This window comes from Sapajus apella, unplaced genomic scaffold (assembly GCF_009761245.1).
Source record: "Sapajus apella isolate SASKATOON/1434 unplaced genomic scaffold, GSC_monkey_1.0 scaffold30, whole genome shotgun sequence".
NCBI lineage: Eukaryota > Metazoa > Chordata > Mammalia > Primates > Cebidae > Sapajus > Sapajus apella.
The window spans coordinates 21,225,222-21,297,310 of record NW_022436970.1 but is presented as its reverse complement, the minus strand read 5'-3'; the positions used below and the strand labels follow the sequence as shown (position 1 = coordinate 21,297,310).

Below are 72,089 nucleotides of genomic sequence, written 5' to 3'. Positions count from 1 at the left end.
TAAACGTACATTGAAAATATAGCAATGCTTCATTTAATGAAGCCACTGCATTCTAATGAGTCATGACTTTTTTGAAGTCATATTGCAGAAGTAGAAATAACACAGAAAGCAGAGAGACACAGTCAAACCTATCAATTAAGACATGGAGCCAAGGGCAGAGACTTGATAACTCATGAGGAACCCGCTAACTGGGGGCCAGCCTGCTGTCAGGTCCAGGTGTATGCCCTGGAGGGCACCTGTGGCTGGAAGCTCTAACCTGGGCTCAGGTCAGAAGACAGGTCACAGAGAGGCCATCACTGCAACTGTCCCACCCTGCAGCTGTGCTTGGACATGAGTACACTGTTGACACTAGAGAAAAGCCAGTGAGAAGCTCATCAGTTCTGCCACCCTTAGCAAGCCCTGGACATAGCCTTACTGGAGGTATCTCCTGCTCCTCTGCCCTGGGGTGAGGTTGTGCAGAGCTGGCTCATTTTACTGCTCCCCGCAAAGTCACTTTCATATATCCACTCCAGGGCTGGTGTCCTTTTGAGTTCTCCAGAGAGGCAAATAACATTTAAGTACTTTCTAAGCATCAGATGCATTATCTCATTACATCTTCTCAACAATCCTGTAATTTGAGTGTGAGCCACCGTGTTCTATACAGGGGGACAGACGCGAGAGTTTTAGGGTGCACAGCTGATGAGAACCCACGTCTGCTGGTCTTGAAATGCAGGATCATTAGCTTCCCTTGAAAGAAATCTAAACTTACTGCAGTAACTCCTTCCCCAACACGTATTTCTCCACTTATTTATAGATGCCTGATGTTTCTTTTACTGATATCAGAAGAGGAAATTTCCATTTCATTCTACGGAAATAAAACAAAAAAATAAAATACAGATTAAGTTAAGGCAGTAAATAAAAGCAAAATTTAATTCAGCAAAAAGTGCTAGCACCCCTAGAGACAAATACCTACTACGAGTTGTTTGCTGATTCCTACTGAGGGTGGATGTCTGTGGCGAGGAAAGGAAGCTCAGATGAAAAGGGGAAAAAAGGCAAAGGAAACAGATGCTGAAACACAGACTTTCTCTGTGGGCCATGGCCAAGAGAGGCTGCACTTGGAGTCGCCCACTGTTCTGCTAACTGCTGTGGTTGAACCTTGCAATAACTTGTACATGAGCGCTCATCTTCAGTCTGGGAGATGCTTTCCCAGAAGATCAGTGAAGTTGGACACTGAGTTTGCTTTCTGCATTTTCCTTTTGCTCTTATGGTGTTGCCATCGATGACTGTAAAATAATTACCCTTTCTAGATGATGAAATATGCTTTAAAGCTGGATCTGAGAAACCCAGCTTCAGTCCCAAGGTTCCGATAGACCTAACTACATAGAGTGCCAGGGTAGACCTAAGATTCAGGAAACCGATAGGTTTCTATGTGTGGGAACCTGAGCAGTTTCCCATGTTGGATTTCCATGTAATGACACTGCAGGATGGCTGGCTTATTGTCCATCCCAATGCTTTCGGGAGGAGGAGTCAGGTACAGACATCGGATTGGTGTCGTCAGACACAAGAGAGCATTTGAACACAGATGTGTGTCTGTGACTCGGGTTTATCTGCCACCTTCCATGCACTTGTTTCTAAGCTTGAAGTAGGGTGGATCCTTCTAATAAAATTCAAAAATGTTACTTACATTAAAATACTTTTTAAGTGCAAGAATGTGTAAGAGTGTATTTACCTGAGGGGAAGAATTTTTTGACACTGTGTATTAGTCTGTTCTCAGGCTGCTAATAAATGCATACCCGAGTCTGGGTAATTTATAAAGACAGGCCCTTTCCAGCTTGTCTTGGGAGTTTCCATGGACCCTCGTAGAAGTGAATGCACTGATAATCAAGGTCAGTTTGAAGGTTTGCTCATTGCTGGCTCACTTTTCTTGGTGAGGATGGATCCCTTAACACAGAAAACAGCAGTCAGTGGGCAGGGAAGCCTTCAGATGCTTCTGGTACCCACGAGCAGTCAGCTTCATTCAGGAATGGGAGTAAATGCTACCTTTAACTTGGCTGTTGGGGTTATACTGAAGAGCTGAAGGTTGGTCAAGCTGTTTCCTGATCTATGTGTGTTCAGGGGCCTTTGCCGTATCTTGAAAGAAACAACATGGAGGGCATGACAAATACATTGAGCCATTGATTGACTGATTGTGGGGTTCAAAGAAGTGCTTCACTGTGGCTCACCCAGCTGGAGAATATGAAGTTCTTGGAGGTACATCTGCAGAAGCACAGCCAATCAAATATTCATATATTTTGATTTCAAAAGTGAAATTATTACATTGCTGAATGCTTTACCAGTAGCTTTGCTGAGCCGATCCAAAGCTGTTGGGGCCGTCCTTAGTTCCTTAAGAGAACAAAGGGCAGAGCGTTGGCTGGAAACTGCTTTGTGTGTAAGCTACAGCTCCTTTGCTCAGCACCGGCAAAAAACCATGCTCCAGCCTCTTCAGAGTGGACCGATTTGTCACACTTGAGATCACAGTCCCAGAGGGTCACATCATCAGAAGAGGAAATTGTCAACACATTTTTCCAAGGTATTTTACAAGGAAGTCTGAAATTGCATGGAAGGTGCCATTGTGTTTGAAGCTAAAAATGGAGTTTTATTCAAAGGAAAAATATATGAGGCGCTGCAGATCTAATTAAACAAAGGACCCTTGATCCAATTGTGCACATGCAGTGTCTACACCTCTGGTACTGAAGACTAATGCTTTGCAGGCCCATGTAAATAATAATTTTAAATGCTTCCACCAGCATCTCACATCCATCAAGGCTCTGTCTGTATCTTGTAAACTCTCCTGTGGTCTGTGCTCAAGCCACACTGGCATGTGACTTGACCAGAACAGCAAGAAAGAAATCTATCCCCATGATCTGATCACCTCTAACCTGGTTTCTTGGTTGTGAGCCCCACCCACGTGTTCTCATTTCCGACCTTGGCCCCAGGCGCTTTCTTCTCCTTGGAAGATCTTTTCTTCTCCCTGGCCTTGCTAACTCCTCTTGATGTTTTGGGTCTCTAGATAAATGTCTTTTCTTCCAGAAAATCTTCCTGGACCTTCAAGGTCTGGTGGAGTTGTCCCTAGAGCACCTTTCTCATCAGAGCATCTATTATACTGTACTGTTACTGCTTGTCATTGCTTGAGTTTCCTGTCGGCTATAGGGGCCTGGAGGTAGGGCCATCATGTTCCCAGTTACATTGAAGTCAGACAGTAGGCTTGTATCACAGGGATGGACAGCATGCTCATCAAGTAGTTCTCCTATTCAGAGAACATAGTAGGAATATATTTTCTCGATGCATTTGTAGTTAGGTTGGGACTAGGTTACCAGCTTTAGCCAATGGAGTGTGGGTAGAAGTTACAGAAACTTCTTCTAGCTTGGCCAGAGAAACCTCTGCTCCACTGTCCTTCTCTGTCCACTTTTCCACTGCGCTCACGGAGGCCAGATAGCTGAGGCAGCAGCACCACAGGTGGGGAGGATGGAGGGAGATTCCAGTGGGAGCTGTCTGAGTCACACTGGACTGTGACACAAGCAAAACAAACCTCCAGTTTCTTTAAACCTCTGAAGATTTGTAGGGCCTTGCTTTTGACAGCAGAGTCTCGCCCCTCCCGACCCATACAGGACTCAGTGAATACCTGTTTAGCAAAAGAATGAGTGGTGGCTCAGCACCATTGCTCTCAGTGGTCTGTGGGACCCTCCCTGAGTGTGATGCCCTTCTGTTCACAAGCGTGGGGCACCTCCTTCAAGCAAGGGGCATGTGGATGCAGGAAAGTCACCAAGGGACACCTAGAAGGTGTGGATGGAGGAATATGGACAAGACATCCTGCTGTGTCACAGCTTGTGTTTTGAAGGACATTGTTTACACTTCCTCTAATTATTCATCTATGCCTCCTGGGATAGTTTGGCTCCGTGTCCCACCCACATTTCATGTTGAATTGTAATCCCCAGTGTTGGGGAGGGACCTGGTAAGAGGTGATCAGATCATGGGGATGGATTTCTTTCTTGCTGTTCTGGTGATAGCAAGTGAGATCTCATGAGATCTGGTTGTTAAAAGTGTGTGGCACCTCCACTTTTGCTCTGTCTCCTGCCACCATGTGAAGAAGGTGCCTTATTCCTCTTCACCCTTCCGCCATGATTGTGAGTTTCCCGAGGCCTCCCAGATATGCTTTCTGTACAGCCTGTGGAACTGGGTCAATTCAACCTTTTTCTTCATAAACTACCCAGTCTAGGTAGTTCTTTATAGCAGTGTGGGAATGAACTAATACACTTCCTTCTGTTGGAGTTAAGGAGCCAATAGAAAAAAGTCCTCTGTTTCTGTAACTGAGGCCATGGGGTCTGGGCTATACAAAATCTAGAAACCACACAAGTACCAGAAATGGTGCTAGCTGGAGAGTCACGCTGACCAGGTTTAAAGAAGCATGCTACCTACAGAACTTTGTGATCCTGGGCAAGTGACACAACTGCATGAAGCTTGTGAAGGAATGAAAAGTGATTGGATAAGGTAGGTATAAACCTGCACAGTAAGGGATAGTGGTATCTTCCTTGTGGGGCTGATGCGAAGATTAAATCATTAAATTCTTGTAGAGGTTATTGGCATGCAGTGTGTATGGTCAATAAATACTTGATATTTGTGGGCACAAACTATCCATATTAATGCTTTTGTTCTTGGCATCCCTTGGTGCTGATTTACGGTGAAACTTGCAGATTTGACTCTGTGAAAAGTAATCTATGACTTGGTCTTTCTCTGTCCATTTGCTGATAACCCTGACCAATAGCTAATGCAAGTTAACTAAAGGATGCTTCTAGACTGTTCTGAGAAATTTTGAGCACTCTGGCTTATTGTCTGAGACCATAATAATATTAATTCAGTATAAGTATAAAAGATCAATGCTATCAAGATGCTCCTATAAATTGTCTGGTCAAAGCCTCGCTCCCCCAAGTTCTACGTGTATGACTACACTTTCATTGTCCAACCTATATTTAATAATGTCATTCTTATGTCTTTGTCAATATCATAAACTGATTGGTTAAGTCCCTGCTACTCAAAAAGGTAGTCTCTGTTTCTACTGTATCCAGAGTTCTCAATAAAACATTCTCATAAAAACAAAACATATAATTAATAAAAACAAATGAAATTATGTAGAATCTTCATTGTTTTATATACCACTTATGCAAACTCTTATTTTATAATCTACTTTGCTGATAGAGTAAAATTTTCTTTTTTTTTTTTTTTGAGATGGAGTCTTGCTGTGTCAGCAGGCTGGAGTGCAGTGGCACGATCTCAGCTCACTGCAACCTCCAACTCCCTAGTTCAAGCGATTCTCCTGCCTCAGCCTCCTGAATAGCTGGGATTACAGGCGCACACCACTATGCCTGGCTAATTTTTGTATTTTTAGTAGAGACGGTCTTTCACCATGTTGGCCAGGGTGGTCTGGATCTCCTGATCTTGTGATTTGCCTGCCTCAGCCTCCCAAAGTGCTGGGGATACCGGAGTGAGCCACTGTGCCCAGCCTAGAGTGAAATATTTTTGAGAGATGAACATATTGTATATTGTTTTACCAAGAATAAAGTTTTTTTTCCCTTCCACTATTGTTTGGAAGAACCTATCCTGAAGTACCTGATCTGGAGTCAGAAAAAAAGAAATGAGGATTGCTAGTTTCCAGATGTCAGCATAGGCTCACAAGCAATGCCTCCTGTGCCCCGATGGTTTCTGATGAAATGTAATGCAGTGGTTAGAATGCAGGATACAGGATTAAACAGCCTGAGTTTAAGTCATTTCCCCAGCACTTTCTTGCTATGTGAGGTTGGGCAAGTTATATCTATTCTGTTCCTTTTCTCATTAACAATGAAAAGGAAATAAAAAGAACAACCTACCTTATGTGATTCTTAAAAGGATTTAATGAGATAATACATTCCAAGTGTTTTAGAACAGAGCTAGGCACAGTATAAGGGCTACATGAACATTAATTGTTAGTAACTATTTTTCCTCTTTCATAAACATTGTAATAACAAGTCACTTTTGCTCTGCTCATAATGTCCAATAAAAGAGCATGTGGATAATCTAATGGAGTTCTACATTTTATTTTGAACTATTTTAGCAATATTCATAAAAATTCCATCACAGTATGTACTATCAGGCAAGACAGTCAAATGCCAATCAGATTTTAACAGCTAGTGGATTATAAAGTTTACTATTACCTATCTTTTTCTTCAAACAGTTGAATTATTATTCTATAATTAAACAAGTAAAATGCTCCGTTGATAATGACAGTTCCATTCTGCTTTTATGAAACAATAACTTCTATGCTGACTTGATAAACTTGGGGATTTCTTCCGTTTTGAAAGTGAACATTGCTTACTAGAATGATGCAATCCTGATAGCGTAATTCTGCTGAAGCCCTTTAGAACTGTGCTTAAGGAAAATGTCTAACATTTACATGATAATGCTAGAGCCTACGTGGTTGGATATGGAGAAGAGATGGGATTAAAATTAAAGAACAGGTAGATTGCCAGTGAAATCCAATGGAAAGAAACTATTTAAGAATCTAGACAGGGATTCACAGACTCTAAATACATAATTAAATATGTAATTAATACAAAGAATGTTTATAATTCTTCTTGAACTGCATGTAAATATATATCCATATTTATATTATATTGTGAAGAATCAGGGTAATAGAAAAAAGTCTGTGTGAAAATTTAGTTAGTTGGACACTTCAGAGTTGCTTTGCAGGAAACCATAAACTTATTATTTACAGTGAATTAACCCCCTTTATCCAGAGGCACACAGTGTGGGTTTCACAGTGTGTCCTCACACCGCGAGTAATTAGATGTGAAAATTAGTTGTCCATTCCTCCCCTACCTCCTTAATTGCAAGAATATCCCCGTGGACTTGACATCTCCTTTGGTTACATTACTCTTGAGTGTTAGGAGACCAAGAGGCTGTGACAACATCATAGATCTTTGCTCGTCTTTAATTCCAAAAGGAAGCTTGATCCATTTGCTATCAAGGCCTTTCTGTCAAACTCACCTGGTTTGAAGTAAAAATACTACTCTTTAATTTGATATACTTGATAATTCTGCTTTCAATAGGATTCCCGGTTCACAAAAGAACCTCTGCCACACCATTACTTAATGGCCTAGAGCATAATCCTCTCAGTACATGGTGTGGAGATGGTACCCTTTGGCATAATTCCCATACCCCTCATCTGGAGATGCGACACGTCTAGCACTGTAGCCAGAAAACTGCTGCTGGCTGCCAGACCATCCATGAGAAGTCTAGTTCTATGAGAAAATAAATCCAACAAACACAAGTGTACTCTTTGAGGGAGACAATGAAATTGCAACTCAATAAATAAAATCTCTTTTATGAAAGAAGTAATTATATGTATTGTGTGTGTATATACAGGGATGAAATTCTAAACACTTGGCAATTGGTGTGGTAGAGATGCCAATCAGAGGCGTTGCCGGCTTGTAAACCACTGGGCTGGTCCCACTGGGGTTTGATAACCAAATATCCCCATGAAGATGCATGACTAAGATACTGACAGCTCATGTAAAAGTGCTTTGGAGTGCAAAAGAGGAAAGAAATTTAATTATTATTTGCATGTAACAATTGATGTAAACTTCATTTAATTCAATAAATCAAAATCTCTCAGAATCAAATTGCTTAAAAATATAAACCCAAGCCTTATTTCAAAAAATAATACATACTTTTTAGACAACTGTAACAAATAGATAATTTTAAAAATGTGACTTTCCCGTTTTAAACCTTATGACATGGAGTAGGTCAGCAGATCACTTGAAATCAGTTAGCATTTATTGAACTAATGCAGCAATGAGAAAAGGTATCATTTAGAATACAGTATTTGGTAACATAGTTTTTAAATGGGAAACAGTCTGAAGAGCTGGGTTTTTTTCGAATCATTCTAGTTTCCTTCTAACATTTAAGCCGAGCCTAATATGATTCTGCGCTCTCAGCTAAAATTAATCAGGAGATGATTTATTAGGTTTTTACAATGTTTGCAGGTTGCTTTGATATTTAGCTAATGCTGCTTCGTATACCTACATGCCTGCTAGTGGGGGGAGTTGCAGATATTGGGCCTTTGAGGAGATTTTGCAGGAGGCCTACCCACAAAGAGCATAATTATTTATCTTGATTTCCCTTTAAGGGAAATTCATTCTCTCTCCTGTGCTTTAAGACTCCAGTAGTGTTGCATTTTGGGTGTGAAGCATTTGCTGCAGTAAGAGGAAAGCTGAATTGAGACACCAGCCAGGAAGGGTGAGGTGCTTTAGATCCCACGGGCCGAAGGGGTTCTTTGGAGCGTCCTGTGGGACTTTCTCTCTTCCTGCAAAAAAGGCAAATAGCCAAGGAAGAATGATGAGTGATTTTCATGCAAAGAACAATACATCAAGAATAGCTAAATTAATTTAACAATTACAAGGAATATTCTTGGCCCTATCAATTTAAGATAAGCTTGCAAGTGGGGAATGATTTTTAATTTATACATGTCATTCTGGTATTTCTTCAGTGGCTAGGCCCAAAAAAGAAGGGAATTTTCAGATTTCTGTTAAATTGACTCATAATAATTTTTTAAAATGGCCTTTTGTGTTTGAATAGTTGGCAAGGGTCATCTAAAGGTCAGGAATTTAACTCGAAAAGTGTGCCAGCCTTCTCTATGAAAGTGAGCAAGTAATGAATGAAAGAATAAATACACACATAAAATTTAGAAGTCAGCACAGTACAAAATATTACCTAATGACTGATTATAATGAGAATGGCCATTTATAATACAATCATTTTTATGGTAGATATGATGACTGAAACAAATGATCTGCATAGAATGGAAGTAGCGTCTGTGTTTGGTATTTTGACCAGGGCGTGGCATGGTCAGGTGTCCTTTATTGGGGTGAATCTGTCTTCCTCGAGACAGTATCACCAGAATGGCAAAAAGGAACCCTTCTGATTTCGGAACGATCAATAATTGAAGGTGTGATTTTGAAATCTCATGCTCTGGTGGATAATGTAATCACCACTGTGTATCATTTGCCAGGGCTGCCATAACCAAATACTATAGACTGGGTAACCCATACAACGGAAATTTACTCTCTCTCAGCTCAAGAGGCTGGAAGTCTGAGGTCAAGGCATCAATAGTGTTGATTTCTTCTGAAGTGGGCCCATTTTAACTTATCTCTTTGAGGAGCCTATCTCCAGATACAATTGGGTTCCGAGGTAGAGGGCATTAGGACTTTAACATATGAATTTTGGGGCAGACACAGTTCAGCCCAAAACGCATAACACATTGCAAAATAGCAAACCACCAGAAAGTGAGACCCTATGGTAGAAGTTCAGTATAACGGCCTATTTTTCATTTCCTGCTTGTACCTATCACAGTACTAAAAACAGATTCAATGTTTGTGTTCAAAACCTCAGTTCAATATTTAAAAATTGTACGACTTCTGTTGTTCATTTGAAACGAGAGGATGTGCGGCAGGGTAGTTTCTGTAGGTAAGAGAAGAAGAGGATGATGTCCGTGCTGGAGCAGCATGTGCATGTCGGTTTCTTTGTTTATTCATCCACTGACTGAATTGCAGCTGTCTGCTCTGAACTATGCCCCGTACTAAAGGCAGACACAATTTAAGACCCGCTTTCTTTCCTCACAGGGCTCACATACCAAGGTGAACATGTAAAGAATGGTAAAGAAAATGTGGTACATCTACAGCATGGAATACTATGCAGCCATATAAAAGAACAAGATTGTGTCCTTTGTAGGGACATGAATGGAGTGCAGGCCATTATCCTTAGCAAACTAATGCAGGAACAGGAAACCAAATACTGCATGTTCTTACTTGTAAGTGGGAGCTCAACGATGAAAACACATGGACACAAAGGAAAACAACACACCCTGGGGCTATCCTCTCTTACGCAAATAAACTGTCTCCCATCCTCTTGTTACAAGATAAACAACAGAAGTCGTACTTTTAAAAATACTGAACTGAGGCTTTGGGCACAAACCGTCGAGTTCATTTTTAGTACTGTTCATTTTAAGAAATTAAAAAATTAGAAAAATAACGAATGGGTTCTGGGCGCCTAACACCTGGGTGACGGAATAATCTGTGCACCAAACCCCTATAACACAGGTTTACCTATGCAACAAACCTGCACGTGTACTCCTGAACCTAAAATAAAAGTTAAAAAAGAATGAAAGCTGTTAACTCATTTAACAAACCTCTGATAACCACCCACTGGGTATCATATCTTCTGGGTGCTTGAGACGTATCTCTGCATGGGAAGGACATGGGGCCGCTTGGATTCTCTCTGAGGGAGACAGTTGGTGAATAATAAAGGCCATAAATACGTATGCCATAGAGTGTCAGAAGATGTTGAGTCAATGCAGTCAGGAAATTGAGCCAGGAAAGGGCTGAGGAGTGTGGCAGCACCGTTCACAGTAGGGTGGTCACGGAGTCTCTGGGACGGGGTAACTAATGCAGAGAAACTTGAAGGAAGCAAGAGAGGTGAGCACATGAGTATCCAGCTGGGGACAGAGAAAGGAGGGGGCTTACAGTCAGCAGGAAGAGCCAGTCCAGACGCCCCCACAGAGTGTCCCTGATGTGTCCCAGGACCCAAGGATCCCTGTGCGGAGGGAGCTCGGGGGAGAGGGCAGAGGAATGGAATACTGTCTAGAAAGTGATGGGAGTTCATAGCAAGAGGGGCTTTTTTTTGGTTATTGTGAAGAATTTGGATTTTTTTTTTTCTTCTGAATGAAATGGGAAGTCAATGGAAGGTTAAGAGCAAAGTAGAGCTGTGGAATGAAATTGGCATTAAAAGGGTCCCTTTAACCACCTATTGTGCTGAGTCTAGACTGGGGATGGGGACAGAGATGCAGGCAGGGAAGGCAGTGAGAAGGTAACAGCAGCAACCCCGGAGAGAGGCCTGGAGAAGCTCGCGGGGCATTGGAAGGGGAGACGGTGAGATGCGACTGGATTCTTGGACACACGGTGAAGCAGAGTCAACCTGATTTGCTGGTCGATTTAAGGAAGGGCAAGAGAAAGAGAGGCAACAGAGATTATGCACAGGCGATTATTTTCTTCCCGGAGCAACTTAAATAGTTGAATTTCTTTCAACTTAGGAAAGTCTGTGTGAAGAGCAGGTTCAGGCTGGACACGTTCAGTTTGCAAATCAATTAGATATTTTGATGGCCGTGGAGGGTAGGCAATGGCTAAATTCACCTAGAATTCAGGGGAAATGCCAAGGCGAGAGAGAGATTTGGAAGTCACTGGTCTTTAGATGGCATTTAAACCCATTGAGATGGGATTGGAAGGCCAAGAGGGTATAGTAGACACCAGCTCACTAAGGACAGGGCTCTGGTGAATTTCAGCATTAGGAATTCCAGGGGCCAGTGGGAAGTGGAGACGGTCAGTGGACTGGAAGCTGACGACAGAGGGTGACCAGAAGTGCTCATTTGCTCTCATGTCAGGTAGGCTGTGGGCTGGGAACAGACCTGTGGCTCCATCCACAGCCAGGCTGCTCTAGAGGATAGAAAATCGCCATTAAATTAACCAGGCGAAGAAGTCACTGCAGAGGATGCTAAGATCCAAATTGTCTGGGGGTTTGCATTGCTCACTACCATCTTGAATTTAGTTCCCAGGAGGCAAAGGAACTTGTGGAAAGCACACAGCTTGTAGAATAACCTGCCGGCCCAGCCGCCCACGGGGGGCCTTCACGTGCCACTGTGGCCCCAATGCAACCTGGACTTTTGAAGGCATAGACAATTAAGTGAGGTCACGATCAGAGCGAAAGCTTCCCATTGAAGGCCCTGTTTCACAAAATGATTCACCCACGGGCTGTCACAGATGTCAAGGACAGGGTTCCCTCCAAGGGAGGGAATGCTTTAGGAAAATGCCTCACTGGAAATATTGTCAACATCCTGACAGGTGCGTGCAGGGGCCAAACACAATAGATACAGAAGGAGAGAGGCCTTGTTCTCAGGGACAAAGCCCTTTTCTTGTGATTGTCTAAAGAACAGCGCTAAGATGGGGACAGAAACATCCAAAGGTGTTTCTTGGGTTTTATGGCCCTTAGAAGAAACTGCCTACACGAGATGCCCTCGCTTTGTGCTGGTCTCCCACAGAGAAGGCTCACCAATTTTCAGATTCTCAAATTCCCCATGAAAGGAGTTATTTTTGTCAGAGAGGGAATTGTAAGTGGGTCCTTGAAGTCGAATTCGCCATTGTTGTTCTCCTTTGACCTGGGCCTGCCGGCGATGCTGCAGAAAGACGTGATTGAAGAAGGGGCAGGAGATCCCAGCACAGGAGCCTGTGTGTCTTAGAAGAAAGCAGTTTGGTAATGATTTTCAATTAGAAAAGTTTTATTGGATAGACTTCATCCTCCTTCACCTAGTTAGAAACTTCATGGAGTGTGGGTGAAACCAAAAGTCAAGGGAAATAGGAATCCTGCTTTTCCACCGAACACAGAATGGCCTACCAGTGCTATGACTTTGTTACGTGCTCTAAGTAGGGTCGATTATTTTGGTAACCACTATGTATCCCCAGGACTTGAATAGCAATTGTATTTGTTCATTGTTCCATTTAGAAAAAAACAAACAAACAAAAAACAAAAAACAATGCATTGGCTGGAATTGTTTCTGTGTTTCAGAAGAAATGAATGCTCCAGACCTGGGAATTGTTTGTGGCTGATGAAGAAATCGCTTAGATGCCTGAATTAATCTGTGTGGTGTCGGCTAGGTAGGCATGCTTTTATAAATCACTATAAACCTTAGTCCTGAGTCTGCAGCCCCAGCTCACAGCCTGGATCGGGGTGGTGGCCTCCTCTGGCCTTCGCTCTCGGCCAGCTTATCCTGGGAGGAGTGACCATAAAACCAGGGGATGGCAGGCTGTCCCTGCTCTGTGATCAGTGGTCAAAACACTGAGGCCTGACCTTCTGCTGATTTACTCCTGTGTGTCTTCGGGGCTGAGTTGTGGGCCTTGTGCGTCATTCCCTGGTGCCTGGATTGTCCGTGACTGGCCCTTCTCTCTCTGAGTGTCTCCTCTTCCTGATTCTCAGATCTCTGAACTGGCTTGGCTACTTAAGTGTCCACTGCCTGCTGCCTTCTCTACCCAGCTTGGGAAGAAGAAGATTGCCTTTCTCCCTGGCCTCTGCTACCGCCTGCCTCTCCGCCAGGCTCTGCCCCCTCCCTGCCTGTGTCTGCACTTGCTCATGTCACCATCCTTGCCACCTCCTTTTCCACAGTGCCTTTCTTGTTCTTTAGCTCACTGGGTTGCTGAACAACACCTGCTGTGATATTCCCACCACAGTCACATCGTACAGTGCCACCTTCAGCCTCTCCTATAACGACTGGGTCAGCATATTCCATGGCCTACAGTGGCTGGGAGAGAACACTGATGGGTGGCCCTGGCTAGCTATGGCAGGAGTGGTAGACACCGTGCTGGGGAGGAAAGAGTTCGATTCATCTAAAGGACGCAGGATCTGGGGCTTTAAACATATTTCCCAAGTAGGAAAGTTGATCTACCTTGTCAGGGAAAAAAAAAATGGTAGCTCACATGTAGGTCAGGCTTTTCATGTCCTAGGCCCTGTGCTACGTCCTTTATGCATGTGAATTCACCTGATGCACACAGCAACGCTGTGAGGTAAGTACTTTCACGATCTTCACGCTGCCTGCAAGGCAAGCATAGACCACCTAAGAAAGTCACTGAAATTGCACATCTAGGGTTTTGTCTCCCTGGGATTTCACCGCAGGCCTTTGGCTCCAGAGTGTGCTTCCCAGCCCTACCCTTTGCCAAGCTTTTGAGAGAAGTCAAATAAGAGTATTTACGAGAAATTTAGCAATATTTGAACAATGTCTACAGATTTGAACTAAAAGATGAAACGAAGCATGGCTGACCACACTCGGTCCATGGTCCTGCGTTGCTACCTGGGTCATAAACCATTAGGGTCAGTCCACAAGAGAATCAATGCAACTGCCAGTCTTCAGCCTCACATGTGTGGTGCGGAGGCGGGCTCTGTGCCTGTCTCTACCTCCTAGCTCTTCTCCTGTTGGGCGCCGTCCCGGGCAGCCCCTCTCTGAGGCTGGTCTTCATGTGATGTCTATGGAGAGTGAGTAGGAGCCCTGGGTGACCTCCTGTCTGCGAACTGCTGATCCAACAGAGTTCCAAGGAAACTCCTGTTTGCTAGTGATTTATCCTCTGACATCTTCCACCAAGACCTGCAGACATCAACATCCCTTACATGTGTACTTTTGGGTGCTGAATTGTGGTGTCAAAGTGCACAGTCCACCTAGCTGAACATTTTCTTTTCTTGCTTCTCTTTAAAGCTTCTTAGTGGCCTGTAATTCCAGCACTTTGGGAGGCTGAGGCAGGTGGATCACAAGGTCAGGAGTTCAAGACCAGCCTGGCCAAGATGGTGAAACCCAGTCTCTACTAAAAATACAAAAATTAGCTGGGCATGGTGGTGGGTGCCTTAATCCCATCTACTCAGAGGCTGAGGCAGAGAATTGCTTGAACCTGGGAGGCAGAGGTTGCAGTGAGCAGAGATCACGCCACTGCACTCCAGCTTGGGCAAAAAAGTGAGACTGTGTCTCAAAAAAAAACTTCTAGGTTCATCCATGTCCCTACAAAGGACACAAACTGCCACTTGTGTACCTATGCAACAATCTTGCATGTTCTTCACATGTACCCCAAAACCTAAAATGCAATAAAATAAATGGAAAAAAAGAGTAAAAAAGTAATACCAAAACAAACAAACAAAAAAACTTCTTAGAAAGTGATTTTCCTATAATTTGAAAAAGAGCAGTGAGCCAACAAGTAGCTCTTACCATTCTAGATTTCCCCAGTCATAGGACTGTTAGAATAAGTCCTGTGATTTCCGAAGCCTCAGTATTGGCGGTTAGCAGACACTTCTTAGGCTCTTTAAAGAAACAAAGCCAAACGGCGATACGAGAGCAGGCCCACTGCAGTCAGCCCCTCAGCCCAGCTCGCCTGAGGCCCCGCCACCGGGTGCTCACTGGGGTCTGGGGGGAGGTGACCAGGTACCACACACAGGCTCTATGGGGAGAGAGTTTATGAACGAAGAACAAGCCAACACCCATGACACTGCAAAAGAAAAGTTAAATACCTCACTGGCCACGAGAAAAGCAAGAACGTAGAAAGTCCGAGGTCAGTGTGAGCTTGACTGAATGGTAGGGAAAGGCTTCTCGGAGGAAGTGGATTGGTGGGATTTTTCCAGGTTGAGAGGAGAAGGCAATTTCTGTGGCTGGGGGGTGGCCAGGGCTTCCAGAGCCCTGCTCGCCGCTGGGGCAGCCCTGCAATGTTTGCATAGAACCTTGTTTCAGGGCTTCCGCCACACTGCAGGCCTTGCCCGTTTTCCAGATACAATTCTCTGTGTCTCTGTTTCACCAATTAATTTACACAAAGCCATACAGAAGAAGAAAGAGCAGAGTCCCGGTTTCCACAGTGGGGTCAAGAATGAGCCAAGACATCTACGTGTGTCTGAGCTTTGCAGGAGGAGGCACCTGGCCTGCTGGATGTGGAAGCTGAGCGGAGAGGAGATGGGGGGGAAGCTGGCTGCTGGTGTGGAACCTACTCCCGGAGGGTGTGAAAGGCAGGTGGGGTGGGGGTTGGATGTGTACTTCTGAGAAGACAGACGTGAAACCTGTTTAAGAAAGACACACCGATGGTATCAACGTGATGGGGAAAGGGATCGTATGAGGTTTGGAAGACAGCCAGGAGGAAATTATCGTGATATAGACGAGGAGACGCTTTGGGCTGGGAGTAGTGCTGGAAAAGGAGAAGCAGCCAGAAGACAGAAGCTGGTGACAGGCTGGGTGTAGGACTCGCTGAGGGAGGAGTAGGAAGGGTGATTCCCTGGACAACTGAGCAGGGACGGGGAGTCCACTTGTGGGGAAGTGGGCACTGCAGACACTATGTGCCTGCTCCCCACCACCAGGCCCACCCCTGGGGTGCCCACAGCCAGAACCCATGCACTGCACGGGAGCTCTCCACTAGGGAGTTGTCTGGCTCAGTGCGGAGAGGTTGGAGATGCCAAGGAGTGAGGGCTCAGGAGCAGTGCTCAACCCGAGAGGGTGGGAATTGTTAGATACCATCCCAAGTATCTGGGCCTTTCCTCCATCGTCAACTCAGAGGGGCCCCGGGAGGGGTCACCCTCTTCTTTTTATGCCACTGGCTGCCTTTCCCTTCCCTGCTCACTCCTCTCCTCCCTCCCTTGCTTCCTGGGATCCTACGTCCTGTCTGAGAGTCTGAATTTGGAAGAACCCAATCTAAGGGAGAAGAGCTCCTGGTTAAGACATATGCAAATTCGTGTGCGGGGAGTAAAGAGAATCCGTTTTAAGTTTACCAGAGGTGTTTCCTACTGAAAAGAAGGTGGTAATGATTTTCCATTCATCATGGGTTTGCTTTCCTTTCCCTTCTGTCCTCTGCTGAGCCAATGCAGGAGTGGAGAGAGAAGGTATTTCCTGAAGACATGGTGGTCTTATGCTTAGAGTTGTTATCCAAGGGAATTTGGGTATATTTTTAAGTAAGTGATATAATGTTCTTTTATCTGCTTCCAATATAAAAAAAATTCTTTCACCTTTGGCTTCAGTGTAGTCCAATGCCTTCAGAGACAAGCAATGTAGGACTTTAATGTTTGAGTTTTGGTGTATGCCTAACCCTGGTAGAAGAAATGAGGAAACCATGCTTATACTGATCAAGGAGCATGGCATTTAGAGACCTTTCCATGGCACCCCTATTTTATTTTTTTGAGATGGGGTCCTCCTCTGTTACCCAGGCTAGGGTGCAGTGGTGTGATCTCCTCTCACTGTAATCTCCAACTCCCGGGTTAAAGCGATTCTCCTGCCTCAGCCTCCCGAGTAGCTGGAACTACAGGCACCCGCCACCATGCCCAGCTGATTTTTGTATTTTTAGTAGAGACGGGGTTTCACCATATTGGCCAGGCTACTCTTGAACTCCTCACCTTGTGATCTGCCTGCCTCGGCCTCCCAAAGTGCTGGGATTCCAGGCATGAGCCACCACGCCCGGCCAGCACTCCTATTTTGTGTCTCTGGGTACACGATATTTACAGGTATTGATTGACTTACCACCTATGCAACTTACGACCATTCGACTTTACGACCACAATCGCTAGCCACGACTGCTCCGTGTCTGGCAGCGCAAACGTTGCCCAGCTGGGCGTACGACTGTGCGGACCAGCTTCCGGCAGCACTACCATCTCTGCGTGCACCATTTCAACTGTACATATAGCCTACTCAACTTACGACCAAATCGTGTTACAACCGGTCTGCGGTCCCGACCGTGGTCGTAAGTCGAGCACTAGCTGTACTGACCAGCCTGTGTGCTATATAAAGTTTACGGTGTGGTCTGCCTCCTTTTAAAAGGTGGTGTCTTTACAGAGGGAAAGGAAGTAGCTAACGTGGGAATTGTGAGTTCGTGTCGGGCTATTTTCTCTTCACTTCCTTTATTGGAATGTCTCCTGCTCGTCAATGTTCTGGGAGAACTGTGGAGCTAGTTTACCAGGACTTTTGAAGCTGCTAGTCAAATCTGGAGGTTTCATAACTTCAAAGTCAGATTCAATTAGACACAAGAGAAGTGAAACTGACTTAAAGTTTGGGGAGTTCTTTTAACAGTAGTGATGTGTGTTTAAGATGTCTGTTATAACACATACAGCCTTAAACTACACATGTTGTCTTTTTCTCCATAGATATGGGTGTGTTACTTTCTCTAAACCAAAATATGAAATAATTGAATCGTGCTTGAAAGTCCTGCGTTGAAGGGCTCAGAGTCCTGGCTACACGTTTTGTTTGTGCTCCTGATCACACCAAAGGGCATTAGCATAATTGAAAGAAAGGACCTTTTTAACTTGGTTACTAAGTCAAAACAGAGCCTGTGATGAGTGTGGAAATTTTAAGTAAAATCATTGACTTGGGGTGCCTGTGTGTACCCAGGATATCAGTTTCCGAAAGAACACTTGCTTTATGAGTGTGTTGGAGGCCTCCAAGCTGGGTCATTCCTAGAATCCATGCACTCATAAGAAGCATAGAGACGACAAAGTCCCCATAAGGATTATGGAATGCTTCATCCCAGGCTGTGAGGATGGGGAGGTAATAAATGTGTGCAAAAGCCTGGATTCCTGGTTTAACTTAATTTAAAAAAAACCCAGGCCCTCAATGTTTCTTGTCGGGAGGATCCTGCCATCTTTGAATGGTCTGCTTGTGTTTTTTTCTCTCTTCTGCACTTAAATCCATTTACCAGCACTACTAAGTTCGTTGTTCTTAAAACAATATTCTAAGCAAATCACTTATATGGCAAACGCTCCACGAATTTCCCAGTCCTATGCGTTTCACCCACGCCTCCACTCTGCCGCTGGTGACCCGCCCCCACACACCAGCAGGCCGCATTTTCAGCCACACTTTGTTTCCCTGGGTTCCTGTGCTCCAGTCCCACGGGGACCAACGGCCCCAAGACACAGGCTGCATATCCCTCCCTGGGCAGGGGCTCCGCAGCCCCTCTGCCTGTCCTGCCCACCTTCCTTTCATTCTGCTCCCCAGTCTTGGAGCCTGTCATGTAGGTCTCAGACTGCCTCTCTGGGTGTGGTCGCACTCCCACTTTGAAGGGGTGCCGCACTTTGGACCACTCTTCAGCTCAGCCAGTGCGACTGTACCCTGCAGGGTGCTGAGCCCCGGGGATGTGGAGTGGGTACCCCAGACTTCCCGCTCTGAGACACTGGAACTCCAGGAGCGGAGATGTCACATGAGGCATCCCTGCAGCTCTGGGGAGTGGCAGCAAGCACTCACCGATTTTCAGGGCCCAGGCAGATGGGGATGACCCTCCTGAGATGGCTGGGGAAGACTCCTGGGCGGGGGCTAGCCGATGGTCTCTTAGCAGGCAAGATCAGTTTCAACACGAAGAGAAGGTAGAGAGAGACCAGAGGAGTGCAGGCGTGGAGCTGCTTCCCGCATGGACACTCACTGCGGGGAGGGCGGACTGAGTTGAGGTTATTGATACAGACGATGCATCTCCCCAGTGATCCTAAATTTTGAGGTCAGGGTTATGTCTGTGTGTGTGTGTTTAGCATCACTGTTAAGATGTGACCGAAAAGTCGATGAAGGAGCGTTTCCTAAGGTTGACTAGAGAGCGCTCTTTGACTGTAAGGTTCATGGAGATTAACCTGAATGTCATTCCTTGCCGAGGCCTCCATGGTTTCAAGTCAGCTGGACTTGGGCAGTGGGAGTCAGCAGATCTGAGTGGCAGCTCCTACACGGTGAGCCCCGCTCTCCTGGGCACCCTGTGGGGCTGGACTAGCTGGGGCTGCAGCAGGCCTGGGTTGTAGTTGTGAAGGTGAGGGTGATGTCTAAGGAGAGCTACTCAGAGATTCAAGGAAAGACCTGTTGAGACTGGGAAGGGTTGCAACCTAGATGGAAAATTACTTGTTGGGAAGTAGCCCCAACACCCGGATGCACACAGCCACAGCCCAAGCACCGTCCTGAGCCTGGGTGACTCAGAGTCCTCCCTGAAGTAACTGCACCCTGTGGTCCACCCAGGACCTGATGTCCAACTGCTGGGCATGGCACACTGCGTGTTCTGCTAGGGCTTGTGCTTCTGAAAGGCTTCCACCTCCCCAGCGTCTGGGTTTCCCTGATTAGGACATGGCTTCCAGCTGGCCTGGGATTTTATAATGGACAAAATGCTTTTCACACAGGAGACTTCATTTCTCTCCTCCTTACTCAAACGGGGGGCTGGAATCAAAGTTTCCATCAGTGTGGCTGGTGAGTCATCCGAGCTCTTTAGATGGTTAAGAGGACAGAAGCTGATGCAAACGTTCCTTCCTCACCCCATCACCCTCCACCAGAGGCTCCCTTCAGCACACACGGCATGCATGCGTGTGCGTGCATGTGTGGGTGTGTGTCTGTGTGCATTGTATCTATTTCAAAAATCAGGTCTTGCAGTGCACACATGCACACACACACACACACTCTCATACGTGAATTTAATGGAATGGACTTGGTCATGTGAAGTTGTCATTTTGGGCTCATCAGAAGAAAGGGGGTGTAAAGCTCACAGAGGTGAAGGACACATGCTTGATCATGAAATAGGTTTGCTTAAAAAAACTAAGCAAAATAAACAGAATGCATTCCTCCCTAAGCATTTGAAGGTCCCTTCTTTCCTGGGACCTTCACTGCATCCCCCCAACGCTGGGTGTTTGAGGAAAATCACAACGTGATCCTTGGGTGTGGGCAAGTGTCCCCTAATGACAGGCATTGCATCTGCACAAAACCATAAATCAAATCTAGAGGCCGTTTCAAATAGGCTGCAGATGCAGAGGACACTGGCTTCCTAAGGGGCACTTTGCAAAGGAGAAAACAGAGGGAGATGCTTCAAGAACCATGCCACCGTCGCCAGCAAGCACAGAGGGCAGTGGGGCCTAGGGCACACCTGCCTGGCACCGGGCAGTCTTCACGGGCAGAGCAGTCCTGGAGATGGGCAATGCTTCTTCACGACTCCTCTAAATGGCTTAATTAGGATGTAACCGTGCAACGTTCCCTCCCTGTGTGGGATCTGGAACAGTGTTTACAAGGTGTGCCATATCCTCCCAGCCCTCACCCACAGCCGCCCATGCTCCCCCTGCAGCCCCACACCTGTCCTGCTTTTAACATCCTGGCCAAATCAGCCCAAGGATTCTTCAGAGGCGAATGTACCCCATGAAGCCTGCAATTACTGCTCCTGATTTCACTGTGAAAACTTTACAACGCCGCACTGAAAAATCTTCCCTTACCCTCCCATTCCTTCTAAGAGAACGAAAAAATCCATCAAATTAACACATCAATGAGTTGATTGTAATCTCCAGGGCTCAGTGTGGCACTCTCTAGCCTTCCAGACAGGAGGCCAGCATGATTTATCAATGCAAACCTAATAGCATCAATATGAATCTAACTAAAAATCAATATTTCATTACCAAATTGTTAGTGAGAATGAAGAAAAATTGCCAGAGTCAGAGCATTCTCTAGGGCAGGAGCATCCGGAGTTCAATGTGACAAGATGAGTGATGCGTGACTCTGGGCCTGGGAAGGACGCGGAGGACACGGGAGGACGGGCCACTGCGGCGCCCCAGGCGTGGGGAAGCGGTTCTCGTTGCCACTGCGGCTTCTTCTTTTCTCCTTTCTTTTTACTCCCTTCTTAGAAGGCAAAGACCAGTGCAAAAAGGAGAAAATAAAGAAGACATGGCCTTTAGCTGGTTTGCAGCAGGACCACCCTGGTGGGAAGGTGCAGGGCGGGCCCCTTGCCACCGGGGCCTCTTGGAGGACTGCCCCCTGGGATCTGGACAAGGGCTTTTCTTTCTGAAAACTCCACTGGGTGCAGCACACTTGGTTTATGTTGAACCATTGTGCAGACTGTATAGGAAAAACAAATAATGGTCTTGTAAATAAGTGTCCCAGGTTTGTGCTGAGAATGGCACCTGGTGATTGTGTGAGAAGCGGAGTCTCCCCTCACTGACGTGGGGAAAGTCAGGAAGGCTGTAATTTGGTCAGCAGATGTTTCTGTCCGAGCTTAGGAGCAATTTATGGCCACAGCGGCTCCGTTTCTGTTATCACTCAAATATCGAAGGGCATTTGTGGAAGAGGTGGGTTATCAAGTGGGAAGAAGGAAACAGCGTGAAAACACGTAGAGGTGAGTAACAGGGGACGGGGCGCCAGGCTGCACCCTGCGTGCCCCAGGGTTAGAAGGGGTCCTGGAGAGTGACATGCTCACGTCCTCCCGGATGGTTGCTGGTCTTCCCGGCACACAAGACTGACCGCATCTCAGGCTCTGGTGATTGGCTTTGAGTTAAATAACAGCAACACCTCTGAGCCTTGCCAGCAGGGAACCCTCTGGTGAGCCCTTCCCTCCCATCAGAGGAGGAGGCCACCTCGAGAGGCATTGGCTTGGACCATCGCCGCCAGTTCCTGCAAGACGGAGATGTGATGTTCTCTGTTCTTGTGTCTTTTCCTGCAACTGCACCCTGATTCTGCTTCTGTAAGGTCTGGTGTCTATAGCAGGATGGGGAGAGGATACAAAAACAAATTCAGGTTTATGATTCCAAACAAGACCAGGTTTCAGAGATGACTTTGCACAGGCTTTGTTTTATCAAAACAATCATTTGCGCAGGGGCAGTGTAAAAGCGTGATTAGAAGCTTGGGCACTGGAGTCAGGCAGACCTCGGTGAGGACCTCAGGCTTGCCACCTATCAGTGTGGTGATAATGGGCACTCTTCTATAACTTCCGTAGATCTCAGTTTTTCTGTTTATAGGGTCATTCTGAGGATTAAGTTAGATATGCATGTAAAGGATTTAGCACCCTCACTAAATTTGGTAAATGTCGGGTAAATGTTAGCATGGCTACTGCCGCTTTTTTTCTAGTGATGGTGATGATAAAACACACTGATGTATCAGGTTGAGTTCTTTAAATCTCCAAGTCTTCTGTTGCCGGTTTTACCTATTCTGTTGATATGTATAATGTTAATGCTTTTTGCTGTATTAGAATGTTATGTGTGAGTGTGCACAGTAAAATTATATGTGGTGTATTTTTGCTGCTGTGGTACAGTCTGACATGTGGTGTGTTAAATCACATCACATTCCCAGGGTGAGCTGAGAGTTTTGCTGGGCACTGAGCTCATCTTCCGAAGCCCAGACAAAATGCCTCTTGCAGGATATGTTAAGACCAGTCCTCGTCCTTGGCGGTCCTGGCTGGAGGTGCATCCAGCACTTGGTCTGACGCTATCTGGGAAGCTGGCTGTCTTTCTGACATTCCCCACTGGCCTGGTGACCTTATTTTTTAACCCCTTGCTTAAAAAGAAGTTAAAAGAAGTGTTGACGTTGATTAGTTTTGTAATAATTCCTCTGTCTGATAGGCCCTGAAATCACCAAAATCACACCAGAGAAGTGGACACACATTAATGGAGAAAACCACGGGGTGGGGGTAGTCCCTGCTGGCCGATGAGGGGCATCAGAGAGCTGGATTTGTTCAGTACACGTGTTGGACAACTGTGCAAGGTGAGAAGGGGTCCATTCTGACGCCTCTTGTGCTGGTGGTCTGGCGCGCACACCCGGCTGCACTGCACTAACCTGATTTCAAGGTGTTTTCCTACCTCTCACTCCATTTGACCCCTGCGTTGAGGCTACGAGGAGGGCAGCCACTGCCATCTTCAGTTGGTTATTCCTGCAGAGGTCTCAGGGAGCCTGAGCATGTTCAGGGCTAATGTCTTCTTCCATAGCTTTCAACTCCCTTCTGCCACACCGGCCCTGCAGAGCACACTGGCCAGAGCACTGCCTGCTGCACTGCCCAGTTTCCTGACTGTCACTTTGTATCCTGGCCAGTGCCAACAAGAACCTCTTCCTCCATCTGCCATCTCCCTCCCTCCACTCACCTAAGAGGAAGGTGAGGCATTTTGCCATTCTTTTTCCGAATATTAAAGGGTCTATGCATGCTGTGTAGGGGTGTTGGGATGAAAGAACTTTAAAAGAATCTTCCTGGAACTCCAATACCATTAGAGAGGAATCGGCAGCACTGCAGGTGACTAGTAAGACCGCACCCAAGGCGCCGTTTCCTGGACTGGCTCTGCTAGACTTCATGCTTTGCGGCTACCTTAGGGAGCAAGGATGTTTTTCCAGGATGCTAAACATTTTCCAGAGAGCAGAAGCTATTGCCACTAAGCCAAGGGTGCCACCAGAATAGTCACTGTTTTGCATTTCTCTTTTCTTGTGACCCGTTTCTTTTCCTCTGGTCTTTCCACATCTACAGATGAGACGGTTATAAAAGAGTACGTCCAGAGAGCAGAGGCGGAGAGACTCCAGAAGAGGGCTTTCGATCCCGCATCAGCCTTGCAGAAATGGTAGAAGCAGTGGAGTATACTCCGATGCGGAGTGGACCTGACTCTCACTAGGCCATTTAGAGCAAATGAGGCTCAACCTCGCCAAAAAACAATGTGGAGTGAAAATGGGAATCTTGGCTTCTGCTGCCAATCAAGCTTACAGGTGAGGCTGACTTATTAGAAGAAGAAATCTTGCTGTTTTTCACTTCTAGTCCTTCTTTCATTCGTGCTTGATCCCACCACAAACTCCTAGCCTTCCCTAAGGTTACCGTGTATAGAAAACTCCAGTTTCGAGGGAAGGCTTCCCTTGAAGGCTCCTTCCAGCCCAAGCCTCTCCTCTCACTGCTATCTAATTCCTTATGAGCTCACTGGTTTCCTTCTCTCTCTCACCAAAAATATCACCCTGATGATCCTTCTTCCATTCAACCATTGGCAGTCTTGAGTGCCATCTGTATGCCTTTACCACCTTAATATTCCAGTCTTTCTCCTCCAAGTCTAAAGTTACTGCCCTTCTGCCTGGATCCTTCCTTTTTACCCTTTGATCCACTAATTGGGATCTGATCCTCTGACCTCTTCCTGACACCACGGCCCTTGAGGAGCCTTTTTTGTAGGAGGGCTGTTTCATGGTCTTCAAACTCTGCTCGATAACACAAGAACTTCAAGGCCCCTTTGCTTTGGGTTCCAGAGACCAGGGACTGGGCTCCGCTTTGCACTCTCGGTCTAAAAAGCCTGCAGACCTGACATGTTCTGGGGCACTTCCAACTCCAAATGCCCTTTAAAAATGGCCTTCCGCTCCTCGGATTAGCGAGCTTGTGCTCCTTGCTCATTTTACCACCAGCAGTTCTGTTTCCACACTGAGCAGATGTCGCTGGGCCTTGGAAGCAACGCCGGGCTGTGCAGTTGTTCCTGAATGCCTCTCTGCCAAGGACCCCCCTGGTTTCCAGAACTCCCCACCTGGCATGTTTGAAACCCGAGGTTGTCTTCTTGTCCCGACCCTCAGAATCGCATCACCTTTGCTTGGTCTCTGCCCCTTTTCCTCACCCCGAGCCATATCCCATCTGCCCTGCTGATGCCTGTAGCAGCAATCTGTTAAAAACGCTTCTTTTTTTCTTCTCTTTCTCTTTTTCCTCATCTTCCTCTTCTCATTCTTCTTTCCTCTTTCTCTGAATTTAAAACATTCTCTTACTGTTTCTCTTTATCATGATTTAAATATTTCTATTATTCCCTACTCGGCTGTCATATGTGGTATGACAAATCCTCGTAAGGAGAAAACATGCAAGTTGTATTGGCAGCAATCATACAACTCAGATTTTCTTACACAGTCTCCCTTTAATTCTAAGTTTCACTGACCCCATTATACATCCTGGACTGTATTGCTTCATCTGGAAAATATTTTTACCATCACTACAGTTGACCTCCAAGGGCCCTGCAAACACCCTAGCTTCAAAGATTAACTCACAAAGAAGTGAAAAACAATGTTATCACATTGGCTGGTGCCTACTCAGAAGGGCCCTGACCTTATGCCTAGATCTGCTGCCTTTTACTCTCTGCTATCTTTCTTTGCTTTCTTACATTTCAGATGCAGAATGCTGTATTATTTTGCCCAGGAATAAAGAAAAATTGTGATAGCTTTTCCAGGGTACCTCCCCCTCCGTGGCCTATCTCAATGGATGGGTGTTTTCCACCTGCTTGCATTGCTTGGTCTTGCAGTCCAGCTTTGAGGTTTTTTTCTCATTTTTTAAAAAATGCAGAGCACTCTGTGTCATTTTCATTACTGTTCACACAAGGTTGACAAGGATTTGGAAGATGACATCATTGCCAATTGTAAAAGACCTAGCACATGTACAATAAATGGCTGTAGGCCTCTGCCTGTTCTTAGAAAATCAGGAGACCTGGAATTGAATGTTACCTCTGCCACTGACTGTGATAGATGTATTTTTGTCTATCTCAATGTTTTTCTATTTTTCATTTGTCTTTCAAAATTGTTAAATGGTGATACTCTACCTCTTTATATGTAATAAGTAGAACTCTACGCTATAGGATTGAGTATGTTGCCCTCTTCCTTCTGTCCCCTTCCTGGAATGAGCCCCATCCCTCAAGATGACCCTGCCTTGACCCTCATACTTCCAAACATTTTTACTTTCTCCAAGTACAAAGATCTCAGCTGGTATATTAGTTCATTTTCACACTGCTGATAAATGCATACACGAGACTGGGTAATTTATAAAGAAAAAGAGATTTAATGAACTCAACAGTTCTGTGTGGCTAGGAAGACCTCAATCATGGCCAAAGGTGAAAGGCACGTCTTACATGGCAGCAGGCAGGAGAGAATGAGAGCCAAGCAAAAGGGGAAACCTCTTAAAAAACCTTCAGATCTCGTGAGGCTTACCCACTACGACGAGAACAGTATGGGGGTAACTGCCCCCATGATTCAATTATCTCCCCCTGGGTCCCTCCCACAACATGTGGAAATTATGGGGGCTACAATTCAAGATGAGATTTGGGTGAGAACAGTCAAACCATTTGTTGTCCTAAACTAAATCATCCTGAGATCCATGACCACCAATGCAGGCTAATATTCCCAGAAATATTTCTACTTTCAAATAGACATTTGAAAACAAACCAACAGAAGTTGCTTAATTTCCAACCATGAAAGTAATACAGAAGGCCTTCTGACCAGAGGTCCTTTCTCAGTGTAGAGCTGTTCCTAGTGCCAGCTGCAGGTGGTGTGGTCAGCTCCACCTGGGCAGGGGGAAGGAGCTGGCTCCAATGTGGGGGGGTCACACACCTAGACCAGCAGTGCCCAGGATGCCGCCATCCAGAACCTGAGCTTCGGTCTCCACCCTATCCGTGAGACATCAGACAGAGTGCTAAGGACCCGCAGGAGGAAGTCCTGCCCCTCTGTTGCAGCCCTGGTTCACTGCAGAAATAATAAACCATCCCAGCTTCCTTCCCTTATGTCTGAAACTGGAGGTCTCTATGTGAAAGCTCATCTCAAAAGTTATACCTGAAAGACGTCAGTGCAGGACTAACGAAAGGACTGTTCCAAAGGGCTTTGCTTATTACTACTCTTGGACAAATCAACACGTGGTTCTAGGAGCATGTCTGCTCCTCTGCACACCTGCTTTATAAAACAGATCCCTTCTACTTTGTATACCTACCACTGATGGTAAAAAGATTGTTCTCAGGTTCACCCTTTACAGCTGAATAGCTCCTGTAGAAATTTCCCATTTCCATTTTGCTGTGTGATTGTCTCATAGGAGGGTTCCTAAACAGCTTTATTTGTGGAAAATGACAGCACTCTTGTATGCCATCACTTTGTGCTTTTGGGGTTTTCACTTAATAGAATTCAAGTTTGTTTTATCTTAAGCTATTTTATATTTTAAAGTTTTTGTACAAATTTGGTAAAGAAAGCAAGAGGCTTGAGAAGGAGAGTGGTTCATGACATCACTGATGAAGAAGCAGAAGTTTCTAGAACATGCCTACGTGGCTAGGTCTTGTTCTAACTCACAGGGGGCTGAGAAAGAATTTCATGGCCCTTGGTGTTTCTCTGGTTCCTTCCCTATGATGACTTCAGCATGTCATGTCTGTTTTATTCTTGGTTGTAATAGCATCCCTGTAAATGTTGGGGTACGGTAGTTACACAAAGAGCCCTGAGAAGAAGTGATCAGGGATCACTCCTGGGAAACGCTTGCTACGGGAATATGCAAAATGTTTAGGCCTTTTAATCTGCAAAGGGCATGGGAGAGAACATGCAGATGAGAAATGGATACTAGGTTCCATTTAATTTATGTGATCTGGTGGGTGAAGATTCCCAAGTGATGCTTCCTTGGGGTGCCACCTATGTGTACCCCAGCATGGGCTGACACACTGGGAGTGCTGGAGGCCTTGGTTGCACCCAGGACCTGCCAGACAGAGGCTGAGCCATGTGCAAACCAGAGGTCCTAGTGCTACCAGAGAAGGTGGGAGAATCGAATCTAGAGGTTAGGTAAGGATGGAAACAGATTGTCACCAGTCTTAATATTTGCCACTTTTGAAGTGTTGAATCTAAAATGCAGAGAGTGAATTACTTGCCCAACATTTTGCAGTTAATGAAGAACAAAAATGAGGGCAGAGGATCTTTCCATTCCCAGTAGAATGAACCTTAGAGGAAGAGATTTGAATCTGGGTATCCTCTGGCCATCACTGAACAAACCTGCATATCAAGTGAGTTTCTTCTCTCAGAAAATAAATAAATAATTATGTTTTATGCAGTAGAAATAAAAGGAATGAAACAAAACAAGCCCCTTACAAATACAGGAATGACTCTCTGTGACTGCCATGCAAGGCATCCAAGCAGCTAGTGAGGATTCAACGGGTCCTTAAGATGCTAGTTGTCAGGACACTGTGGGATTGCTTTCAGATGTGAGAGTAAAATTTCTAAATGTCATTAAAGGTACCCTAGGGATGTTTGTCGTGAAGGAAATCATCCAACTTTCAAGACTAAGTATGTTTAAATTGATACATATGTGTTAGGGTTTGAGTTCTGCTGTAGAATTTGAAAATGACCTCTGCCATGCCTATAAAAGTTCATACCATGCCTGCTCTTACGAACCGTTCAAAAGAGCTAACATTCCAGCATACCACCCTCTCTTGAGTTTTAAGTTTTAAGAGTGAAATTGGCTTTTGCAAAGACAATATAAAGCATGGTTCTTTCTTCATGGTCAGTTATAAATCTCGGCAGTTAATAATCAATGTTCCACCTTAATTTTAAAACAATTTTAAAGTCATGGGGACATTGCCCTAAGTTTTATCTTTATAAGGGGAAAATTTAAAAAGTGTGCTAGGCACAAACAAAGACACACAGATTTTAAAATTAAAAATAGTATACTTTTGTTGTTATTAATCTGCTCCAAACGTTCTGGAGACATTGTCTAATTTAGAAAGATTGATTTCCAAAAGAATTCATGCACTTTCCACTTACATTTCTCAATTGATTTCAAAATTGCAAAAGAAGAAAATAAACACCTCCTGGCTGGTCTTAATGACCAAGCTTCACCGGGCATCTATTTATATTACCCTGAATACTCACTCCAGCAGCCTAAATCAGGAGCCGAGGTGCCGGCACAGGGGCCTTCTCTGGGCTTATTCTACACTGCATTGAATATTAGCAACAAGACCTCTATATGGATTCATCTAAAGGGAGAAAAAAATTAGCTAAAGCCATAAAGATAATTAATCTTTGTTTGAAATGATATTTTCCTTTCTGCTGCCATTTGTCATGTGGAAGCATTAACAAACCCTTTCACTGCAGTGGAAGACAAGGGATGTGATTTGAAACTGCTTGAAAATATTCCTTCCCCTTTTCTTGCCTCTGCGTCTCCCTCCGCCAAAGCCTCTGTGAATTTGTTCCAGTTTCAAAAGCCATCACCCAGGGCTTCCAAATATGTGATTGAAATCCACCACTGCCCAAGACTAATCCCAGAGATGAGAGCCGGCCATCAGATAGCCCCACAGTTGTGCTGGTGTGCAGAAGGGGCTAACTCCCATGATTTTAAAAATTTGGGTATTGCCTCTTTCAAATGGTTATGATGATGGTTTTTTTTTTTTTATCATCAATGAGGCCGTGTTGGTGAGGGTCTACAGATGGCGTCTCCTCCCTCCTCTCACACTGAGCATTCTTTTATTTTTTTATTATTGTATCCCAATGAGTTCTTTATATCTAGTGAGGGCCTGGCTTAATTAGATATTTAAATGATTTTGAGCAATGCTGTTTCTTTAACTCCTAACTGCGACAAACACATATGAAACATACTGTTGGCGGCATTTAATCAACAGCAGTCAATTTATCATTTTCACAGTTTTAGTGAGCGGTTATGAATCACTAAAATCACAGGTATTGTAGACGCAGCGTTGTGGCACTATCATTAACAAATACGCTGTGCACAGAGGGATGACTTCGTAATTGAGTGGGACTAATAAGAATACATCATTTAGCTGCGTGTGACAAACTGTGCCTCCAAACACAAGCATGGAGAATTCACGTTTTGCTTAATAAATAAATTACACAGCCGATGTATTATACATAATTTGTGTCCTCGTGGATTTGAGTGATATATAATGCATGGTCCAAGTCATTTATTTATTAAGACTAACTATATATATTGTGGGAAGGGAATTTTAAACTCCAGGGTAAGGCCTGCCTGGCTAACTGCTGCAACGACTGAGTTTGATTGGGCAGTAAATGAGGTGTGTTTGGGGAGTTAGAAACCCAGGGTAGCGCATCAGCTCTTCCAGCTTCCGTTTTGTCTGTCGATGGCAGAGAGGAGGAAAGACAGCCGGAAGCTTCCACAGCATGGTAAGAGATGCACGACTTTCAGGGATGAGAAAAGTGAAAACATCTTTAAGAATACTTGAAGTAAAAAAAAAATGTAACATTTATTATATCAAACACATCTTGGGAGTGCTAAATTGCAAGAGGCTTAGCAATTTGCTTTCAGGATGATTGATACAAAGAGGGAACCGTGAGGTATTCTAACATGTGGCATATCCAGATGGAAAAAAAGGTGGTAAGAGAATGTCCTTAGGGTGTCCACATTCCTGCTGTGCGTGATTCAGGAGCCAGGATTTGACTGTGATCACGGGGTCCAACACTTGGGGGAAGGTGTTATAGATTCAGAGTGTTTTCAGATGGCCTTGGTATTTGGGGACAGGAACCCCATGTCTCTCCAACATGGACTGTCTCTGTATTATGATTTATGAACGTAATCACAAGTGCATGCAACTCCAAAAATGGAGGCATGGGATCCGACATAAATTTCAGTTCTTCTTCTCCGAGCAACTGGAACCCAATATAGGAATTGATACAGACAAACAAATGCAGACAAAACCTGCTCCAAATCCCAGAACCCTGCAAGAGTTATTGAAAGCTGTGCCTCCTCCTTGTCTCTCACAAAGCTCATCCGGGAAACCTTCTCTGGTATTGCAGCCTTCTTCTATTGGAGCCCTAATTATGGATTCTGATTATTCCACATCTCTAATCACACAAATCACCTGAAGATCACTTTAGGTTTAGGTGACAGCAATTGGTTTCTATGAAGGCTTTTATTCTTCCATAGACTAAAGCCTGTCTACAGGATTTATTTATTATGCGCGTTTGCCTATCCCTCTTTCTAACTGAAGAACTGTGTGTCACAGATGCTCGGTGATATCGTTTGGAGGTTTGTTGAAATGTGATCCCCAGTGTTGAAGGTGGGGCCTGGTGGGAGGTGTCTGCATCATGAAGGCTTGCTGCCCTCCCCATGGCAATGAGAGAGTTCTCACCCTGTTAGTCCATACTAAAGCTGGTTGTTTAAAAGAGCCTGGCATCTCTCTCGCTCCCTCTCTTGCCATATGACCTACCTGCCTGTACCCTATTCACCTTCCACCATGAGTAAAATCTTCCAGAGGCCGGAGGCCTCACCAGAAGCTGAACAAACATGGCTGCCATGCTTGTACAGCCTGCAGAATTGTGATTCAAATAAACCTCTTTTCTTTGTAAATTACCCAATCTCGGATAATCCTTTATGGCAATGCAAAACAGACTAACACACTTGCTGAAAAAATAAGTGGGTAGCCATGTTATATATCATTTCCATATGTGGAAAGTCACTTTCTGACTGGAGCGTAAGGCAAATCAAGTCTCACGTGGTTCTCTAAGGCTTCCGATTAAAACCCTCACACTCTGCATGGGCAGCGGGGCCCAGGGTCTGCTTTGACCATCTCACCCAGCAGGGCCATGATGATGGAACCCCATTTCTCTGCTTCCCTTGACAGAAAGACTAGAAAAGCTGCCTGCACTCACAGTCCCAATGGCCTCCTCAACACGTCTCCCTTGAATCCATTTACAGATCTGACCCCCTGCTCCAGTGGGGTTGCTCTTCCCAAGGTGCTTCCCTGCCTCCGTGTTGGCAAATCCAGTGGTTGGTTGCTGGACTTGCTCTTGCTTGACTGTTGGCAGCTTTGATGTGGTTGATGACATGCTTCTCTTTGTACCATCTTTCCACTCAATTTCTGAGACATCACTACCTCCTGGTTCTCTTTCTACCTCACTTGATTTTACTTTCTTCTGCTGAATACTCCTCTTTTTCCTACCCCTGGATGTATGAACACCCCCGGCTTTGTGGTGGGACCTCTGTGTACACATCCTCCTCTTATGTAGGTCTGTATTCTATTGCTGTAACTGTCATTTGTAGGTGATATCTTCTGCTCTATCTATTCTAGACTTGTCTATCCAATGGCCTACTTGGTCTGTGCACCTCTGTGCCTAATTTGAAATTCAAATTTAACGTGTCCAAAGCTAAACATTTGATCATTTTGCAAAAACCTGCTTTCTTCCCAGTTTTACCCATCTCAATAAATAGGAATTAAATGTTTCTGATTTTTAGGATCCAAGCTTCAAAATTACCTTGAGTTCATTTCTTTCTCTCATTCTTCACATCTATATATTTGAGAAATTCTATGGACTCTACTTCAAATATATCTTTACTATCTAATCACTTCTTAGAGGAGGGACCTTTAGAATGTTGAAGTGAGGACTTCCATAAATCCAATTCTCCATAAAGGCAATGACAATACAGGCAAATTATCAATGCCAGCCTCTTTTCAACAACACCCAGAACTCTGGAAATTGACCAAAGGCTTACAACAACTTGAAAAGCATTTATTCATGAAAGATGACTGAACATTGATAAGAACAGCAGAGCTGTGTTCTAACTTGGCCTACTCCCCTCCTTCTGTCCTCAGTCCTGCAGTATCCTTGAAAACCAGGAGTCTCAAACTCACAGCAATCACAAAAGCCAACAGTCTCACGGCTACTGGGCAGGGCTGAGTGGATTTGGAGAACTCCAAAAGGTCCCTCCCCAAGGCATTGTCCCCATTGGATCCACCTCACAGCTCTCCGGGAGAAGTCCCACTCACAGGGCATTGACCTGACTCAGAGCTCCATGAGAAAAGTCCCATCTCAAGAGCATTTGTTAAAAATAATGAACTGCATTTTTAAAAAATCTGGGGATCAAGATGTTCATAGAAGGCTTTGAAGAGCTGTGCTTTTCTTTGGGAAGGCCTTCAGGCTTTTCACATGTATAGGGTTGCATCCAGGCTCAGGACAGATCTGAAGGAGTCCCAGCCACTCACCTTTGGCTGAACTTGAGACCCTGCACAAGCAGGAAGTAAAGGCTAAGGAAGACTTGGGAATGGCCTGGGCACGGAAGATGTGCCTGACACAGAAAACGCTGTTAAAGGGTGCCTGGAAGCCTTGCTGTCTAAGACATCTCAGGAAACCTCTGACTGCTAAGCTAACTAAGCAGAGACTTCGGTAGTCCCATATAACAGGGAATACAGACTTTATGGAATTAAAAAACAAAACACAAAACAGCCGCAACAAAAAACCCTGGAGAAGGGATAGGATCAGAGCTCCAAAGTTGCCTCATTCTATTATCTAAAATGTCCAGTTTTCAAAGAAATACTATGGGATGCACAAAAGAAACAGGAAGGTGTGGCCCATATATAGGAACAGAAGCAACCGCTAGAAAATATCCCTGAGGGGGCCCGGATGTTGGACTTATCACAGCCTTTAAATCAGTGATCGCACAATTGCACATATGTTGAAAGAACGAAACTCAAATCACTCCTCATCATCTCTGCTGATCCTCCTCTGGTGCGTCATCTGACCTGGCCTGGGCAGTATCTTCCTCTCTGGCTCCCTGGATCACAGCTGCTCCTTACAGTCTGCTCTTTGTGCATGAGCAGCAGTCAGGTCAGGCCAATTCTTTCAATTGCTTGCATTGCACTCCTGTTAAAAATCCAGAGTTCTTAGCAGAGCACAATGGCACCTCATGATATGATTCCAGCCACTTCTCTGACCTCCATCCTATGACTCCCTGCTTTCTCACTGCTCCCTCAGCACACCAGCCTCCTGCACTTCCTGCGTGTGACTTCAGGTCCCAGGTCAATTATCACCTTTTCTAAATGACCTTCCTAATTTTTTTTTCATGCCTTCCCTTCTCTAGAATATAGGCTCAGTGAGATGAGGTAAGGTGCCTCTTATCCCAGTGCAGTTAAAATACCTGGTTTAGAGTAGATAATGAATATTAGTTGAATGTATGAATGAATACAGGCTGAAACAGCTTAATGGTTATACTAGGTGATTAATTTCATTAGGAATGTTAATCACAAGGATTTTGTAGTCATCATGTGGTGCTCATTGGTGCTCAGTGGCAGAAAACTCTAAAATGCTTCTCTTGGCCATTTTTGAAACATCCAAATCAGTAATTTAAAAATGTTTACTTTAAAAATTTTAAAAATGCAATAGGCTGGCCTGGTGCGGTGGCTCATGCCTGTAATCCCAGCACTTTGGGAGGCCAAGGGGGCCAGATCACAAGGTCAGGAGTCAAGACCAGCTTGACCAATATGGTGAAACCCCGTCTCTACTAAAAATAAAAAATTAGGCAGGTGTGGTGGCGCATGCCTGTGATCCCAGCTACTTGGAGGCTGAGGCAGGAGAATCACTGGAACTCAGGAGGTGGAGGTTGTGGTGAGCCGAGACGCCTCATTGCACTCCAGCCTGGGCAAAAAGAGTGAGACTTGGTCTCGAAAAAAAAAAAAAAAACAGTAATGCAAAACCACCGAATGATTCAAATGAGGGATCTCGCATAATCCAATTTGTTTTCCCAAGATCACACTGCCTGCTCTGCGGAGATCAGATTGGGTGGAGGCAAGAATAAATGTGGGGAATCCCTTGGCAAGCAATGTGAAGGTCCTGGCGAGATTCACTGAGGCTTGAATGGTGGCCATGGCAATGGAGAAAGGGAAGTCTAATTTCTCACAGTTCCAGAGGCCAGAAGTCCAAAGGCAAGTTGTGGGCAGGGCCAGCTCCTTCCGAGGCCTCTCTGAGATTTCTCCTTTCCCCACCTCTCTCCCAGCTCTCAGTGGCTGCAGGTGCTTCTGGCTGGTGGCTGCGTCCCTCCGCGCTCTGCCTTCATCGTCCCATGGTTCTTCCTCGTGTGGATCAGGATGTCCTCTCCTCTTCTTACAAGGACACCAGTCCTGGAATTTACAGCCTGATCCTGATCGCATCTGCAAAAACTCAATTTCCAAATAAGATCGTGTTCAGAGGTTCTAGGTGGACGTACATTTTGAGAGGCACAGTTCAACCCAGGACAGAGGGTGAGGGCAGTTTCCAGGATAACCAACAGGTGTCCATGTAGATGGCAGTGCCTGCAAGTATCAGAGTGGAGTCTCTGGAAGCAGGTCTGAGGTGAGAGGTCGAGAGCTTTGACTTAGTCATGTCAGGGGAAAGGCACTGGGAGGCATCAGAGAGGCCCTTCCAGGGTTCCGTTGGATGTACCAATCTGAGAGGTTCGGTTTGAAAAGGAAATTTTGGAGAGGTGATATGAAGATGGTGTTGATAGCCACAGGACTGGATGAGTTGAGCAGGGAAGGAAAAGACGGTAGTGTCAGGATTTGTAGTATCTTTAAGAAAGTTTGCTCTTTGGAGGAGAGTCACAGCCCAGCCTAGCATGTTCCCATACTTTCCTGAGTGTTGGTAAGCTGATACAAGTTTTGAAGTGAACTTTCTTTCTAAACTTCCTTGGAGTCTGAGAGGCCACAGTGACTCCTGATTCTGTTCCAAGATGTCTGACTAATCAGAAATAAAAACCTGCATGGGTTCCAGGAGGTGGCACAGTTTAGGTCCTAAGGCTGTAGGCTGGGCTTGGAATTCTCTGTAGGGTGCTGGGCTGTTTGTCCATGCAGTGTGTGGTGACCTGGGGCCACACAGAGGGAGAGGAGAAGCAGCAGACCTGGCTGGGGCCCCAGAAATCTGAGGCCTGCTCATGGGTCAGTTCAGGTTTTCTGAACTTCGGCCACTGACCCTTACTGTTACCACCCTTGGGACCTCATCCGTGGGATGAAATGGTACCAGTGAATCCTAATTCGTGGGGATGTTTTATTTATTTATTTAGAGATAGCTCCTCACTCCATCACCCGGGCTGGAGTGCAGTAGTGCAATCATGGCTCACCACAGCCTCAACCTCACAGGCTCAAGTGATCCTCCTGCCTCAGCCTCCTGTGTAGCTGGGACTGCAGGCATGCACCATGATGCCCAGTTAATTTTTTGTATTTTTGATAGAGATGGGGTCTCTGTATGTTGCCCAGGCTGATCTTGAGCTCCTGTGTTCAAGCAATCCTCCATCTTGGCACCCCAAACTGCTGGAATGACAGGTGTGAGACCCCACACCTGGCCTCATAGGGTCGCTGTAGGGACAAGCGGGATGGTGCACCTGACGCCTGAGCACGGGTCCCGGCACAGAAGGAGCCACTAAGAAGACTTGATAAGGAAAGCGAGAGGCAAAACATGAGGCCAGATGTTGTTTTTCAGCCAATCTGCACTTTTCTGTTAAAATGAAAGGAGCAAAGCCTCATATTTTTGCAGGCCATGGCGATCTGAATAGGCGTGAGGAAGAACTGTTTGACGTGGAGATTTCAACGGTAAGAGATGGGTCAGAGAGACACGGAGGGGCCTCCTTCACTGCCACACCATGCCCAGAGAGGGGTGCACAGATCCCAGAGGAAAGTTGTGGGTTGAAAATGTGTCCTTTTATAGCAGAAGAATTAAGTATCATTATTCCTAAGCCTTAAAAATACATTAGGATTATGGGCCTATTGTATTCAAAATTCCTATGACACAAGGTCGCAGCTGTGATGCTTCAGCTGGTTTCTTCTCTGGAGCAACATACAGTGGGGATTGTTAGGATTTCCCGGCAGACATACTGAAGCCCGGGGGGCTGTGTGCACGGGAACATGTGTGGAAAAGCAGCCAGTCAAGGAGCTCCAGAAAACGGAACAGCAGCCTGCATGACCTAAAATAGGGCTATGCTAACCTTCACAAACGAGGTGGGGCTATTCCCAAGAAACCTGATTTTACGTGATGTCATCCCTTCTCCTTACCTACCGACAGTCTGTGAACACAAAAGATACCATGATTGTGTCAAGGTCAAAATCAAAGTAAAATGCAACAGGTAAAGCTGCTCAGCAGGAAAATGCCCTTGAACTGATCTGGGTTGGTTCCCTTTCATCTCAGCCATTAACCATCTAAAGGCCCAAGCAGGAGAATTTTGGATCTTCCTTCTTTATTTTTTTCTTTTCTTTTTATTTTCCTTCTGTCATCTCTGATCGCCTTGCACTAAGCCCATGCTAACAGGACAGAGAGATAAAGAGCGAACACAAACATGTCTTGGCCCCTGCGGCCACTGAGATAAGTTTAATAATTTAAATTGACCCAGGGGCCTATGTATGGAATAATCCTCCACGTAGATGACCCGGTGATTCCTAACTCATTTTCGAGTCCGTATCCAGCCGTGTGAAAGTGTTAATGTCTCCCCCCATCACACTGTGCTGGGTACACTTATCTTTTTCATACCCAATAACCAGAGACAATGATTATATTATTCATAAGATATTTTTACCTGAAGTGATAAGGCATACAGCTTTAGTTATTATTTTCTAATCTTTTTTTTAACTGGCACCTTCTTGTATAGCCCAAGGAATAGACTTGATTTTTATATTAAAATTGTCTTTTCCACATTTTTAGTTGTTGTTGATTTTTTAAAAATTAATATTATAGGATAAACAGTGGGAATTTAAAAATGAGAGCCTATATTCTATTTGTAAGGAAGCAGAGGCAAATATAGTAGGAGTCATATGACAAATGCTTTTGGTCCGTACCTGCTGCTGACCTCCTTTAGTTACAAATCCCCTAGAGAAGGATGAATACTATAGACCCTGTCCTCAGACACTGGGCATGTTCACACACACCTGAACTCTGAGCTGAATTTGGTAGATTGAAAGCCTTCCTGAAATCTGACTTCCCTGTTATCTTCCTTGCAGTATGAGGCCTTCCTACCACGACAGATGTGACGTCCAATTGTTTTGGGGCAAAATAAGTGACAGATATGCTCTAATATGTTTCTCTGCTATTCTGCTAATTCGAATGGATGTTGATGAAAGTCCTATTGCCCAAGAATTTCCTTCAGTTTCCTCCTGAAGACCGAGTCTGCCAAATAAAGTGTATGCCTTAGACAAACATCACATCTTCTCACTTATTTGTGGGATCTAAAAATCAAAACAGTCGAACTCATGGACATAGAGAACAGAAGGATGGTTGCCAGAGGCTGGGAAGGGTAGTGGGTGTGGAGCAGGGGAAGGTAGGGATGGTTAATGGGTACAAAAAATAGAAAAATAAATAAAACCTACTATTTGATAGCACAACAGGGTGACTGTAATAGTCAATAATAAAACAATAACTTGCTTGTACATTTTAAAATCACTTGAACAATGTAATTGGATTGTTTGTAACTCAAAGGATACATGTTTGAGGGGACGGACACCCCATTGGCCATGATGTGATTATTATGCATTGCAAGCCTGAATCAAAACGTTTCATGTACTGCATAAATATATACATCTACTATGTACCCACAAACATTAAAAATAAAAAAATTAAAGTGCATGTGTTTTCTGAAGTTCAAATACAATTGAACTATTAGAATTTTCCTAAATTCTAGAAATCTCTAGAAATTTTAGAATCTTTCTCTACAGTAAAGAGATTAGCACATTTGGAAGAAGATTAGATATTAATAGGTTATGTTATGCTTCCTTCATTAATGGTTTAGAATGAGGTGATTTCCCTGATGAAATGGAGAAGTCAGAATACTCATGTTTGTACCCATCTGTTTCACTTGACCTTGGCTGAGTCTTGTTACCTCTTTTTTTTTTTTTGAGGCAGAGTCTTGCTCTGTCTCCAGACACCAGGCTGGAGTGCAGTGGTGCGATCTCAGCTCACTGCAACCTCCGCCTCCCAGGTTCAAGCAATTCTCCTGCCTCAGCCTCCTGAGTAGCTGGGACTACAGGCCCATGTCACCATGCCCAGCTAATTTTTGCATTTTTAGTAGAGACGGGGTTTCACCATGTTGGTCAGAATGGTCCCGATCTCTTGACCTTGTGATCTGCCTGCCTCGGCCTCCCAAAGTACTGAGATTACAGGAGGGAGCCACCGGCCTGGCCATCTTGTTACCTCTTACAGATTCCTTATTAAACAAGAGCAGGTTGTGTTGATTTCTATGCTCCTTTCTAGCTGTGTTACCACATCATGAACCTTTGATTCATTTGGCTCTTACTCTTGACCACCAGGTCCCTTCAGTTTCCTGAGTCATGGGGCTGTTTCTGCAGTTATGTGGAAATAACAGAAGCCTTTGCAAACCCTTCCTCATATTGGGGTGCAAATATGGTCACCTGTTCTTATTTTAAACAATTGCCCAAGGACCTCAGATGCCACATTAGCGGAAAGACTCACCATATCCAAAACCCTCAGGGCATTGGACAGCCGGAAGACAGTGACTGCTTCAGCCCGTGAGCAACCGCAGGATGGGGTTCAGAGCTCTTCCTGCCACACTGAGTCTCCCAGGGTACTCGATCCTCTCCTGCCACGCTGAGGCTGACCTCAGTTGCAGAATGCCTCTCGTCCCCAACCCTGTAAGCACTGTGTTTCTCAGAGGAAGGACGACCTTCTGCTGTCAGTGCTCGGCTCTCTCCGTGCTTGGGCCCCGATGCTGCAGATCTGGGGTCTCATGGTCCGTGTTGCCAGACATGGCTGCATTTCAGGCCTCTGGGTGGGCCTGGGCCCAAGGCAGCCAGGAAAGGAGGGTGTGTGTGTGCCACGCCGTGGGCCAGGAGCCCATTTGCTGCCCTCCCCTAGGACCCGGGACACGGAGCAGACATTTGTTTTGCTGCTAAGCTTTTCAAACACAGTGCCTGAATTCACATCTAAAAAAAAAAATAGAAAATGAGACGCTGGAAAGGAGACTATGAACTTCATTCCTTTCAGGGGAGGCTGACTGCATCATTCTGGGCGGTGAGCTCTGTGATGCTAAGATCATTCAGTGTCGAAGAGAAGCTCTCCAAGTGATTCAAGGACATTCACACTTGTTCTTCTGTGATGGGTATTCCGAGTGATTTCTTACACTTCCCTTCTAGATAACTGTCTTTAAACTTTTGAGCACCTTCTTCCATTTTGAAGCATTGATCTTTGATGATGCATGGCAGCACCTTTTGAGGACAGAGACTGTCTCCACTCTGTGGCCCAGAATCCTCATTAGAAAAGTTTGGAGTCAGCCAGGCTCAGTGGTTCATCCCTGTAATTCCAGCACTTTGGGAGGCTAAGGTGGGTGGATCGCTTGAGCTTACAAGTTTGAGACCAGCCTGGGCAACATGGAGAAACCCCATCTCTACAAAAAATACAAAAATTCGCTGGTCATGGTGGTGCTTGCCTGTAATCTCAGCTACTCAGGAGGCTGAGGTAGGGGGCTGGCTTGAGCATGGGAGGTGAAGGTTGCAGTGGGCTATGATCGTGCCACTGCACTCCAACCTGGATGACAGAGCCAGGCGTTTTCCAAAAAAAAAAAAAAAAAAAAAAGCCTGAAGTCCCATGTCCTGTGAGCACACAGCAACTAACATCTTTGTGACCGGCAGAATGACATTGTGCCACCTGTCTGAGTGAGAATTTATTGAGTATTTATGCCCTACATTTACTGTGAGAACTAAGGGGGAAAAATGCATATGATTCTTGGCTGAGTGCTTGACATGTTTTCTTTGTTTAATAAAAATTAGCTATTATTCTTGTTTGCTATTACTTTTTATTGTAAAAGACACCATTTTAGTTCTTGGAGAAATAAAATAAGCCATTTAATACATTCACATTAGGAAGGGGTTAGTTCTATCATGGTTATTTGTGGTTTTGGAACAATTTGATCTCTTTACCAATAATTGTACATTTGAAAGCTGAAACTATTAAAGTGCAAAGATTCCAGTTGGACTGATAAAATTCTCTATCTGCTTAGCATATATATTTTTTACTATATTAGGATGAGAGAAAATGAAACAAATAATGAATTAGCAAATGGTATTTTCAAGGGAAACCAACTGAAAACTTAGCAAGTTTAAGTTCAGTGGATATAGGTGCAACTTAGCTCACTTGTGAAAAGCAAACAAATAAAATGTAAAATGTGAAATGATCGTGCTGCTTATGTGATTTGGAAAAATAACTCATGGCTTCAGTATTCTAAAAACTCTAAATTGACTTTAAAGATTGCTAAGAGGGAAGGAAGATGTGACACTAATATTTACATATTAAGTTTTGATGGAGACCATAAAAGAAACTTAGCATCAAATTTAAATGCTCATAGAAACGTCAGCCATGGTTAGATCATCTCCTTACAGTCACACAGGCGCTGTAACTTGCCATCGTAAACGAGAAGGAAAAGTGGGACTTACAATCTTGTCCCCAGTCGCTGATGAGCAGCATTTAAATTGTCTCTTTATATGAGGGTGAACGTTTAGTTGGGGGAAATGCAGAGAATCCAGGTGCTACAGAAAACTGTAATGGAGAACTTACTTAGAAGGTTTTTCATTGCTTTTTGCTTTAGGAAATGGAAGAAAGAATTTGTTGTGGTTGATGATGTTTCAGGTCAAGGACTAGCATGTACGATACTGAGCTCTATCTTACCTATAAAACCATTAATTTTATAGTATCATCCAGATGCACAAAAGATGAAATTGGAATATATAGGAGCTGAAAGGTAATATTGTGGAAATTTGTTTGTTTCTTGATCATACAAAATAGGGGTTGTGATTTTATAGCTAAAAAGTCAATGCTAATTTTATCTGATGCTTACCAAAGGAGAAAAGTTTTTAGTTTTATCCAAAGCCAACTTTCCCCATTGTGAGGTCTCCCATCATTTCCCCCCAGGAACTATAAATTTATAACTTGTCATTGGCCATATTATGTCCTATATCTCTATTTATTATTAATGCATATTTTAGAGTGCTGGTGAATATTGGCACATTTTATTATGCTGATAAACAATGTTGGACTGCTAGGTAAAATGTGTTGTCAGCAGTGATTTCTCTCTTCTCTTCCATACCTTTTTCATTTTATTCTGGACTTATAGAGATGAGACTGCAGGATATCAAATCATACTGGGGTCTGATCCTTCTTCTGTGTTTTTTAAGTTGATGAGTTAGGAATAGAATGGAAGAGATTATTCATTATGCAGAAATACACAAAAATATTTACACAACATAATTCTCTTCAGATATTTAGAAAGCGTATTAGTCATTGGCTCAAAGTAAGAAAATATTCTTCTCTCAAGACATAGAATTTTGACCCTTTGACTTTCAGAATCAACAATCCCACCGGGAGTTTAACTGAATAGGGGTGTAGATCAGGCACTTACCTAGAGTCCAGGAGACTGAGGATCAGCAGAACCAGGGAAGCTCAGGTACGTTAGACATCAATCACCCACAAAGGTTTAAGGCTCCCTCCACGTTCCAGTGACTCCCACAACCCTGAAGCAACTTGTGGAGGAAATACAGTGTAGCCATGTGGAGTTTCTGAGTGGCCAGTTGACGGGAATACTTAGTATCATTGAGTTTTAAAATTAAGCTGTTGGATTTGCCTTGATTCAGGTGTATCGTTTTCATTACATTTGTTGTACATGGTAAGATGATTACCGCAGCATAATATGGCCTTCCAGGTTTTAGGGATAGTTTTTTGTTAGGATATTTGTAATGCTACTCAGTTTAGAGGCAGTCTGAACTTGAGAGGCAAAAGTGTGATACAATGTTATTTATTTATTTTTAATGGCCTTTATTCAAAGCATGACCTTCAATCTATCCTTCCAGCTGTGTAGGCTCCTGTAACACATCTCAGCCCAATTCCATGATTTTCAGCCACTTTAAGTTATGAAAACAATCCCATTTTATATGTGCCCCCAGGCTTCACCATAGGTTCTTTGAAGTCCCCTCTTCCGCTCTTTAGTGAGGAGAACCAAGCAAGTCTCCCCCTCTATTCCTTCAAGGGAGGAGAATCAGGGATGGAAAAGTCTCTCTTTTTAGCTCCTTCCCCCAAAAGCAGAGGCTTTATATCCGTATTTCCTGGCGGTCAGGCTGCCTGGAACAGTTTGAGTCAGTTGGCCCAGCAGCAGAGATTTCCTGCCTGTACCAGGGTGTAGTCGTTCATTTTCTGTATCAATTTAGAGCATGCTTTTAGATGAGATTAATGTTCAAAACAGTGAACTGTGGGTAAAGCAGATTGCCCTTCAAAGTGTGGTGGGCCTCATCTAATCAGCTGAAGGTCTAAATGGAACACAAAGACAGGCCTCACTGAGCAAGGGGGACTAGCCAGCAGGTGGCCTTTTGGTCCACCCACACCGTTGCTCTCCTGGGTCCCTACCTGCTGGCCCACCCTGCAGATGTAGAATTTGCTAGTCTCCGTAATTGCATAAAGCAATTCCTTATTTAGGATCAATAATAGTATCCTAATAGATCCTTATTAGGATCAATATATTATCCTATATGTATATACACATTACTATCTGTTCAAGTTTTCTGGAGAACCGTGACTAACACACAGGGCTTTCTTTGAAAGTCACCTGGTAGAATTTATAACTTTGTTCTGTGTTTCCACTCCAATCCCTGCATGACTCAGTCATCTCTGAGTGACAGCCAAAGAACTCCACTAATGCCTTGAAATATCCATCAGACAAGCACATCTTATATTTGTGTGAAATCTGACCCCATTATGAGAGAAGAGGGTAGTGGAGGCAGTGAGTGGCTGGTGTAGCATTCAAGCCTCTGAAGACAGATGTGCACTGCAGGTGGTGTATAGCTGTTCACAGTATCTGAGGCCTCTTCCTTCCTGAGGGGAGATGATTCTTCCCTATGCTGTTATGCTGGGGTGTGGCTGTGTGATTTGCTGTGGCCGATGATACGTGAGTGGAAATGACGCTTTCAGCAGCAGCTTCGAGCATCAGCTGGTGCTCTGTCATGCACGCTGCATTAGTCCATTTTCACACTGCTATAAAGAAATACCCGGGACCGGGTAATTTATGAGGGAAAGAGGTTTAATTGACTCACACGGCTGGGGAGACCTCAGGAAACTTACAATCATGGCAGAAGGCAAAGGAGAAGCGAGTACCTTCTTCACAGGGCGGCAGGAAAGAGAAGAACAAGCGGAGGAAATGCCAGATGCCTACAAAACCATCAAATCTCACGAGAACTCTCTTACTATCACAAGAACGGCACGGGAGAAACTGCCCCATGATCCAATCACCTCCCTCCCTCGACACGTGGGGATTACAGGTCCCTCCTTCAACAGGTGAAGATTACAATTTGAGATGAGATTTGGGTGGGGACACAGAGCCAAGCCACATCACACTCCTTCTGTCTGCCTTGGTCATTGCCACTCTTCCAGGGGATGCTGCCGGCACCTGGGCTCCAGTTTGAAGGCCGTGGATCAGGGCTGCAGCCCACCTGCTTTGGGCAAGTTGCATAAGAAACAAAACTTTGGGCCAGGTAGGGTGTGGTGGCTCACACTTGCAATGCCAGAACTTTGGGAGGCTGAGGAGGGCAGATCACTTGAGGTCAGGACTTTGAGATCAGCCTGACCAATATGGCGAAATCTTGTCTCTACTAAAAATACAGAAAAATTAGCCAGGCATGGTGGTGGGCACCTGTAGTCCCAGCTACTTGGGAGACTGAGGCAAGAGGATTGTTTGAACACAGGAGGCAAAGGTTGCCGTGAGTTGAGATTGAGTCACTGCATTCCAGTCTGGGTGACAAAGGTTGGGTGTGGTGGCTCATGCCTGTAATCCAGCACTTTGGGAGGCCGAGGTGGGTGGATAACGAGGTCAAGAGATCAAGACCATCCTGGCTAACATGGCGAAACCCCGTCTCTGCTAAAAATACAAAAATCAGCTGGGCATGGTGGCATGCGCCTGTGGTCCCAGCTACTCGGGAGGCTGAGGCGGAAGAATCACTTGAACCCAGGAGGTGGAGGTTGCAGTGAGCTGAGATTGCACCACTGCACTCCAGCCTGGCAACAGAGCAAGACTCCATCTCAAAAAAAAGAAAAGAAAAGAAAAGAAAAGAAACAGGAAAAAAACTTCATTGGTGTACTTAGTTACTGCAAAATAATATTTTCTATTTTAGCAGATACATCACCATTTTAAACAGGTAGGGGCAAAGTCCCTACAATATCAGGCATTTAAGAATGTACTCAGGCTCATAATTATGGTTACAGATTTCTATAGTGATGTGGAATAAAATGTTCTCGATTTTTGAATCAAAATTTGCTTGTTTGTCACATACTGGGAGACACTGTTGTTGTGTGGCTATCACGGGCTAGTAATTGCTACAAAAAGTGTAATGGCTTCAAAGCCATTTAAAATTCTCTTTGGAATTCTGAATTCAATTGTTGATCTAATCCATGGTAAGAAAATTTTAAAGGCAGCCCAGATTTGACCACTATGGAATATATCCGTGTAACAAAATTGCACTTTTACCCCTTACATTTATATCAGTAATTTATTTTAATTGGTTTTAATTTTAATTTTTGTGGGTACATAGTAAGTGTATATATTTATAGTGTACATGAGATGTTTTGATACATGCATACAATGTGAAATAAGCACATCATAACCTCTGAGGCATCCACCCCCTCAAGCATTTATCCATTGAGTTGCAAACAATCCAATTGCACTCTTTCAGTTATTTTAAGATGTACAGTTAAGTTATTACTGACTATAGTCACCTTGTTGTGCTATCAAATAGCAGGTCTTATTCATTCTTTCCATTTTTTAATATCAATAATTAAAAATAAACAAAGAGAGATGTTTAATATCACAGGTGATGACCTCAGTCCAGAAGCTTATCAGTCTCCTCACCTATAAATTATAGCTGTGAGCATAGGATAATCTCTTAGGTCCTTCCTAGATCTCGTATACTAAAATATGTATGATATTAGACATTAGATTTGGAAGCGTTCATAGAGGTCATTTTACCCTGTGATGCCCAAAACAAGAGTGGCTTCCACAGCAACCCTGCAAGGGACCATTGAGCCAGAGTGTTCTCGTGAGGGTCCAGAGTCTCTTGAGACAGCTCTATTTTCTTTAGAAAGTTCTTATGCTGGTCGTTTGTTAGTGGTGGATTTTTGACTTGTGCAAAACAAATGGTTTCTCCAAATAATAAAGAGAAAAAATGATTAGCTCAAGAACTTTCTGAATAGTACAAGAGCCTTCTCTTTTTTTCTAAGAGAAAGTCCTCCCAATGCTTGAAGCCACCATCATTGATCCCCCCAGCCCTCTCTTCTCTGCGACAAACACTTAAAATCACTTTCAGTGCTCTTCCCAGAGCACTCCTGACAGAATCCTCTCTATCTTTTTACTCATCCCTAGACACACTCTTGGAGTCAGTAACACAAATCAAATAATATATGGGCCTAGAATCAAATATAACGCTCGAAGTATGGAAGGAAGGAGAAGGGCGGGACTGTTACTCGCCATTATGTGGAGCCTTGTTCATATGCATATTGTCATAGTTAACTAATATACCTGGTAGAGTTTGGCTGTGTCCTCACCCATATTTCATCTTGAATTGCAGCTCCTGTAACACCCACATGTTGTGGGAGGGACCCAGTGGGAGATAATTAAATCATGAGACTGGTTTCCCCCTACTGTTCTTGTGGTATTGAATAAGTCTCAAGAGATCTGACGGTTTTATAAGGGGAAACTCCTTTTGCTTGGGTCTCATTCTCTCTTGTCTGCTGCCAGGTAAGATGTGCCTTTCATTTTCTGCCATGATCATGAGGCACCCCCAGCCATGTGGAATTGTGAGTCAATTATATCTCTTTCCTCTATAAATTACCCAGTCCCAGGTATGTATTTATTAGCAGTGTGAAAATGGACTAATACAGAAAACTGATATTGGTGGAGTAGGGTGCTGCCATAAAGATACCCCAAAATCTGGAAGCAACTTTGGAATTGGGTAGCAGGCAGAGGTTGGAACAGTTTGGAGGGCTCAGAAGAAGACAGGAAAATGTGGGAAAGTTTGGAATTTCCTAGAGACTTGTTGAATGGATTTGATCAAAATGCTGCTAGTGATATGGACAATGAAATTCAGGCTGAGGTGGTCTCAGATGGAGATGAGGAACTTGTTGGGAACTGGAGTAAAGGTGACTCTTGCTGTGTTTTAGCAAAGAGACTGGTGGCATTTTGCCCCTGCCCTAAAGATTTGTGGAACTTTGAACTTGAGAGAGACGATTTAAGGTATCTGGCAGAAGCCAGAAAAACATTCGAGAGGTGGCTTGGGTGCTGTTAAAGACATTCGGTTTTAAAAGGGAGAGCATAAAAGTTCAAAAAATTTTCAGCCTGATGATGTGATAGAAGAGAAAATCCAATTTTCTGAGGAGAAATTAAAGCCAGCTGCAGAAATTTGCATGAGTAATGAGGAACTAGATGTTAATCCCCAAGACAATGGGGAAAATATCTCCAGGGCATGTCAGAGACCTTTTTGGCAGCTACCCCAATCACTGGCCTGGAGTTCTAGAAGGAAAAAATGGTTTCCTGGGCAGGGCTCCCCTGCTGTGTGCAGCCTAGGGACTTGGTGCCCTGTATCCCAGCTACTCTAGTCATGGCTAAAAGGGACCAAGGTACAGCAAGAGCCATGGCTCCAGAGAGTGCCAAGTCTCAAGCCTTGGTAGCCTCCATGTGGTGTGGAACCTGGTTTAGACTTCTTCACAGAAGGCAAAAATTGAGGTTTGGGAACTTCTGCTTAGATTTCAGAGGATGTATGGAAATACCTGGATGCCCAGGCAGAAGTTTGCTGCAGGGGTAGGGCTCTCATGGAGAACCTCTGCTAGAGCAGCATGGAAGAGAAATGTGGGCTTGGAGCCCCCACACAGAGTCCCCAGTGGGATACTGCCTAGAGGAGCTGTGAGAAGAGGGCCACCATCCTTCCAGCCCCAGAATGGTAGATCCGAAAGCTTGCACCATGCACTTGGAAAAGCTGCAAGCACTCAATGCCAGCCCATGAAAGCAGCTGGGAGTGAGCCTGTACCCAGCAAAGTCACAGGGGCAGAGCTGCTCAAGAGCATGGGAGCCCACCTCTTGCATCAGCGTGACTTGGATGTGAGACATGGAGTCCAAGGAGTTCTTTTTGGAGCCTTAAGACTTGACTTTCCCACTGGATTTTGACTTTGGTTGGAGCCTTTAGCCCCTTTGTTTCGGTCCATTTCTCCCATTCAGAATGAGTGTATTTACCTAATGCCTGTACCCGCATTTGATCTAGAAAATAACTAACTGGCTTTTGATTTTACAGGCTCACAAACAGAAGGGACTTGCTTTGTCTCAGGTGAGACTTTGGACTGTGGACTCCAATGTTAATGGAATTAAATGAATTAAGACTTTGGGACACTGTTGGGAAGGCATAACTGGTTTTGAAATGTGAGGAAATGAGATTTGGTAGGGTCCAGGGACAGAAAGATGTGGTTTGGCTGTGCCCTCACAAAATCTCATCTTTGAATTGTAGCTCTCATAATACCCACATGTTGTGGGAGGGACCCAGTGGAAGATAATTGAGGCATGGGGCTGGTCTCCCCCATTCTGCTCTCATGGTTGTGAATAAATCTCACAAGATCTGATGGTTTCATAAAGGGAAACCACTTTTGCTTTGTTCTCATTCGTTTGCCGCTGTGTAAGAGGTGTTTTTCACCTTACACCGTGATTCTGAGGCCTCCCCAGACATGTGGAACTGTGAGTCCCTTGAACTTCTTTTTCTCTCTAAATTACCCAGTCTCAGGTATGTATTTATAGCACTGTGAAAATGGACTAATAAATTAAATTTGTGGTTACTTAAAATCAGATTCTTCTGTACTCTTGCATAGAAAATTTGATGATTAACCAATTTATTAAAGGAATTCAGTCTAGTTTTCTAGCCTACTAATAAAACTGCAATTTTTTGGATCTTTTTTTGCTCTTACAATGACACGTTTCAAGCTTTTTACAGTAAAAAGTACAAACAAAATTTGGATTCCTGTAAATATGTGATTCAACTCTTTATACAGATTACTCAAAAAATGTAGAGTTCCTTCAGTTTTGAAGCACACATACCAAAAAATGGTATACGGCTCAAAACTTTTAGCACTCCTCTATAAAGTATTCCCCACGCTGGCTCCACAGCTCAGGGGTTAGAGCATTGGGATTGTCAATGATTCCCCAAGTCTATACAAGCAGAATAACTAATTTCTTGCTTAATCAGTGGTGAGCACATAAACTAATATATTGTTAACCCAAGATTGTTAACCTGAGGTTTATCATGAATCATGGCAGTGGTAATTCCGGAGATGGAGGTGCTCTGTACCGATGCAATCTATTGCTGTACATGTTTAGTAAATATATCAGAAAAGAAAATTAGTTTGGCACGATTGGTCTTCATGGATCTTTCTGTCTAGTAATTCTAGGGATTGTGTTTTTTTCCCCCAGATGTGTATAAACGACTTGTTAATTTGATCAGTAACGTAGCTTGAGTCATCAGCTCTGTTCCCCTTTTGTACCCACACACCCTTTGTTTACTCCTCCAGCAGAGCTCCCATTTCTCGTTTCTCTGTGGCTCAGAGGTCTCCTCTCCACATGTAAAAATTATTTTGAAGTGTATTCATTTGGTGTTTGAGCTTTGGTTTTGTTTAAAACTTAGTCTGAAGTATTGAAAAGGAAAAACAATTGGTTCATTTGAACTCCTCACAATACATAGTGTTTCGGCACGTGTATATCTTGTATACAAAGTGTATACAAGGTGTAACACTTTGATCAGTTCTTCCTTCCGTGTATGATTTTGACATCTGACGGACATATTATTCACCCAACACACATTTATCAAATTAACATGGTAAAAATCTGGGAAAATATATTTATTTTAGAAATTTTACTTACTATAAACTCATAGTTTCAAATAGATCTCTCTCCCCACACCGTGTGTGTGTGTGTGTGTGTGCGCGTGTGTGTGTGTGTGTGTGTGTGTGGTTACTATAAGAAAATGTTCAAAAAAATTAGAAAGGATGATGCATATTTGAACAGTATGAACAACCAAATTGACCAGGGTGACATTGTTAGAGCAGTACACTTAACAGAGGTGGGATCAATGCACTTTTCATGAGCACATGCAATGTTCACAAAGATAAATATGGTTATCTTGGGCCATTAGCAAGACTCAAAAGTTTTAAAACTATTGGAGTTTTATAGATGATATTTTCTGATCATAATAAATTTAATTAGAAATCAGTAACATTAGAATATCTAAACATACTCAAAATTAGAGATTATGAAAAACCTATCTTCCCAACTGGGGCAGGGAAAAAGAAAAAAAGAAAAAAAAGAAAAACTTATCTAAATAACCAAAGAAGAAATCCAAGCAAAGAAAGGAAAACATACTTAAACAGAATGGTAAGCAAAATGCAACATATCAAAATTTGAGGGATGCAGTTAAAGCCGTGCTTAGAGGAAAATTGATAATTTTTAATTCTTGATTTAGGAAAAGTGCTTAAAATCAATTTTCTAAGATTGTAGCTTAAGTTAAAAAAAAGAGCAAATTGAATCCAAAGTATGTAGGAGAAAGAAAATAATAAAGAACAGGAATCAATACAATAATATATAAAACACAAATTCTTCAGAAAGTCAGCAAAATCTATAGTTAATTATCTGAAAAGATGAATACAGTTGGTAAATTTCTAGTACACCTAATACATCAAGAGAAAAAACATGGTGAGTGAGAGAAGGTGAGACACGAGAGAGTAAGTACTTTAAATTTCATTTGCATGAATTTCAGGAACAGGGAAAACAAACCTGCGGTGATAAAAATGGGAAGACTGGTTGTGTCTAAAGGTAAGAGATGGACTAGGAAGGGTCCAGGGGTGGAGAAAATGTTGTCTGTCTTGACAACAGCTTGGGTTAAGTGACTGTGTGCATTTGTTAAGATTCATTGAACTCTATGCTTAAGATGGTGTATTTCACTGTATGTAAATTCTACCTCAAAAAAATCACCACAAAACTATAAACTTATACTTAACTCTAAATATTGGGTTTTATTTTCCAGTGGCATGAGCTCACTATTCTGTAATACTTCCTTTACATGTTCATCTTGTACAAATGCGTAAATATATTGAAGGCAATGGTAGTCAGGTTTCTCAGTGTCAGAGAAGGCAGTTACAAATACGCAAAGGGGGAAAACTTGGCTAAAGCTTGTGGTGCTTCACTGGCACCTGAGGTATCAGTATAAACTCATAGTTTTAAATAGATAAATAAATTTCTTTTTCTCCCGTGTGTGTGTGTGTGTGTGCGTGTGCGCGCGCACACGCACGCATGCACGCGCGTGTGTGTGTAGGACACATGCATATGCCTCTGCATTTCTAGGTCTGTCTGCTAGAAAGGCCTAGAAGCAATGACATTCTCTTGCTTATTTCTTGGTTTCTAAGATCACTCTCCATTTAAATTAACCAGAGATCTTTGAGAAAAGTCTATGCCAGGGTTGGAACAGAGAAATACAAATTGAGTCTGAACATTCCATTGTGCCAGAAAGAAAGGAAGCCCTTAAGAATGATTTAAATATAAATATTTATCTCAGCTCCCACAACAGAATCACAGAGTCAGTTTGGAGGAGCTCCTACTGGCCAAATCTGAGGCAATTTGGCCGTGAAGCAGATAATGAGCTCAGTGGATCAAATAAGTTTCTGTAACTGTAATGTATGTACATACACACATGCATATATACTTCAATGCAACCACATTATCATACATCACATTTAAATACATAAATAGGAGAGGAGGGAAAGTCTCTTCCCTACAGTAGAATGCCATCTTATAAATGTAGAAAGGATAGTGAGTTAGAAAATTATCAGTGGATGTTAATTCTAGTGAGTGAAAATTTGATGAGAAGCAGAATATGCACATAGTAACCATCTCCCTACAAATGACTTATAGAGTATAAAGAAAAAACCAATAATATCAGAATGCTGAAACCTGGCAGAAATCAAAGGATCAAACTGACATAATTTATGCTGCAACAAAGGCATGGATTCCCAAACTTAGAGAGACACATTTTTTGGTATTTTTCCTATTTATTAATGATGAACAATCTGAATCTTATCATGAGGAAACACCAGATAAACCCCAATTGTGAGACTTTATGCAAATATCCAGCCTGTAATCTTCAAAACTTTCAAGGTTACAAAAGAAAGAAAGGCCGAGAAACTCTGTGTAATGGAGGCTAAAGAGGTTTGGCAATAAAATGCAAAGCGTGGTCCTGAATTGGACCCTGGACGGGAAAACGTTGTTATAAAAGACACAATTGGGGTAAGAATAACAATTTGAATATGAACTGTGGGTTATAGTATTGTATTCATTTGAAATTTCTAATTTTAATAATTGTAGTGTGTTTTTGTAAAAAAAAAAGAGGTCTTTGTTCTTAGGCAACATACACTGATGTATTTAGGAATAAAAAGCAAATTATTACCAATTCACTCTCAATTAATGTAGAAAAAATATGCACATATAAAAATATATAAATAATTGGTTAGTTGGGCTAAAGGATACGTGAAAGTTCCTTGTATTATTCTTGATACTATTCTATAGATTTGAATTTATATCAAAATCAAGATTAAAGACCCAGCTAATTATTATACTCCTTCGAGTTATTTCAGAATTAAAAACATCTCCCGATGCACATTCTCACTCCTTGCCACCTGCTTCAGTAGCGAGCTCTCACATCTTACCTGTTTCCCCAGAAACATCTGTTCTCCGGTTCCCTGGTCTCCATAATACCAGTGGGGTTGAAGTTAAGTTTCTAGTTTCAAAAATCAAACTGGGGTTATTCAAAGCCATGAGGATAGGATCAAATAACTTCTTTAATCATAACATTCTTGCCACAAAGCCTTTCTGTAACGGTTTCATTTTCCAGCCCTTTTATTGTATTAGGTCCTGCATGATTGTTTTAACTGCTCAGCTGCATATTGTCTGTCATATCTCTTAAAAATACTTTAAAGATATTTCATTCCGTCCAAGTCCTGCTACATCTAACCTTCCTTTAATTTCCCTGCAGGATATTGGGAAGCTTGAAGGGTGTTGGAAGACTAACCTTTCAGCAGGACCAATTTGAAATATTAATGCTGCATTCATCATTGTTCCTCGAGAAGAATTTGGCCAATATGTTTAACACAGCTGTTTTAAAATGAAGAATTTGCTTGTTTCCTCAAACTTAAGATTATTTTTTCCTTGAAAACTCTAAGATCATGAAAATCTTAGTATTAGGTACATGGACACACATGAAACACTCGAAATAGCTTCAGCCTGAAGAGTTGTGAAGGGTACAATTTTGAATGGGACATCCTTATAAAAAAATGATGAAGTTGATGTATCAGTCAGTTTTTTTTTTTTTTTTTTTTTTTTTTTGCTGTGGAAATGCTGCCTAAGAAACAACCCCCCCAAATCTTAGTAACTTGATGGGAGCTGGTTCTGAGTCTGTGGCTGTGGTTCTCTGTAGCTGTGTTCCAGGCTGCGGGGACATGACACACCTGCTCTCATTCCAGAGGGCAGGAGGAACATGTGTACTGGATCTCTCGTATCTCATTTTTTTTTTTTTTCATGGCAGAGTGTGGGAGCAAGAGAGTGGCAGTCACAGAGTGCAGTCACGGGCCAGGCTTCTGCTCAGCCTTGGAGCGTGAACTATTTGCTCATGCTCCACAGTTCAAAGCAGGTGACATTGCTAAGCCCAAAGTCAACTGGGTGGGACAGCAGGCCAGACGCGGGGGAGGATGAGGGACTGTGAGCAAAGCAGTTCAGATTTGAACTGCCCTTCCTTGTTCTCCCGCGGCACCCCACCTGGCAGTCCTTGGCACCTCACTGTCTAGGATTCAGACCTCAGTGCCTCCAGTCAGCTTGGCTCCACATTGGGATATTTCCATTTAGGTCTGACCTCCAACATCCATGTTCTGTGTGTCACCTATAGGTTGTTCCTGCTGTGACCCGCCACGTTTTCTTCCAAAATATGAGATCCCCCCAAAACAGGCTATACTTTAACAATCTAATATCTAAATCCTTTTAGAAGTTTAGATTTCCTAAAGATAACACTTGACGTTTCAGATAATCTACAAATACTTTACCAGCATACTCTTGAAAACTACGTTTGCCTTTGCTGTCTTACTTAAAGAGGTGATTCTATTGTATTGATCCATTCATTCTATCCTATTGACTCTATTGATGAGGCTGTATTAGTAGTAGGGTTCTACCAGAGAAATAGAACCAGTAAGACACACACACACACACACACACACACACACACACACACACACAGAGAGAGAGAGAGAGAGAGAGAGAGAGAGAGAGACAAGGAAAGAGATTTACTGTAAGGAATTAATTTATACAATAATAGGAGCTGCCTAGGCCAGTCTGGAATTTCTAGAATGAGCCAGAAGACTGGATACTCTCAGGCCAGAGCTAATGCTGCAGTCCACACATGGAGTTTTTTCTTCCCCAAGGAAATCTTGGTTTCATTCTTAGGTCTTCAACTGATTGGATGGGGCCCACCCAGACTATAATCTCTTTTACTTAAAGTCAATTGAGTGTAGGTGTTAATGTCATATGCAGATGTCTTCACAGCAAAACCAAGATGAGCATTTGATTAACAGGGTGTGTGTGTGGGAAGGCGCTGCAGCTCAGCCATGCTGGCACATAAAGCTGATCATCACCGGGGTTTTCTGGCACAGGGGAAGGAAGCGTCTCCAGGAACAGTCGATTCAGAGACAGGTGGGATGTAGAGCACTGTGGAAGTCACGTCTGTGGGCAGGGCAACTGAAACTCCTAGCAATGTAGTTTACTATTCTGGGAAGGAGAGGAACAATATGAAATGAAATTTCTCAGAAATGATAGTAGAAATATGGGAATTTGACCAAACGGTGGTGGTAAAGAAGGCCCAAAAAGACTTCAGAAGTGTTAGATTGGAAAATGCTATAAAAAGTCAGGTAGTTCCATGCAATGGCATGTCATTCTTTACAGCACTTTAAAAGTTGGTAGGTGCTGAGGTAGCTAGTCTGCAGTGAGGGTCACACAAGTGTCACCTCTCAGGTCCGTTTGAATTCTCTTACACATTCAACTAGCCTGGCTGTGTAACCGACAAAATGCAACACAACTGATCCTAGATCACGAGAAGCCTCAACGCTTCCACCTGTTTCTCATAGCACACGGGGGATGCTAGCTGCCTTGCGAAGGGTCTGACTACCCTTAGGCTGCCATGCTACGAGGAAGTTCAAGCTAGCCACATAGAGGGGCTGCACAGAAAGAGGAGAGAATGGTCCGGCCAGGCCCTGCTGTTCCAGCCACTCCAGATGAGATGCCAGGGATGTGAGTGAAGAATCCAGGTGGACATCTTACCCCATGTGGCTTCAAATGACCCATCCCAATTCAGTCTCTCTATGCAACCACGTAAGAGACCCCAAATGACAACTTCCCAGCTGAGCCCATGCAGCACATGGATCTGTGTGTGCTGATCCTAATAAATTATCATTTTAAGTTATGGGGGCCTGTGAAGCATCAATGGATACATTTAGATGCATTCATGAACATGCTCTAATCTGTCCTTCACAGCATCCTGAGAGCTGAGTGTGGTGGACATCATAGTTCCTTGTTTATGTGCATGGAAAGTGAGTGTCACAGAGATGTGTCCAAGAACACATAGAATTTTATTTGTTATTCTGGAGACTTCCATGTAAACAGTTTAGTACTAGAGCTTCTATAATATGGCACGATCCACATTCCAGGGAACATTTTGGAATCTAGTATTCGGGTTGTAGTAAATACAGAATGAAATATGGTCTGTTTTGTTAACCCAGAAGAAACGGTGATCTGTTTAAGAAATGTCAGAGGCGTCAAGTCTCAGGGCCTCCAGACAGATGGCGGGGTAGTCTATTGACTGGCATTTCTGCCATCACCCCCCGAATCATCAAAATTCCGAGTTCGCGGCAGCGTGCCTGCAACACTGAGGTTGCCTTCCTCCCTCTTGGCTACTTCTCAGCCACTGAGTGATTTGGTTGCTGAACTTTTTTTTCTTCAGACAAATTTTCACATGCAATTGTGATCACAGAATACTAGGAAGTAGGGCACTACTTCATAACAGCCTTTCTGGTTTACATACCTTTTTCAAGGCCCTGCTTGTTCTGTGCCTTCTGGCTCTCATAGAATGATTCACTTACATGTGATCGCCACACCACATTTTAAAGACCCCTTCTGTTCTCTACTTATTACTTTTTTCCTTAGGCACAGAGAGAATATTAATTAAAAAAAACGCTTAGTGCTAATCATTTATAGAGTCCTTTACCACCTCATTCAAGAATGAATAACATGTAATAAATATTCCCTTAACTGTACTAACTTTTAGAAAATAAACAACACTACATTTTTATTATTTAAAAATCCCAATACTATTGTTCTAAGATTAGTACTTCAATCAATTGAAATAAAACAAATCAAAGTCAGGATTTAACTGGATTTTATCACTGAATTAGAGGATAAAATGTAACCAAAGAAAGGAAACTATGTTGATATTTGTAGAAAAACAGTACAAGCTTCCAGAGATGTTTTAAAAGTACATTTAGCTGCCTCCTATTAAATTTTGTCCCCAAAGAATTGTTCAATTGTTAGGACCTTGGCAGTGCAGCACAGTTAGCAATGGCCAGCATTCAGTGGTGCTCAGTAACTTAAAACGGTTCAAAGGAACATTTGCCTTTTAGAAAGGTTTTCAGCAGCATGGGTTGAAATAACAAAAGCCCTTCAGGGTGAAATTCAGGATAATGGATGCCTTCACTTATCTAGAATTGTTTATTTTCTTAACTCTTCTGTTAATTAAGGTTTTGAGACACATCAGTGGTTTACAACTTTCCCTAGAAATTAGAATTACTTGATGTAAGCCCCAACCCAGATCAATTCAATGAAATATCTTTAAATCTATTGAAAGTTCTTGCTATGTTCTGAATATTTATGTTCCCCAAATTCATATAACAAAACTCTCACTCGCAGGGTGATGGTATTAGGAGGCAAGACCTTTGGGAGGTGATTTGGTCATGAAAGTAGAGCTTCATGGGTGGGATGGGTGCTCTTACACAAGAGACCCCAGAGAGCTGCCCCGTGCCTTCCACCACGCAAGGGCATGGTGAGAAAATGGCCATCTATGGACCAGGAGGCAGGCTCTCGGCAGACACCAAATCTATTGGCACCTTGATCTTGGACTTCCCACCTCCAGAACTCTGAGAAATACATTGTTTATAAGCCACCCAGACTATGATATTTGACTACAGCACATCAAACAGACTGGCATTTCTTTAGGTCTAGAAAAATAGAGTAGATATACCTTTTCTTATTTCTCTCACTAAATACAGCTAAAAATTGGTCAGTATATATACAACCACCAAGAAAAGACTCTGAAATATGGAGAATAGGAAACAAAGCAGTGAGAGACCTTGGGGCCCAAGGAGATGTACGACCGTGAGTCCCTAGGTTTTGTTTTGTTTTTTCTTTCCCTGGGGATGTAGGGTCATAAATCCCAGGCTAGATACTGGCAAAGATGGAAACCCAGAAATACCGATGGGTACAGACAAAAGAAGCTTCAACGAAAACCTAAGTTTCTCTCTAGCCAAAGCACCAGGAAAGGGGCAGCTTAGCAAGGCAGAACACTTTTAGCCAGTGATTTCTCTGCTCCATCTAATAGAGCAGAAAAATACTGTGGTCCCATCTCTACCCTCACCTGTCACCAAGGCCAAGTGGGGAGCCCAGATTCCCACCCTTGCCAGGCTGTAAGGAGGCTGTAGTTCCCCTGCTGGCTTGGTGGTGTCAGAATAGGATGTCCCATGGAGAGTTAGTGTTTCACCACTGAACAGCCATAATGAGCCTTCCCGAGCCCCGGGGAAGGTCATGGGTGAAAGTAACTCCTGCCCTCCCAGCCTGGAGGACATGAATGAAGGCCTGATGGGAAGTAGCACTCCTGTCTCCACCATGTGGTAAGAGCCCATCCTTTGGTGTCAACAGAGGCCAAGTGGGAAACCTGGATTTCCATCCCACCTAGCAGTCATGAGGTGGCGCTTCCTCTTCTGAAGGAGTGTCAGAGTAGGCCTGCTAAGATAGAGCATGCAGATAATAACCAGGGTCTCATAACATACTATCCTACATTTCATGTCCAGGTTGTAACACAAAAACCATTCATCATTGCAAGAACCGAGGAAATCTCACAGAGAAGGAGAAAAAGCAGACACTAACCCGGAGATGGCAGAGATGTTAGGATGGTTTACAAGGGCTTAAAAACAGCAAGAGAGACGCTTCAGGGAACAATTATGAGCATGTTTGAAGTACAGTCATGCATTGCTTAATGACAGGAACATGTTCTGAGAAATGTGTTGTTGGAAGAACAGCAGAAAGTACGCTTACACAAACCTAGGCTGTAAGGCATGGCCCATTGCTCCTGGGCTACAAACCTGCACATCAGGCTACTATACTGAATATTGTAGGCATTTGTAACACAATGGTAAGTACTTGTGTATCTAAACATATCTAAACGAGTACAGGAAAGCTATGGTATGATGGTCTTATGAGACTACCATTGTACATGCTGTCCATCATTGACTGAAGCATTGTTGTGCTTCACATGACTATTAAAAAGTCACACGTCTCAGCAATGCAATAGAAAGAGATGGGCGGAGAAAAGATTTTTAAAATATAACTACTGAAATAAACATCATCATAGACGGGGTCAGTAGGAGAAGGGAGAAGATAAAGGAAACAGTCATAGAACTGGAAATAAAACAGATATAATCCCATCTCAGTAACAGAAACTAGGTGAGAGACAAATTGAACAGAGCCTCAGATACATGTAGGGCTGTAACAAAAGTGCTAACATCTGTGTCACCAGTGTCTTGGATGGAGAGGAAAAGAGAGGGGCCTGACAAAGTGTTTGAAGAAATAATGGCTAAAATGTTTCCAAATTTGACAGAGACATAAAAGTACTAAGTTCAAGAAGCTGAGTGAACCCTAAACAGGATAAACTCAAAGAAATTTGTACCAAGACACAGCATAACAGCATCTACTGAAAACTAAATAAAAAAATCTTGAAGCAAACAGATACATCTTTTCTATAGGAGAAAACAATTCCAATGACAGCAGATTTCTTATCAAAAACCATGAAGACCAGAAGCTAATGGCACATCATTGTTTAAGGGCTGGAAGAAAATAACTATCAACTCAGAATTCTACAGTCAGCAAAAATATCTTTAGGAATGAAGAAATCAAAATCTTGTAAGATAAAGGAAATCTAAAAGAATTTGTTGTAGCATACTGACCCTAAAAGAATCACTAAATAAGTTTCCCAGAACAGAAAGGAGGTAATAAAAGAAGGAATCCTGAAACATCAGGAAGATAAAAAGAACAACGGAATGAACAAAAATATAGGTAAATACAATAGACTTTCCTCTTCTCTTGAATTTTCAAATTATGTTTGGTGGGTGAAGCAAAAGTAATAATCCTGCCTGATGTGGTTCTCAATCTATGTAGAGAAAATATTGGCGGAAATTATAAATGAGGGAGGGTGAAGGAACTTACAAGGAAGCATAGTTTGTGCGCTTCATTCACCACTACCCAACTGGTAAAATGAGGACACTGGGCGAGTGTGATAAATCATGCATGTGTAATATAACACCTAAACCAATCACTGAAAATTAGCTAAACGGCTACACTCAAAAACACTATGATAAATAAAAATGGAATTCTAAAAAATGTTCAGCTAATCCACAAGAAGGCAGAAAGAATAAAACAAGGAACCCAAAAAAATGGAAGAAACAAGCAGAAAATTAAAAAAAAACCCAAAGTGGTAGAATTAAGCCCTAACATACCAACAATGACATTAATTGTTAATAGCACACCCATTAAAAGACAAACACTGGAAAAGGGTGGGTTAAAAAACTGACCCAACCATATGTAAGGGTAATATGTTAAGTGAAAAAGGCCAATCTCAAAAGGTGACCCAGTGAAATGATTCCACTTATATTATACCTAAAAGTAACACAATTATGGAACTAGACAACAGTCAAGTGATGCTAAGGGTTAGGGATGGGGGTGACTATACAGGGGAGGCGTGGCAGACATTTCCGTGGTGAAACGGTAGTTCTGTGTCTTGATTTTGGCTGTGGTTACAGAATGTACAGGGATCAGAATGACATAAAACACTATGGCATAGAATTATTATGCACTGCACCAAAGTCAGTCTATTGTGTTTGATATTGCATTGTAATGTGTAACATTTTGGGGAATCTGGGTGAAGGGTCTGTGCGATTGCTTTATCTATCTTTAAACTTTCTGTGATTCTACAAAATATTTTTTTTTAATCAGGTGATTTTAATGAGTGCCACTGCTGTACACCGTTGTAATTTCAGCAGAGCGAACACCGAAGATTTTGGTGCAGAAATAAAGAACCTATGGTGATTTTCATTTCTTCACGCCAGCCTCTTCGTTCATGCTGGGGCTGATTCTTTCATTGGACTACATGAGAATGCCTCTGTAAAAGCGGTTCCCAGACTTAATGTTCACACTATAATCAGCTGCAGAAAATTAAAACAAATAAACAAGTATCAACAAAACATACGCATAGGCATCTCCCCTGGGGGTTCTGTGTAATTGGTCAAGTGTGTGCCTTGACACAGGGTTTTTTGTGCTGAGCCACAGCTCACTAACACCAGCACTGCACTGAACACAGTGGTACATTCATACTCATAAAGGCTGAAGAATCTTGGAAAGTTTTATTTATTTTGGTTGGTGGGATGTCAGATGTTGGTTAATTGTAACTCCTTTAAAAGTATTGTCTTGTTTTCTCTTTTAAGACTTTTATCTTTCTCTTTGGTTTTCTGCATATTGTCTATGATAACTTTGGATGCGGATTTCTTTTTAATTTATCCTGGAGGGGGTTAATTGGGTTTGTTGAATCTGTGGATTGATGTCTTGTATGGGATCTTGATATTTTTCTGATCACTTCAAATAGTGCCCCAACTACATTTCCTTTCTCCTTGCCTTCTGTGGGTCAATTCAATATTTCAGAAATTGTCAAATTATTCTAACCCTCAGTGACTCTAATTTTTTCTCTATAAATTTTTGGTCCATTTGCTTTCCGATTCATCCCTTAATGTTTCTCTCCTATGCGCTATCTCAAAAGGTTGCTCACTACTGCAGACTGCGAATTACAGACTTCTGTGACTTCTGGATAGGTTTGGCTATCTTTGGCAAATGAGAGACACTGACAGAAGGCTGACAGGTGAAAGCATGAAGGAAGGCAGGCTATTCACCTTCCTCAGGGCACAACTCTGGCAACAACTGCATTTGCCTCTTTGCCTCTAGCTCTTGCTGGAAAAATATGCTGTGCTTCCATTTTCTGTTGAGTTCTCATGGCCCATGGACTCAGTAATTCCACGTCTTTCCTTTGATCTCCTATCCTGGAGGAAAGCTGCTGGCTTCCTATTATTAATCTCTGGGGGAGGGGGGGTCTCACAATCTCCTTAAATTCCTTTAAAAGATATTTAAGAGGGATTTCCGATCTTTTTTGGTCAAACCTTTTCTCTTTTAAATACATTTTTAAATTCCACTTTTATGATACATGGAAATTTGCTTTTTAACCATCTTTCTGGCTCTGCCTAATCAGCTATTACAGTCATCCATTGAGTTTTTCATTTTAATTATTTGATTTTTCATGTCTAAAATTTATAGTTGGTTCATTTAAAAAATCTGATGTGATTTTTTTATATTTTCCACTTTTGTATCCCAAATTTACAATTCAGATCTTATCTTCTTGAACAGGTGAACGTTGTTATTATAGAATCTTTGATAATTCCAGTATCTGCAGTCCTGATGCTGTGGGTCTGTTTCTGTTGCCCATTGTTTCTTTTGGCTCTTTCTCGTGACAGGTTATGTCTTCATGTGCCACTTACCTTTGATTTTAAGCTTCAAGTTTGTGTTTAGAAATTATTTATAGAAATAGTATGAGGCATGGGATAACGTTATCTTCCTCTGGAGACAATTCTTTTTACTTCTGCCAGGTGCTTTGGGCCACTAATTGTCTGGAATCATTTTAAGTACTTTGGGGCACCAGGATATTTAGAATTTGATCTGCAGCCCAGGAATGGCATGGTTTATTTCTGGTGAGTTCTAACTCTCAGAAGGCAGTTCTTTGGAGTTCTAGACCAAGGCAGGGGGTGGTTCATCTGGGTTTCTATCACGGCAAGACTCAGGCTCTAAGTTGTGTTTCATGGGTACCACGTAGGCATTAAAATCTCAGCTCAGACTCAGCTGTGTCTTCCAGCTTAGCACATGCTCCCAGAGCAAAAGTAGACCCACATTTCTGTTATATCCAAGATGTCTGTCTTCACTGTGTTGTTAGCTCTTTGTTGCTTATAAACATAGTCTTTCCTTTTTTGTGTGTTCTGTTGCCTGAGGGTTGATCCAAATAATCTAGTCCTTCACTACACAAAATGGAAGTCCATATCTTGTCCTTCAATAAAGCATTCACCAAGGTAAGCCTGCATCCAGAGAAGCAAATGAGAATGAAGCATTTGTGTGGCCATCTGAGTCTGCTTTGGTGATAGACGTCACAGGAGAATTGGCTTTCCTCGAGCCTTGGGCATATAACCTCCGAAACAGAACCCTCTGTGAAATGAATAAGATACTACATGATATGTAGGTCCCATTGGGTTCCAACTTCATATTATTCTATTATTTTAAGTTGTAAAATATTTCAGTTGTGCTATAAACCTGTGGAAGCTGCAGGAAGATCCTAAAGATATATACTGATAAAAAATATGAGTAATTTCTAGATTGCATAGTGTGGCATAGTACACGTTTACAGCCTCTCCTGTATGGAATAGAACACTATACCTAAATTTGAAATGACTCCATGTCCTGAACTATGCAACACAGCTGACCCTCTGGCCTCCATTCCTAATTTTCCTTTTAACTAAATAAAATTCATGCTTTTTCCAATATTCTATTCAGAGTCTGGCTGAACGTATACCACAAGCTTTATGCCAAAGAATACTTTTTCGTAGTTCAGTAATAGCAAGAGAAAATAAAGGATTGACTTGATACTAACCCATATGGCCAGTTTATTGTGAGCCATTAAGAAGGAAGTATGTTTAGAGCAGCTGGGAATGAGCTAAATGTGGGCTGAAGAAGTCCAGGCAAATGTCCAAACGAGCATTAGGTGTACAGAAAATCAGGGAGGCTCTTTTCTGCTGAATCAATTGCTGTATCCGGGTTACATTCCTTTTATGGTTCTTCAAATTTATGCAGAAGTTAATTTATTTAAACTATTTAGAACATTCAGTTCAAGGTAAGTTGGTTTCTTCCAATGTCTCCAAGCAAATCTTAGTTTATCTGGTATGGCTTTTCTTAATACATGTGGCATCTTCTTTCTTTCTCTCTTCAAAGAAAAACACATAATATATTCAGCAATTTCAAGAGAACACTGTGGTCGAGAAGCTAATGGACAAGCTGACTCGGACACACAGCTGGCTAACCTCAAGATATTTCGGAAATGGTGCATGTCCATAATAACAAATGTGGCTGTTCAGTGATAAATTTATTCCTCCATCTGTGAAGAAATTGATCTCGGATGCCAAGGCTTGATGACCTCTGCTTTCATTGCCAACTTCCAGCCTTATTTTGGGAACACTGTGTTAAACTGTACAGCAAACTTCTAACCTTTTAAGACTGAGGATTCCAGCAAGCACATTTTAAGCTTAGCTGTAGTTTGAGAGTATATGTTTTTCTTTCCTTTTTTATAAAAAAAAGCCAGCCTATTATAGACTTCACTTTGTATAGGAGCAGTTTTAGCCAGTCAGCAATCTTGCCTTGCATTCTTTCCTTAAGAAAGTAACTAACTAGTGCTTCTATTCCTGGAATAAAGAGGGGATTAAAAAGTACAGTCACTGCAAATAAGGCAGGTAGCAGGGAGAGGAGAGAGGTGGGTGATACATTAAGAAGGAAAACTTTCTGTTAGCCATCATGCCTCACGCTGTTGTGTATAATTATTACCTGCAAAATAGCACAGCTTGAATATTATTATTGCACATTAAAGAACATTTCACTTATAATTATGGAACGAAAAGAAGCATTTACAACTCACCTACTGCATTTACTTTGTGTATGTAAGAAGATATTTTAAAAACCTCATCATTAAAAATCTGCAAATAGGTGAGTTTCTTTTTTCCATCTCATGGATCCTTTCTACTTTTCTTTTTTTAAAAACTGACACAGTGAATTACATCTTAAACTTTTCTTTTAATTAAAAAGCAGCACAAAGCTGTAAGGGGGGCAGAAAACCAAACCAAGAAAAGGGGGTGGTCTGTGTGTTCGCCAGCTGAAGTAAATATTTGATAAATGAGGTGGATTTGGAAAGTGAAAGGTAAGGCAGAAATGCATTCCTTAACGGTAATAGGACAACCACTGATGCTCAGGAGCAAAAGCAGATTATTTTTTCTGATTGGTGTTCATAATTTTTGAAACAGAAAATACTGTGAAAATCCATATATGTCAGCAGTGGTATAGACTTTGTCAGTAATATTTCAAGATCTATGGATGTAGGATTTAACTGCTCCATGCAATCCATTTTGCCTGGTTTTTGGATAACATCTACCATTTATCAAATCTCCACATTCTTGGGACCTGTCTCTCCATCTCTGTGTATGTGTGTTTGTCTATGTGTTTTTACATCATTTGTGAATAAAGACATCCTTTCAGATAAACACATTTGGTGAGGGGCTCATGTCTCAAATTGTGCTAGGCTCTATCTAGGGAAACCACTAAGAATATATTAAATAGCAGCATTGATTTAGATGCTTTGTCCAAAGCACGGATTGTGAGACAATTCAGGTGTTTTAGCAACTGCATAAAATTCAAAGGTACAGAGCAGGTAACAGCAGAATGCACCATTGCCCTCCCAGCCCAGGACAACACACACACACACTCACATACACACATGCACATTTTTGTTTGATGCATTTTGCTCCCCATGGTTTAAATACCCTGCTTCCAGAATACTCTATGTTAGGCCAGTGTTCGTTCCTCATGATGGCAATGGGTGTTCTGAGAGGAAAGATTTGGTGATAAAGTCAGTTTGAGACATAGGATGTTCTTTCTGATTCACAGCACGTCCTATCCCATAACAAGCACTCCAAACGGTTCAGCACTGAAGCACTCAGTGTAGCTGGCAAACCTGTCTGCACAGCCCCGGTGGGCTTCAGAAACGCTCCTCTAGGGTTTAGGCGACCAATCCAGTACCCAAATCCTAGGGCCTGGGTCTCATTTCTTCTTCTAAGGCCTGGGGCTTTCTAGACCCACAGAACCAGTCACCACCCCACACTCTGCAGAGTTAATGGCATTCGAAAAAGGCCTTGCCCTTTTAGACAAGAGGAAACGCGAATGAGAGGCTGTCCTGCGTCCTCCTCCCAGGGCCTCCGCTCTGTGAACTCCCTCTGAGCAGGTCCGTGGCTGCTCGTCCAGGCCTGCGTTCTTAGTATCCGAGGTCCTGTCGTAGTCTTGACTCAACACGTTTAGGTGTTCACCTTCCGAATGACCTGTGCTCTCCGAGATGACTCTCTCCAAGGCGCCAGCACCCTAGGACAAATGAACGTGTTGAAAGTAAACGAGTGCCTTTCTCCTGACGGGGTGGGGCGAGCACTGGCTGTGGCGTCAGAGGATCTGAGTCAGAGGATTTCACTCCCTTCAGACTGCTTAACAAAACACCAGAGACTGGGTGGCTCACTAACAACAGAAATGGATTTCTCACAGGCCTGGAGGTCCACGATCAAGGCACTGGCAGAGCTGGTTTCTGGGGAGGGCCGTTCCTCCTGACCCCTGCCTTCTGGCTGTATCCTCTCACGATGGAAGAGGCAACACAGTGTTCAGGGGCCTCTTATCAGGGCACTAACCCCACTCACCGGGGCTCCACCCTCATAATCTCATCACCTTCCAAAGGTCCCCACCTCCTTATGCCATCGCACTGGGTGTTAGAATTCGACAAGTGAATTCTGGGAAAACACAGGTATGCAGACCACAGCAAGTGAGTTACTGTCTGGAGAACTCTTCTTGTGTGCTAAATACTGAGTGCAGCACTCAGAATATTTCATTTCACTTAATTCTTGTGAAAACCCCTCCCTGTGAGAGAGGCATCATCCTCTTCAGTGTACAGATGAGGAAACCGAGGTTTAGGATATAAAATGACTTACGAAAGGCATGGGGCTGGGAATTGCAGGAGCTGTCTCAGCATTCCTGAAGTCGCTCTGCCTCTAAGTGCTGTGGTTGTGAGCACTCCCCAGGCTGTAGAGAGAAGTTGGTTAGATCTGAGACTGCGGCTGGGCGTGGTGTCTCATGCCTGTAGTCCCAGCACTTTGGGAGGCTGTGGCAGGAGGATTTCGAGATCAGGAGTTAGAGACCAGCCTGGCCAACATAGTGAAACTCCATCTCTACTAAAGATATAAAAAATTGGCCGTGAGTAGTGGCGGGTGCCTGCAATCCCAGCTACTCGGAAGGCTGAGGTGGGAGAATCTCTTGAACCCAGGAGGCAAAGGTTGCAGTGAGCTGAGATTGTGCCATTGCATACCAGCTTGGGCGACAGGGCAAGACTTCTGTCTAAAAAAAAAAAAAAAAAAGGCCAGGAGTGGTAGCTTACACCTGTAATCCCAGCACTTCGGGAGGCCAAGGCGGGTGGATCACGAGGTCAGAAGTTTGAGACCAGCCTGGCCAAGTGGTGAAACCTCATCTCTACTAAAAATACAAAAAAAAAAAAAAAAAATTAGCCGGGCATGGTGGTGGGTGCCTGTAATCTCAGCCACTTGGGAGGCTCAGGCAGGAGAACTGCTTGAACCCGGGAGGTGGAGATGGCAGTGAGCCAATATCTTGCCACTGAACTCTAGTCTGGGGGACAGAACAAGACACTGCCTCAAAAAAAAAAAATGAAAAAAAAGAAAAAAAAAGAGTTTCTCTCACCTCACAGGGAGGTGAGCCCCCCCTCTGGTGCACTGAATCCTGTGCTAAGGCTGTGGGAGCAGGTTGAGTCTGTGACTTCCAAATGTCTTCTACTGTGGAGCATTCAAAGGGTCATGTGGCATTTCAATCTGAAGGTCTTTGACTGTCAGCAACTATTTTTCATCTGTACTTAGCTCTAGATTATACGATTTCCACCCCTGCTGGGGAGACAGGACTTTCATACAGAGAAGTTCTCAGGAGCAGTGAGAGGCAGTCTAAAAACTGCCGTGCAGTGGTGCAGACGGTAGACGCAGCAAGAGTCAGGAGCAGGAAGATCTTTTCCTGCTGCGGGCATGAGTTGACACGGGGAGTATGCTGTGCCATGTTCAAGAGGCTCCATGCCTGGTGCTCACTCAGATGAGTTCCAGACTCGGCATCTGTACTCTCAGTAACATTTCCACATATAAGTCAAATCATTGCACTCAGCAAAAAAATAGTATTTTGGCAAAGTCTTGAAGAGACTGACACACAAAAACCCACTTAGTAGCTCCAGGAAGTGTCTGGGAGCTCCATGCAGAGGGCCAACCATTATTTTGGCCAGAACCTCATTGTGCCCTGACCTCTGGGGTAATTGGTGGCTTGGTGGTAAACACTCAATAACTTCCTGTAATGGACCAATCCGAATCGAACTTCCAGGCCACCTTTAAGTGACCAGTGAGTGCGATGTACGGGAAAGAATCACCTGCCTGGCTAGATAAGGTCAGACACCTGTGGTTATGGGCAGACCACCCTGTGGTTGGGAAGCGGCGAGTCACCGCCACATATTTCACTGAAAAATCAATTACACCTTTTCTAAGTGGGTTAACACACTCCAGGGAGTGCAGTTGTTTGCACGAGCTGCATCTGTTGGGTTACGAAAACAGCCAAACATGCAACATTAGAGGTTTCTAAATTATGCAGAGGACAGACCTCTGTTCCAAAAGGGAAAGAATCCAAGGCAGGGCTGCCCCGGATTGGCTCTGACCTGAGAGGGTGAAATGCAGGCGGGAGCTGCTTTCCAGATGGCACAGGAATGGGCTGTTTTTGGTTCCTCGGTTTTCTACCCAACTGTTGTCAACCAAATTCTCAAGCAGCTGGGATTACCTATGCACAAGACGGAGCAGTATCTTTTTATTTGTAGGAAAACCCTAAGACCCAGATCTCAAATTAGAAAACATTAGCAAAAGAAAAATGTGCAAATACACTGTCTCGTTAGTCACTCATCAAGCCAAAAATTCTGTTCTTCATCTTTCCCTCCAAACTTTGCCCCTTCTCCTGTTTTGTGTGGAGGACTTACCCAATAGCCCAAGTTAGAAACTCAGAAGTTGTCTTGGACTTCTCAGCATTTTCTCATCCCAATTTCCACCCTCATCCAGCTGGTCACCAACTTCTGAGGCTTCTTTCCTAAGACCTGTCTGCTCCCTTCTCCTTTCTTCTTTTTTTTTATTTTTATTTTTATTTTTGAGACAGAGTCTCACTCTGTTGCCCAGCCTGGAGTGCAGTGGTGTGATCTTGGCTCACTGCAGCCTCCACCTGCCAGGTTCAAGCAATTCTCCTGCCTCAGCCTCCCGAGTAGCTGGGACTACAGGCGTGCGTCACCATGCCCAGCTAATTTTTGTATTTTTAGTAGAGATGGTGTTTCACCATGTTGGACAGGTTAGTCTTGATTTCCTGACCTCGCGATCTGCCTGCCTCAGCCTCCCAAAGTGCTGGGATTACAGGCATGAACCATCACGCCTGGCTCCCTTCTCCTTTCTACTCCCCTAAGGGGATCTCCAGTTCCGTCTTCATTCTTGAAGAGCCTATGGTCAGCTGGCCCTGCCTCCCATTCATGTGCTCCCACTTCCCCTTTCTGCTTTACAAAATATAAGACTGGCCCTGTCCTCTGCCTACTTTGAGTCTCTTATGCATCCTTTTTGGTCACAGGACAGAGTCCAGAGTTCTTGCCAATGTTTAAAATCCCAGCTTGATTTAGCCTCTCTTTCTGCCACTGTAGTTTTGCCTTTTCTAGAATTTCTGTGTCACTTTGAAACATTTTTATTTTGCAATTGGTATGTAGTATTTTATAATAGTTGCTGAAGTATGATGGAGTTCTCCCGTTCAGCCTCACACAAAGTGTCTTACACACGCAGCGCACAATTATGCAGGCAATTAACATTGATGCAGACGTATTTTCAAACCTTATTAGAATTTTGCCAATTTTACCACTACTTTCTTTTCTCTCATCCTAATCCAGGATCTGATGGGATCCAGGGTCTCACTTTGCATTAGCCCCCGGCCTCCTTACTCTCCTGGAATCTGTGGGGCCCCTCAGTGTCTTTCACTTGTGAGCTTGATGCTAGAAGAGCATGGGCCAGTTACGTGGTAGAATGTCCCTCAGTTTGGGCTTGTCAGATGTTTTCTCCAGATGAGGCTGAGGTTGCCGGTGGGAGGTAGTGTGTCCTCCTCAGGGTGGCACAGGAGGAAGGCACAATGTGGGTCTTTATCACTCCTGCTGCTGTGAGCTCCGATTGCTTGGCTGAGGTGGTGTCTGCCAGGCTTTCCAACTATAAAGTTAGTCTTTCTCTTAGCCATTATGAAATATCTCAGGAGGTGAGATATGGGCATTTTGTCAACATCCTACTTCTCACTATACTTTCACTCAGTGACTTTATCATCCACTGTGCCTGCAATGTGCTATTTGTCTAATTAATGTTGGTTTTCTATTAACCGCCTTCCTCTGTCATTGATAAGCTGGAATTCTGCCCTAAAGGAGAGCTATTCCTTCTCCTTCATTTACTTACTCAATTATTTACATTGCTACGAATTCCTGGTCTTTATTTTATTCCTTAGGTTATGATTCATTCCTAGCATTTGCATTGTTGTTGCTCAGATTGTTCCAGATTTGTCCAGGGAGCTTCTCCAAGTTGGATCTTTTAGGACTTTAAATTTTGAATGGGTGAGATTGATCACAGATGTGATCATCTGAGCAGTGCAGTTTCACATGGAATTGTACTTCAAAACAAACAAACGAACAGACAAGAAAACAGCCCAGAATCCATTGTAGGAAGTCTCTCTCTAGAATTGCCTTTTCTCTAATAAAAGAGGCTTGTAGCTGGCTACTGTCTAATGGCAGAACCATCTACGAAAGCCTTCAGAACATTCTAGGCTTGCTGGGAGGTCTGTTGTCCTTCTGTTGTGTCCTCCTGTTGTGTGGCAAGGAGAAAAGTCAAATTTTGCATAGTCTCCGCAGAACTGTTTTTATTATTTTTAATTATTATTGCTATTATTACATGTAGGATGCCTTCCAAGCAGAATAATTTATTAAGCATTGAAAACAGTAAAGCATTTTGGCTTGAAAAAGTTCATGTACAAAAGCGTTTACATGATCTACCTACATACATTCATATATGTGCTATAAAGACTACACACACACACACACACACACACACACGAAACACACTCTCTGTGTGCCCACACCTGAACTTAAGAAACAGAACATCGTCAGTACCGCTTATCCTTTTGTATACCTTTTGTGATTCTATTGCTCTTACCTTCTGTATAAGGGACTACCCACCATACTGAATTTTGTTAATTTTTCTTTTCTTGAGTTGTATTGTCTTCTCTCTCTCTCTCTCTTTCTCTCTCTGTCTTTGGATAATTGTCATACTCTTAAGTTTAGGTCAGCTTCCAACATTTTACTCTTTGTACTTTCATTGTTGTAAAATATGTCTGCAAGTTTCTCTTTTGTTTGTTTGTTTAAAGCATTTTGTTTATTTATTTAGATTCAGGGGGTACCTGTGCAGGTTTGTCGTATGGGCATATTGTGTAATGCTGAGGCTTCGTCTTCTATTGATCTCATCACCCAAATAGTGAACAGAGAACCTGATAGTTGGTTTTTAAAAACACTTTCCTCCCTTATTCCCTCCCCTCTCTGGTAGTCCCCAGCGTTTATCATTCCTATTTTTATGTCCATGTGTAGCCAATATTTAGCTCTCATTTGTAAGTGAGAACGTGGTATTTGGTTTTCCATATTTGTATTAATTTGCTTGGGACAATGACCTCCAGCTTCATCCATGTTGCTGCGCGGGATATGATTTTGTCCTTTTTATAGCTGTGTAGTATTCTATGGTGTATATGTACCACATTTCTTTATTCAATCCATGGACACCTAGTATGATTCTATGTCTTTGCTATTGTGAGTCATGCAGTGATAAACATACAAATGCTTGTGCTTTTTGGTAGAATGATTTGTTTTTCTTTGGGTATATACCCAATAATGGGATTACTGGGTCAAATGATAATTCTATTGTTAGATCTCTGAGAAACTTTCAAAGCTCTACAATTTCTTTTGATGTGTGGCATCCATTCCTCTGACACATCTTCATCATGATCTCTTTCCTTATTACTGTTGATGGGTGACGTTCACTAAATTCCTCTAGTCTTTCAAATGATGGTTGTGCCAGCATTCTTATGGTCAGCTATCTTCTAACTACATCTAATATTATTATTTTTGTTTGTTTGCTGCATATAGTCGGCTAAATAACAGCTCCCCACAAGATGTACACATCCTAATCTCCAACACTTGTGACTATTAGCTTACATGGCAAAAGAGCCTCTGCAGATGTGATTAAGACAAGGGTCTTGAGATAGGAGGAGATTTGGGGTTGTCTAAGTGGACCTGATGGAATCACGTGCATACTCATGAGAGAGTGGCAGGAGATAAGAGAGAGGAGGTGATAAGAAGACAGAGCAGAGATTGAAGTGATGTGGCCATGAGCCAAGGAATGCCAAGGCAACCTCTGGACCTGGAAAAGGCAAACAATGGATTCTCCCCAGAATCAGCAAGGTTCAGAGATGGCCAGAGCTGCTCACATCTTGATTTTAGCCCCATAAGATTCCTTCTAGACTTATGGTCCCTAGACCTGTAAGCCAATAAATTCATGTTGTTTTAAGCCACTAAGTTGATGGTCATTTGTTATAGCACTAGTAGGAAATGAATACTCCTCACCTTGATCTTTGTTGTACAATATCCTCCTCCATTGTCCAATTTTGTAAGATGACATGTGGGCTTATCACGGGGAGAGACCGAGGCAATGGTATGCTTTGCTGTCTGTGCATGAACTGAATAACAAGCTAGCAGTGACTAGTCTCTAGCAGACTTTGAAATAAGTGATGAGATTGATCACTGCTCAATTGCATGTCTGTTATTTATATGGTCATCTGTGGATTAAAAAAATGGCAGCACAATTG

General features: G+C 43.3%; 2 long non-coding RNA genes across 2 annotated transcripts; both read left to right on the top strand.

Annotated features, from left to right (window-relative positions):
- Positions 1-12,663: 12,663 nt before the first annotated feature.
- Positions 12,664-53,028, top strand: LOC116561814. Its single transcript, XR_004273619.1, has 2 exons — positions 12,664-12,749; positions 52,879-53,028. It is a non-coding gene; the product is annotated as an uncharacterized LOC116561814 (long non-coding RNA).
- LOC116561813 lies at positions 35,810-46,822 on the top strand. Its single transcript, XR_004273618.1, has 3 exons — positions 35,810-35,820; positions 39,600-39,606; positions 46,725-46,822. It is a non-coding gene; the product is annotated as an uncharacterized LOC116561813 (long non-coding RNA).
- Positions 53,029-72,089: the final 19,061 nt, after the last annotated feature.